The sequence below is a fragment of the Anolis sagrei genome, chromosome 8, assembly GCF_037176765.1.
Source record: "Anolis sagrei isolate rAnoSag1 chromosome 8, rAnoSag1.mat, whole genome shotgun sequence".
In the NCBI taxonomy this organism is placed as follows: Eukaryota; Metazoa; Chordata; class Lepidosauria; order Squamata; family Dactyloidae; genus Anolis; species Anolis sagrei.
Window position 1 is genome coordinate 23,082,027 of NC_090028.1, and position 71,868 is coordinate 23,153,894.

General features: G+C 44.7%; 2 protein-coding genes across 3 annotated transcripts in view; both read left to right on the plus strand.

Moving 5' to 3' along the window:
• The first annotated feature begins 12,499 nt into the window (after nt 1–12,499).
• WFDC1 (WAP four-disulfide core domain 1) lies at nt 12,500–42,744 on the plus strand. 2 transcript variants are annotated; one of them, XM_067471048.1, is made up of 7 exons: nt 12,500–12,577; nt 22,798–23,245; nt 33,981–34,176; nt 34,442–34,525; nt 38,407–38,547; nt 38,892–38,933; nt 40,436–42,744. In XM_067471048.1, exons 2-7 carry the CDS (start codon nt 23,102–23,104, stop codon nt 40,492–40,494), a joined length of 666 nt encoding a protein of 221 aa, XP_067327149.1. In that variant the 5' UTR covers nt 12,500–12,577; nt 22,798–23,101; the 3' UTR covers nt 40,495–42,744. The 2 variants fall into 2 exon arrangements, with proteins under 2 accessions (XP_067327149.1, XP_060644138.1); XM_060788155.2 differs by lacking the exon at nt 12,500–12,577 and having other exon boundaries at nt 22,716–23,245.
• Nucleotides 42,745–49,714: 6,970 nt separating this feature from the next.
• ATP2C2 (ATPase secretory pathway Ca2+ transporting 2) overlaps nt 49,715–71,868 on the plus strand; it is a 53,862-nt gene continuing 31,708 nt past the window's right edge. The window contains 11 exon segments of the mRNA XM_060788468.2: nt 49,715–49,901; nt 55,558–55,668; nt 58,470–58,586; nt 59,129–59,218; nt 61,792–61,827; nt 61,918–61,979; nt 64,617–64,725; nt 65,022–65,171; nt 67,111–67,179; nt 69,798–69,873; nt 70,557–70,623. Coding sequence (XP_060644451.2) covers nt 49,803–49,901; nt 55,558–55,668; nt 58,470–58,586; nt 59,129–59,218; nt 61,792–61,827; nt 61,918–61,979; nt 64,617–64,725; nt 65,022–65,171; nt 67,111–67,179; nt 69,798–69,873; nt 70,557–70,623 — 986 coding nt within the window. The 5' untranslated portion in view covers nt 49,715–49,802.

Here is a 71,868-nt window from a genome sequence, read left to right on the forward strand (position 1 = left end):
AGCCTCTGTTTAAAAGCTTCCAAAGAAGGAGCCTCCACCACACTCCGGGGCAGAGAGTTCCACTGCTTAACGGCTCTCACAGTCAGGAAGTTCTTCCTCATGTTCAGATGGAATCTCTTTTCTTGTAGTTTGAAGCCATTGTTTTGCATCCTAGTCTCCAAGGAAGCAGAAAACAAGTTTGCTCCCTCCTCCCTGTGGCTTCCTCTCACATATTTATACATGGCTATCATATCTCCTCTCAGCTTTCTCTTCTTCAGGCTAAACATGCCCAGCTCCTTAAGCCGCTCCTCATAGGGCTTGTTCTCCAGACCCTTGATCATTTTAGTCGTCCTCCTCTGGACTTTTTAATAGATAAGAGATACATATTGCAGGGCTTTGGGTTCCTTTATACTAACATGAGAGCATTTGCAGCCCTGGTTTAAGCAATGTAACTTGGAGCGCAGCTGCTTGGTCTGGATTCTGCTTTGAAGTTAGAACCATCCCAAATTCCTGCTGTTTACAAATGGGACCCAAGCCCAGCTGCAAATGGAAACCAGACTTTAAATGACCATTCCTTGTGAGTCTAGTGCATTTGATGGTTCAAAGAAGATGCAGGAAGAATGCACAAGGAGAGGTTGCCTTTGTCCTTTCTCTTACTCCTCCTTTCCTCCCTTCTTTTATTTTGCAAGGAGAGGAACAGAAGCCAATAAACAACCCCAAGAAACTGTATTTTAGTAGTTGGGAAAATGACTCAAACATGCTCCAGCCCTCGAACAGCTGGACTCCATTTGGCCGGCATCGGAAATCACCAACAGGCAATTATGAAGAAAGGACTTTTATGGACCAAGCTGTGGTTTGAAGGCTCCTGCTTGTAAATACTCTGAGCAGATGAGAAAGAAAGAAAGAAAGAAAGAAAGAAAGAAAGAAAGAAAGAAAGAAAGAAAGAACAATAGGAAGCGATGTCTCTTGTTGGGTTGATTTGATCCAAGGTGCCACTCACCAACAAGCATTGGTTCTGGGATGTTTTGAGTGGTACTCTATTTCTGAACTGTTGTAAAGTTTTGTATTTATATGGGTGATGTTTATGAGTTATAATTCATATGTTGGGTTGTTGTAGATTTTTTCGGGCTATATGGCCATGGTCTAGAGCAGGGGTCCTCAAACTAAGGCCCGAGGGCCAGATACGGCCCTCCAAGGTCATTTATCCGGCCCTCGCTCAAAGTCAACCTAAGACTGAAATGATTTGAAAACACACAATAACAACAACAACCCTATCTCATCAGCCAAAGGCAGACCCGCACTTCCCACTGAAATACTAATAAGCTTATATTTGTAAAACTGTTCTTCATTTTAATTGTTTTATTAGGTTCTTGTGGGTTTTTTCGGGCTATAGGGCCATGTTCTAGAGGCATTTCTCCTAACGTTTCGCCTGCATCTATGGCAAGCATCCTCAGAGGTAGTGAGGTCTGTTGGAATTAGGACAATGGGTTTATATATCTGTGGAATGGCTGGGGTGGGGCAAGGAGCTCTTCCCTGCTGGAGCTAGGTGTGAATGTTTCAACTGACCACCTTCATTAGCATTTGAAGGCCTGGCTGAGCCTGGGAAAATCTTTTGTTGAGAGGTGTTAAGATGTGCCTGTTTGTTTCCTCTCTGTTGTTTTGCTGTTGTAATTTTAGAGTTTTTTAATACTGGTAGCCAGACTTTGTTCATTTTCATGGTCTCTTCCTTTCTGTTGAGATTGTCCACATACTTGTGGATTTTAATGGCTTCTCTGTGTAGTCTGACATGGTGGTTGTTGGTGTGGTCCAGCCTTTCGGTGTTCTCAAATAATATGCTGTGTCCAGGCTGGTTCATCAGGTGCTCTGCTATGGCTGACTTCTCTGGTTGAAGTAGTCTGCAGTGCCTTTCATGTTCCTTGATGCGTGTCTGGGCAATGCTGCGTTTGGTGGTCCCTATGTAGACTTGTCCACAGCTGCATGGTATACGGTAGACTCCTGCAGAGGTGAGAGGATCCCTCTTGTCCTTTGCTGAACGTAGCATTTGTTGGATTTTCTTGGTGGGTTTGTAGATTGTTTGTATGTTGTGTTTCCTCATCAGCTTCCCTATGCGACCAGGAGCGGGAATATTTAGCCTGAAGAAGAGAAGGCTGAGAGGAGATATGATAGCCATGTATAAACATGTGAGAGGAAGCCACAGGGAGGAGGGAGCAAGCTTGTTTTCTGCTTCCCTGGAGACTAGGACGCAATGGAATAATGGCTTCAAACTACAAGAGAGGAGATTCCATCTGAACATTAGGAAGAACTTCCTGACTGTGAGAGCTGTTCAGCAGTGGAACTCTCTGCCCTGGAGTTTGGGGGAGGCTCCTTCTTTGGAAGCTTTTAAACAGAGGCTGGATGGCCATCTGTCAGTGGTACTTTAAATGCAATATTCCTGCTTTTTGGCAGGTGGTTTGACTGGATAGCCCATGAGGTCTCTTCCAACTCTATGATTCTATGATTCGATGTCACCTGGGATTGCAACATCCACGATCCATATTTGGTTTTTCCCCACAATCATGAGGTCAGGAGTCTTGTGCTCCAAAAATCTGTCAATCTGAATTCCCAGAGGAGTTTGACGTGTTCATTTTCCACAACTTTTTCAGGCTTGTGATCCCACCAGTTCTTTGTCATAGGCAGATAGTATTTGTGGCACAAGTTCCAATGGATCACCTGAGCAATGGTATTATGCCTCTGCTTGTAATCCATCTGTGTGATCTTCTTGTAGCAGCTGAGAATGTGAACCATCATTCCGCTTGCTTCCTTGCAGAGTCTACACTTGGGATCTGTCATCAACTTTTCAATTCTGGCTTGGATTACCTTGGTTCTAATGACTTGTTCTTGGGCTGCAAGAATCAGGCCCTTGGACTTCTTTTTCCATGTTCCATTTGTGAGCCTCATCTATGTAATTTCCTTGTCATTTGGCTCTCAATTTCTCCCAGGAACTGTCCATGGAGAGCCTTCTTTGGCCAGTTTTCTCTTCAACTCTCCAATGTATTTTTACAGCATTCCCTCTTTATCTTTTGCACTTGAAGCAGTTTTCTACTCTCGACTTCCATCAATGTTGGTTCTTGACTGTCTTTCCTTCATCTGCCAGTGCATCCTCTGCCATTGGTTTACCTTGCAGAAACCCTCTCTCTGCCTCCTGATTTTCTGGGCAGGTCACGTCATTGACATAACTATGTAGGTGTAATGAGCAGTGGATTGCCATCCATTTTCTTGTTTTTCTGTCCAGATCATTCAGCTTTGCTTGCATCCAGCAGCAGTGTATTATTATTATTATTATTATTATTATTATTATTATTATTATACTTACTTACTTTACTTACTTAGGTGATCCCTTGTTGGACGAGTAAGATGGTCTTCCATTATGCGTTTCCTTGTGGGTTCGTAGGTGGCTGTGGAGCCCTATTCTTGACCCGCATCTTCTCCCACAGTGAGGGCATTGGTTTCCAGGTGGAAGGCGGTCCCGGTCGGGGTTGGCTTGACGCGCCTTCCTCCTGGCACGTTTCTCTCTTTCATCCTCCACTCGTGCCTCCTCGAATTCTGTAGCACTGCTGGTCACAGCTGACCTCCAGCTGGAGCGCTCAAGGGCCAGGGCTTCCCAGTTCTCAGTGTCTATGCCAGAGATTTTAAGGTTGGCTTTGAGGCCATCTTTAAATCTCTTTTCCTGCCCACCAACATTCCGTTTTCCGTTCTTAAGTTCAGAGTAGAGCAACTGCTTTGGGAGGTGGTGGTCAGACATCCGGACAATGGAGTTGATGGCAGAGGACCATCGCTTCAATGCTGGTGGTCTTTGCTTCTTCCAGCACGCTGACGTTTGTCCGCTTGTCTTCCCAAGAGATTTGCAGGATTTTCCGGAGGCAGCGCTGATGGAATCGTTCCAGGAGTTGCATGTGACGTCTGTAGACAGTCCATGTTTCGCAGGCATATAGCAGGGTTGGGAGGACAATAGCTTTGTAGACAAGCACCTTGGTATCCCTACGGATGTCTCGGTCCTCAAACACTCTCTGCTTCATTCGGGAAAAAACTGCACTCGCAGAGCTCAGGCGGTGTTGTATTTCGGTGTCAATGTTGACTTTGGTGGAGAGGTGGCTGCCAAGGTAGCGGAAATGGTCAACATTTTCTAATGTTACACCATTAAGCTGTATCTCTGGCATTGGGGAGGGGATGGCTGGTGACTGCTGGAACAGCACTTTGGTTTTCTCGATGTTCAGTGACAGGCCAAGCTTCGTGTATGCTTCTGCAAAGGTGTTGAGAGTGGCTTGTAGATCTTCTTCTGAATGCGCACAGACGACATTGTCATCAGCATACTGGAGTTCTATAACAGATGTTGTTGTAACCTTGGTTTTGGCTTTCAGTCTGCTGAGGTTAAACAGCTTGCCATCTGTCCGATAGATGACTTCCACTCCGGTGGGAAGCTTCCCGTCAACAAGGTGAAGTATCATGGCAATTACTACTACTATTATGTCTGGCTGCGCTTGCTGGAAACATTCAAAGTCATTTTTATTTCCAAAATGCCACTCCTAAACATTATTATTATTATTAGTAGTAGTAGTAGTAGTATATTTACTTCTACCCTGCTTCATCTCTCCCGAAAGGGACTCAAAGCAGCTTAACATAAAAGTATTAGCATACCATTAAAAATATTCAAATATATAAACATTGAAACAGAATTAAATATGAAATTACAGCTTTGCTTCGACACTAGGTGGAGCTACAACCTATTTAAAAAAATGTTTTCAGGAGCTTTATAGAATATATTGGCATTGAAGTTTTTTAATAACTTTGATAACTTCTTAATGAAGAAATGTACCATCTCGGAGGCCAATTTCATTAAGTTCCCTATTAGAACAGCAATACATATAATACTACATGGAAACACACCATGCGCAATTGAGCAACGAGAGGGTAATCCCCAAGCTCACTTTCAACTGCTTTTTTACCACTAAAATTTCTAGGCTTTTATATGAATATAGTAGACTCTCAGTTAACCATCACCCATTGGGATTGCCAGATGCCAGAGAAATGCAGTTTCTGGTTGCTTGAGAGTCTAAATGTGCTTAACTCATACTATATCAAATCCTACATCATACCATAACCTTTGTATTGACTCGAGAGGAATATAGGTAAAGATAAAGGTTTCCTCTTTACTTAAGTCTAGTTATATCTGACATGGGGGCGGGGGGGGGGGGGGCGGGATGCTCATCCCAATTTCTAAACCAAAGAGCCAAAGAGCCATGGTCATGTGGCCAGCATGACTGCATGGAGCGCCATTACCTTTCTGCAGAAGCAGTACCAATTGATCTACTCACATTTGCATGTTTTCGAACTGCTAGGTTGGCAGGAGCTGGGGCTGACAGTGGAAGGCTTTTCAAAAGCAATATCCAATTTTAGTTACATGGCAGCTAAAATCGATTTTATTTTCATTTTTGTTTAAAGTATTATTTCTTTGAGGTTTCTTGCCGGTTGTTTGAGAGTTCCAATTAACCGAGGCCCCATCTGCACTGTCATATGATACAGTTTAAATGCAAAGAATGGTGTTATGTCAGTATTAACGTAAGGCAGTTTGATGCAGCTAAACCACATTATGTGAGTCTGCACTGACTGCATAACTCCATTTCAAGCTGCATTGTATGGCAGTGGAGATAGGGTCAGGAAGTCTATTGTATACTCATTCACAGGAACCGAGGCTCCATTTACATCGCCATATAATGCACTTTCTCAATGCACATTATCTGCTTTGAACAGTGTATATATGACAGTGTAGACTCATCATCTAATCCATTTCAAAGCAAATATTCTCAATTCAGAAACTGGGTTATATGGTCCCCTCTCCACTGCCATACAATGCAGTCCAAAATGTCGGCAAACATTGGTCCTCTCGGTGTTTTGGACTTCAACTCTCACAATACTGGCTGGGTTGCTGTGAGTTTTCCAGGCAGTCCGGCCATCTTCCAGCAGCATTCTCTCCTGACGTTTCATCTGCATCTGTGGCTAATGGCATCCTCAGAGGTTCTGTTGGAAGTGAGGCAAGTGGAGAGTATACATACATATCATAGAATCATAGAATCAAAGAGTTGGAAGAGACCTCATGGGTCATCCAGTCCAACCCCCTGCAAAGAAGCAGGAATATTGCATTCAAATCACCCCTGACAGATGGCCATCCAGCCTCTGTTTAAAAGCTTCCAAATAAGGAGCCTCCACCACACTCCGGGGCAGAGAATTCCACTACTGAAGGGCTCTCACAGTCAGGAAGTTCTTCCTCATGTTCAGGCGTCCTAGTCTCCAAGGAAGCAGAAAACAAGCTTGCTCCCTCCTCCCTGTGGCTTCCTCTCACATACTTATACATGGCTATAATATCTCCTCTCAGCCTTCTGTTCTTCAGGCGAAACATGCCCAGCTCCTTAAGCCGCTCCTCATAGGGCTTGTTCTCCAGACCCTTGATCATTTTAGTCACCCTCCTCTGGACACATTCCAGCTTGTCAATATCTCTCTTGAATTGTGGTGCCCAGAATTGGACTAATGTCCAGTGTGGGAGAAAGAACCCATGTCTGCTTAAAGCAAGTGCAGATGTTGCAACTGGCCAGCTTGATTAGCATTGAGTGTGTAGCCATGAAGCTGCAAGTCAATCAGTGAAGGTATCTGTCTGGAGGTTGCTTGCCCATTGTTGCCTGGAGGCACCCTCTGTTTGGGAGGTATGAACTGGCCCTTGGTTGTTTGCTGCCTGGAGTTCCCCTGTTTCGGAGTGTTGTTTTTTATTTACTGTCTTGATTCAGACTTGTTGTTTTTTTTAAATACCGGTGACCAGATTGTATTCATTTTCATGATTTCCTCCTTCCTGCTGAAATTGTCCACCTGCTTCTTGTGGTTTTCAGTGGCTTCTCTGTTTAGTCTCACGTAATGGCTGTCAAAGTGGTCTAGCATTTCTGTGTTCTCAAAGAATACTCTGTGTCCTGGGAGGTTCATCAGGTGCTTGGCACTAGCTGACTTCTCTGGTTGGATTAGTCTGCAGTGCCTTTCATGTTCTTTTTTTAATACTGGTAACCATAATACTGGTCATCAGTATTTAAAAACAGTAAATAAAGAACACCACAAACAAGGGAACTCCAAACAGCAAACAATCAAGTGAAAGTTAACACCTCCCAAACAAAGGGATCCTCCAGGCAACAACATTGAGTGATTCTGCAACTGCAGGGCTACTCCATGCTAATCAAGCTTGCTAATTGCAACATTCACACTTTCTTCAAAGATAGAATCATAGAATGAAAGAGTTGGAAGAGACCTCGTGGGCCATCCAGTCCAATCCCCTGCCAAGAAGCAGGAATATTGCATTCAAATCACCCCTGACAGATGGCCATCCACCCTCTGTTTAAAAGCTTCCAAAGAAGGAGCCTCCACCACACTCCGGGGCAGAGAGTTCCACTGCTGAACGGCTCTCACAGTCAGGAAGTTCTTCCTCATGTTCAGATGGGATCTCCTTTCTTGTAGTTTGAAGCCATTGTTCCACGTCCTAGTCTCCAAGGAAGCAGAAAACAAGCTTGTTCCCTCCTCCCTGTGGCTTCCTCTCACATATTTATACATGGCTATCATGTCTCCTCTCAGCCTTCTCTTCTTCAGGCTAAACATGCCCAGCTCCTTAAGCCGCTCCTCATAGGGCTTGTTCTCCAGACCCTTGATCATTTTAGTCGCCCTCCTTTGGATACATTCCAGCTTGTCAATGTCTCTCTTGAATTGTGGTGCCCAGAATTGGACACAATATTCCAGGTGTGGTCTAACCAAAGCGGAATAGAGGGGTAGCATTACTTCCCTAGATCTAGATACTATGCTCCTATTGATACAGGCCAAAATCCCATTGGCTTTTTTTTGCTGCCACATCACATTGTTGGCTCATGTTTAACTTGTTGTCCACGAGGACTCCAAGATCTTTTTCATACGTACTGCTCTCGAGCCATGCATTGTCCCCCATTCTGTATCTTTGCATTTCGTTTTTCCTGCCAAAGTGGAGTATCTTGCATTTGTCACTGTTGAACTTCATTTTGTTAGTTTTGGCCCATCTCTCTAATCTGTCAAGATCGTTTTGAATCCTGCTCCTGTCCTCTGGAGTATTGGCTATCCTTCCCAATTTGGTGTCGTCTGCAAACGTAATGATCATGCCTTCTAACCCTTCATCTAAGTCATTAATAAAGATCTTGAACAGGACCGGGCCCAGGACGGAACCTTGTGGCACTCCACTTGTCACTTCTTTCCAGGATGAAGAGGAAGCATTTGTGAGCACCCTCTGGGTTCGTCCACCTCACCGTAGTTTTGCCTAGCCCACATTGGACTAGTTTGTCCAATAATAAACTTAACAACAACAACAAGGAAAAAACATGGATGTGGCTTACAAATGGAACATTGAAAAAGGAGATGGAGGGCGTGATTTTGCAGCCCAAGAACAAACTTAGAAGCAATGCCATCCAAGCCAGAATTGAAAAGTCGACAACAGATCCCAAGTGTAGACTCTGCAAGGAAGCAGGCGAAACGGTGGCTCACACCCTTAGCCGCTGCAAGAAAATTGTGCAGACAGACTACAAGCAGAGGCACAAGCCAGAAAAGGTTACAGAAAATGAACCCATCACACTACTCTGGGACTTTGGAGCACAATACTCCTGATCTCATGATTGTGGAAAAAACTAAGTACGGTTTGTGGATGTTGCAATCCCAGGCAACAGCAGAATTGAAGAGAAACAACTGGGAAAACTGACATGATATGAGGATTTAAAGATAGAACTGCAAAGACTCTGGCACAAACCAGTCAAGGTGGTCCCAGTGGTGATTGGGTGCAGTGCCTAAAGACCCTGGCCTGCACATAAAAACAATTGGCACTGATAAAATCACAACCTGTCAGCTGCAAAAGGCCACCCTACTCAGATCTGCACACATTATTCGCTAATACATCCCACAGTCCTAAACACATGAGAAGTGTCTGATGTGTGATCAAATACAAAAGCCGGCAGGGTGATCTTGTTTGCTGTGTACACATCTTGTTATGCATCAAATAATAATAATAATAATAATAATAATAATAATAATAATAATGGTAATGATGATGACCCAAAATGCAGACTGTGCAAGGAAGCTGATGAAACCATGATCTCCTCAGCTATTGCAAGAAAATCGCACATACGGACTACAAACAAAGACACAACTCTGTGGCTCTGATGATTCACTGGAACTTATGTCATAAGTACCACCTGCCAGCAGCAAAGAATTGGTGGGATCATAAACCCGCAAAGGTCATGGAAAATGAACATGCAAAAATACTGTGGGACTTTCGAATCCAGACTGACAAAGTTTTGGAACACAATACACCAGACATCACGATTGGGGAAAAGACAAAAGCCTGGATTATTGATGTCGCCATACCAGGTGACAGCCGCATTGAGGAAAAACAACAGGAAAAACTCAGCTGCTATAAAGACCTCAAAATCGAACTGCAAAGGCTCTGGCATAAACCAGTACAGGTGGTCCCAGTGGTCACTGGTGCACTGGGTGCCGTGCGAAAAGATCTCAGCCAGCATTTGGAAACAATAAACATTGACAAAACCATGATCTATCAACTGCAAAAGGCCACCTGATAGAATCATAGAATCATAGAGTTAGAAGAGACCTCATGGGCCATCCAGTCCAACCTCCTGCCAAGAAGCAGGAATATTGCATTCAAATCACCCCTGACAGATGGCCATCCAGCCTCTGACTTGGATCTGCGTGCATCATTCGAAATACATCACACAGTCCTAGGCGCTTGGGAAGTGTTCAACTTGTGATTTTATGATACGAAATCCACCATACAGATCTCTATTACTGTGACATACTGTGCTTTTGTGTCAGTAAAATAATGATGATAATGATAATGAAAACCTTCAACAGCCTACCTACCACCTGTTAGGATTTATGGTAGTTGAAGTTCAAAACACCTGGAGAGCCGAAGGTTGCTCATGCCTGGTGTAGACTCATATAATGCATTGTATTAATCTATATAAATAAAAATGTAATGTTAGTTTGTGGTATTAACATAACTCAAAAACCACTGGACGAATTTCTACCAAATTTGGACACAAGACACCTAACAACCCAATGTATGTCCTTCACTAAAAAAATGATTTTATCATTTGGGAGTTGTAGTTGCTGGGATTTATAGTTCACCTACAATCAAAGAGCATTCTGAACCCCACCGACAATAGAATTGGACCAAACTTGGCACACAGTTCTCCCATGACCAACAAAAAATACTGGAAGGGTTTGCTGGGCAGTGTCCTTAGGTTTTGGAGTTGTAGTTCACCTACATCCAGAGATCATTGTGGACTCAAACAATGATGGATCTGGACCAAACTCTACACAAATACTCAATATGCCCAAATGTGAATACTGGTGGAGTTTGGGGGAAATAGACCCTGACATTTGAGAGTTGTAGTTTCTGAGATTTATAGTTCACCTACTACCAAAGAGCATGCTGAACCCTACCAACGACAGAATTGAGGCAAACTTCCCACACACAGCCCTCATACTTAAAGCCATCCAGTCCAACTCCCTTCACCAGGGCAAGAAAACGTAATCAAAGCCCTCCTGACAAAGAGCCACCCAGCCATAGATATAGATAGATAGATATGATTCACACACACACAGATATAGTATCATAGATTTGAAAGGGACCCCTAAAGAAGGACAATTATATGTTGCATATTCCAGAGTAGGCAAACCAGACAATCTCCACATCAACACTGACATAGAAACAACAATACTGTTTACCCACAAGCATAAAGGAATTACATATATTAGAAACCATTACTTTATTTTCCAGATCACCAGACTGAGCCACAGCAACATGTGGCAGGAAATGGCTAGTATTCACATAAAGCAGTGTAAATGGCAGCGGAGATGGGTCCTGGGATAGAAGATGCACGAAGTAGGGCAGCAAAAGAGTGATCGAGAGAGTTAGAGGGTCTCTGGTTTTCCATGTCTTTCCTTAAGATGGTGTTCCTCCTTGCGTGAAGTCAGGCGGATCTGATGCGCTCAGCCATGCGGACGGATGGGAGCCGCCCGGATCTCCAACCTGTGGCCTTGTTTAGTCTGCTCCATCGGCTTGGTTGCAATGCTTAGCCTTCTGCATTGGGGCCAAACCCCATGCGCCTCATTGGAACCTGTCACATGTTGCCAGAGTGAAACTGACAAGGCGGCCAAGCATCGGCGTAATGAGAGGAAGGTCCGATCTTTGTGGAACATTTTCCACCTGTGGATAGGTGGAGCCATGTGTGCATAATCTCTGGATACTGAGGTACACATATGTATCTTTCTGGTGCATCTATTTTCCCAGTGTCTCTATTTCGGCTGTTTCCACGCTCCTCTTGAATATCTCAGTATTTCCTAGGCCTGTGCGGTTTCGTTCGTTAATTCGTTATTTCGTTATTAAATCGTTATTTTTACCATATCCGAAGCGATTTCAAAACACATTTTCAAACCCAGAAGGGTTTAAAAATATCGAAACAGCAGCCCCATATATTTTACGAGCTTCAGCTCGTGTCGTTAATGGGATGGAGGCTGCTGAGTGCTGCTGGTGCCTGGGAGCCAATCCGGCGCTCCCAAGCACCCCAGCAGTGCACCGTGGCAGGAGCCGGAGCCTATTGGATGGCGCGCGCATGCGCTCACCCTTACAACCGGCCTCCGCGCGCCATCCGGCTCCGGCTCCTGCGCCCTCCTCCTCCTCCTCCTCCTCCCAGCTGTGTTGCAGGAAGTGTCAGGAGGAGGAGGAGGAGGAGGAGGAGGGCGCAGGAGCTGGAGCCGGATGGCGCGCGGAGGCCGGTTGTAAGGGTGAGCGGAGCGCGCGCGCGCGCCATCCAATCGGCTCCGGCTCCTGCGCCCTCCTCCTCCTCCTCCTCCTCCCAGCTGTGTTGCAGGAAGTGCTAGGAGGAGGAGGAGGAGGAGGAGGAGGACGCAGGAGCCGGAGCCGATTGGATGGCGCGTGGAGGCCGGTTGTGTGAGTTTTCAGGGCTGTATGTATGACCATGTTCCAGAAGCATTCTCTCCTGACATTTTGCCCACATCTATGGCAGGCATAGAGGTCTGTTGGAAACTAGGCAAATGGAGTTATCTAATATCTATGGAATGTCCAGGGTGGGAGAAATGAAAGCCATTAAATGCTAATCAAGGTGACCATTACTGCAGCATTCACACTTACAAAATGTTTTGTAAATATTAACGAAATTTCGTAAATAACAAAACATTTTTTTGGAAAGTTTTGTAAATAATTTAAATATCGAAACAAAAAAACACCCCAATTACAAATCGATTTTAGAAACAAATTTTTTCTTGATCAAACAGGCCTAGTATTTCCCATGCATGGAACAAACAGAAAATTCCTAAGCCTGTGCTATATTTAGGCCAGTTTGGATGCCTCTCCTGTCGCCCGCCTTTAAAAGGAAAAGTATTAGGAATGTGTTGGTGACCAATGTTGTTTAAGCACAGAGCTTCATCTACAGAGGGAAATATATACAAGAGGCTCGACCAGCGGCTCAGCAGAGAGGTAAGAGGCACAACTTTGTCCCAAACTTTTATATAAATGGAGATAGGATCTCTAGCTTGTTGCCCAAGTGATTAGCTCTCTAGTTTAAAGCAAAACTGAATCAGGGCCTGAAAATTGTCTAAATCCTATAAGCTCTGTCTCCATTGCTTTTAAACCTAACATGGAGCAAAATATAGTACTGAGCCTTTCTCCTCCTCTATGAGTCTTTACTCTTTGCAAAACTTCTCAGCTGCCAGCTATGTGGAAAGTTGGAAATATATATTTAAAATCATGGCTCATGCAAGAGATAAAGAGCAACATGGATTCACATGCACAGCAGGCACCAACATCTATACTCAGGACTCAGGACTCAGCCCACTTCATTGAAAAAATCAGCAATCTCAAGCTAAATACTAACGACAAACTGATCAGCCTCGATGTGGTATCTCTATTTACCATGGTTCTGGTAACAGACACCATGGCACTCATCAACCAGAGGTTCCCAGAAGACATCACAGCTCTGTTTCACCATTGCTTCACCACCAGTTACTTTCAGTGGGACAATGAGTTCTATGAACAGAAAGATGGAGTAGCTATGGGAGCCCTCTCAGCCTGGTCATAGCTAATTTCTACATTGAGCACTTTGAAAAACAAGCCCTTGAAACAGCAACCAAAAAGCCCACTATATGGTTCAGATATGTGGATGACACCTTCACTATTTGGAGCCATGGAGAAGAAGAACTCAACAGGTTCCTGGAACATCTTAACAGCATCCACCCAAACATCCAGTTCACCAAGGAAAAAGAAAATGAAGGAACTAGGTTCTTGTGGGTTTTTTCGGGCTATAGAGCCATGTTCTAGAGGCATTTCTCCTGACGTTTCGCCTGCATCTATGGCAAGCATCCTCAGAGGTTGTGAGGTCTGTTGGAAGTAGGAAAAATGGGTTTATATATCTGTGGAATGGCTGGGGTGGGGCAAGGAGCTCTTCCCTGCTGCAGTTAGGTGTGAATGTTTAGCTGATCACCTTCATTAGCATTTGAAGGCCTGCCTGAGCCTGGGAAAATCTGTTGCTGGGAGGTGTTAATCTGTGCCTGGTTTTTTCCTCTCTGTTGTTTAGCTGTTATAATTTTAGAGTTTTTTAATACTGGTAGCCAGATTTTGTTCATTTTCATGGTCTCTTCCTTTCTGTTGAAATTGTCCACGTGCTTGTGGATTTCAATGGCTTCTCTGTATAGTCTGACATGGTGGTTGTTGGTGTGGTCCAGCATTTCTGTGTTCTCAAATAATATGCTGTGTCCAGGCTGGTTCATCAGGTGCTCTGCTATGGCTGACTTCTCTGGTTGAAGTAGTCTGCAGTGCCTTTCATGTTCCTTGATGAGTGTCTGGGCGCTGCGTTTGGTGGTCCCTATGTAGACTTGTCCACAGCTGCATGGTATACGGTAGACTCCTGCAGAGGTGAGAGGATCCCTCTTGTCCTTTGCTGAACGTAGCATTTGTTGGATTTTCTTGGTGGGTTTGTAGATTGTTTGTACGTTGTGTTTCCTCATCAGCTTCCCTATGCGGTCACTGAGAAGCCATTGAAATCCACAAGCATGTGGACAATTTCAACAGAAAGGAAGAGACCATGAAAATGAACAAAATCTGGCTACCAGTATTAAAAAACTCTAAAATTATAACAGCTAAACAACAGAGAGGAAAAAACCAGGCACAGATTAACATCTCCCAGCAACAGATTTTCCCAGGCTCAGGCAGGCCTTCAAATGCTAATGAAGGTGATCAGCTAAACATTCACACCTAACTGCAGCAGGGAAGAGCTCTTTGCCCCACCCCAGTCATTCCACAGATATATAAACCCATTTTTCCTACTTCCAACAGACCTCACAACCTCTGAGGATGCTTGCCATAGATGCAGGCGAAACGTCAGGAGAAATGCCTCTAGAACATGGCTCTATAGCCCGAAAAAACCCACAAAAATGAAGGAAGACTGCCTTTTGTAGATGTCCTAGTCATCCGCAAACCAGATCAACAATTGGGTCACACCGTTTACAGAAAACCCCCACACACGGATAGATATCTACATAAAAACTCCAACCATCACCCAAGTCAAAAAAGAAGCCCCATTAAAGCCTTGGCAGACCGTGCAAAAAGAATCTGTGAACCCCACCTCCTCCAAGATGAACTGAACCACCTAAACTGGGCTCTACAGGCCAATGGATACTCCACCTCAGACATCAGAAGAGCTGCAAGACCAAGAACAAGCGATGAGAGTAAAGATGAAGATCCACCCAGAGGAAAAGTGTTCCTGCCATACATCAAGGGAACCACTGACCGCATAGGGAAACTGATGAGGAAACACAACATACAAACAATCTACAAACCCACCAAGAAAATCCAACAAATGCTACGTTCAGCAAAGGACAAGAGGGATCCTCTCACCTCTGCAGGAGTCTACCGTATACCATGCAGCTGTGGACAAGTCTACATAGGGACCACCAAACGCAGCATTGCCCAGACACGCATCAAGGAACATGAAAGGCACTGCAGACTACTTCAACCAGAGAAGTCAGCCATAGCAGAGCACCTGATGAACCAACCTGGACACAGCATATTATTTGAGAACACAGAAGTGCTGGACCACTCTCACAACCACCATGTCAGACTACACAGAGAAGCCATTGAAATCCACAAGCATGTGGGCAATTTCAACAGAAAGGAAGAAACCATGAAAACGAACAAAATCTGGCTACCAGTATTAAAAAAACTCAAAAATTACAACAGCAAAACAACAGAGGGGAAACAAACAGGCACATAAAATCACTCTCAACAAAAGATTCCCCCCAGGCACTTCCAAAGGATGCTTGCCATAGATGCAGGCGAAACGTCAGGAGAAAAATTGCCTCCAGAACATGGCCATATAGCCCGGAAAAACCTACAACAACCCAACATCTATACTGCTTTGACTGCTATGGCTCAATGCTATGAGTTTATGGAAGTTGGGATTTCACAAGGCATCGTATTCAGGGTTGAAATGGCACTTGCAAGCCCTCTCCAGACTAAACACTTCCCAAACTTCCACAGAACAATAACTTAAGAGAGCAATGAGAACGGAAAAGTTTTGTGCTGCACAGCTTGCAATGATGCCACGGCAGGGAATAAGACAAGAAAGGGAATAACAGCTCCTTTCCTTTCCACAGTCTTGCTCAATGCGGCCTCAGGAACTTTGATGCCCACCAAAGAAATCCGAGAGAAAGCCTTTTGTCTCCCATTACGGGTGAATGAGTCTAGTGACGTTGTGTGTTTCCGACAATAGCAGGCGTCCTGTGGTGCTGCCGTTGCTTGCTTACACTTTGGGTTCATGGCATGGCCCCCAAACCATGTCCAGCATGAGCAATGACCTCTCCTGCTCCTTGGGAGTGACCGCTTAAAAGCCATTTGTCTCATGCTGGATGACAGTGGCAGACCAGAGCTTGGAAAGGGGCCCTTTTTGGACTGCAAGGTCCAACATCCTCCTCCTGTTGGCTGTACATGTGGCCAGAATCAAGACTCCTCTATACCCTCCAACAGGCCACTCTGTGGACAGCTGGCTTTGCCTTCTGTGGTGTATGGCTGCTTCCAGGTGGCAACGCCAGGTCGGAAGAGGGACAGGATTCTTCTTGGATGAGTCCTTTAGATCCTGTGATTAAAGCTTTCAACTCTGTGATGTGGATTTCCCCCTCTGTATTTACTCACTATTTTCTTGGTTCACTAATTTCCTCCTCCTTTTTCCTCTTCCTCCTCTCCTCCTCCTTCCCACTAATATTCTAATTCACTATTTTTCTCCTTGTTGTCTTCCTCCTCCTCTTCTCTTCCTCTTCTCCTCTTCACCACAGAAGGCAAAGCCAGCTGTCCACAAAGCAGCCTGTTGGTTAGACCACACCTGGAATATTGTGTCCAATTCTGAGCACAATTGAAGAGAGATATTGACAAGCTGGAATGTGTCCAGAGGAGGGCGACTCAAATGATCAAGGGTCTGGAGAACAAGCCCTGTGAGGAGCGGCTTAAGGAGTTGGGCATGTTTAGCCTGAAGAAGAGAAGGCTGAGAGGGGATATAATAGCCATGTATAAATATGCGAGAGGAAGCCACAGGGAGGAGGGAGCAAGCTTGTTTTCTGCTTCCTTGGAGACTAGGACACGGAACAATGGCTTCAAACTACAAGAGAGGAGATTCCATCTGAACATGAGGAAGAACTTCCTGACTGTGAGAGCCGTTCAACAGTGGAACTCTCTGCCCCGGAGTGTGGTGGAGGCTCCTTCTATGGAAGCCTTTAAACAGGGGCTGGATGGCCATCTGTCAAGGGTGATTTGAATGCAATATTCCTGCTTCTTGGCAGAATGGGGTTGGACTGGATGGCCCATGAGGTCTCTTCCAACTCTTTGATTCTATGATTCTCTTTCTCCTTCTCTTACTCACTAATTTCCTGATTCACTATTTTCCTCCTCCTCCTCTTCCTCCTCCTCCTCTTCTCTTTCTCTTACTCTCTAATGTCCTGGTTCACTAATTTCCCCCTCCTCTTCTCTTCCTTCTCTCCGTCTCCTTCCCACTAATTTCCTGATTCACTATTTTCCTCGTTGTTTTCCTCCTCCTCTTCTTCTTTTTGTCTTCTCTTTCTCCTTCTCTTACTTACTAATTTCATGGTTCACTAATTTCCTCCTCCTCTCTTCCGCTTCTCCTTCTCATTCTTTTTCCTCCTCTTCTTTTCCTCCTCTTTTTGTCCTTCCCGCTAATTTCCTGATTCACTATTTTCCTCCTTCTCCTCTTCCTTCTCCTCCTCTTCTCTTTCTCTTACTCTCTAATGTCCTGGTTCACTAATTTCCCCCTCCTCTTCTCTTCCTTCTCTCCGTCTCCTTCCCACTAATTTCCTGATTCACTATTTTCCTCGTTGTCTTCTTCCTCTTCTTCTTTTCCTCTTCTCTTTCTCCTTCTCTTACTCACTAATTTCTTGGTTCACTAATTTCCTCCTCCTCTCTTCCTCTTCTCCTTCTCATTCTTTCTCCTCCTCTTCTTTTCCTCCTCTCCTTGTCCTTCCCGTTAATTTCCTGATTCACTATTTTCCTCCTCCTCCTCGCCATCTTCTTCTTCCTCCTCTTCTCTTTCTCATCCCTTTCTCTTTCTCCTTCCTACTAATTTCTTGGTTCAGTAATCTCCTCCTCCTCTCATCCTCTTCTCCTTCTCATTTTTTCTCCTTCTCCTTCTTTTGCTCCTCCTCCTCCTCCTCTTCCTGTTCTGCTTCCTCTTCCTCCTTCTCTTACCCACTAATTTCCTCCTCCTCTCTTCCTCTACTTTTCTTTATTCTCTTTCTTTCTTTCTCTGTCTTTTCCTCCTTCTCTTCTCCCTCTCCTCCTCCTCATAGAATCATAGAATCATAGAGCTGGAAGAAACCTCATGGGCCATCCAGTCCAACCCTCCACCAAGAAGCAGGAAAATTGCATTCCTCCTCCTATTTCTCTTTCTCTTTCTCCTACCCATTAGTTTCCTGATTCACTAATTATTCCCTCCTCCTCCTCTTTCTTCTCCTTGGGTAGAGCAATTTGTACTTCTTTGAGTGTTGGGCTATAACACTGGAGACCAGGGTTCAATTCCTCACTTGGCCATGGAAACCCACTTGGTGTCCTTGGCTGACTTACATCTTCTCAGCCCTAGAAAACCCCACCTTTTAGCCATGGAAAATCACTAGATTAAAAAATGTGGGACTGGAAAGGGATGTGATGGTTGCATCTTGCATTGGGGAATGTTATGTTGAATTAGACCATATGCTGTCTTGAGTTCCATTCCAGTTTGCAAATTCCATTGCCTAAAGTCACTGTTTGTCATGACCTTGGCTGATTTGCACAACCAGAAAGCCCTGCCTTAGGGTCACCATGAGCAGGAAACAATTTGAAGACAATCAACAATAGAGGTTCTCCATGTGCCAGAGGTTCTCCACATTTGACCCTCCTAATGCTTGAGTCTCCCACTCATAGAGTGGTCAGGGATTTTGAGTCCAAACCAACTGGAGAACCCAAAGCTGAGAATCCCTGTGTTACAGAGCTGCAAAAGGTCTCTTCCAACAGGTGTAGATTTTCCCTTGATGGACAAATGCTTGGTTTCTGTGTACCCATTCGAACAATTTAACATGCGCATTGCAAGAAATCCCAAAGTACCCAAACTTCCCAACATATCAGTCATAATTGTTATCCTGGAATTAAAATGAAGCCAAGAGGCCAATCACAGACCATGATTTCATTTGAAGACTTCCTTCCAAACTCTACAGGTCAGCTTGTTCAAACACATTGACAAGCTGGAATGTGTCCAGAGGAGGGCGACTAAAATGATCAAAGGTCTGGAGAACAAGCCCTGTGAGGAGCGGCTTAAGGAGCTGGGCATGTTTAGCCTGAAGAAGAGAAGGCTGAGAGGGGATATAATAGGCATGTGTAAATATGTGAAAGGAAGCCACAGGGAGGAGGGAGCAAGCTTGTTTTCTGCTTTCTTGGAGACTAGGACGCAATGGAACAATGGCTTCAAACTACAAGAGAGGAGATTCCATCTGAACATGAGGAAGAACTTCCTGACTGTGAAAGCCGTTCAGCAGTGGAACTCTCTGCCCCGGAGTGTGGTGGAGGCTCCTTCTATGGAAGCCTTTAAACAGGGGCTGGATGGCCATCTGTCAGGGGTGATTTGAATGCAATATTCCTGCTTCTTGGCAGAATGGGGTTGGACTGGATGGCCCATGAGGTCTCTTCCAACTCTTTGATTCTATGATTCTCTTTCTCCTTCTCTTACTCACTAATTTCCTGATTCACTATTTTCCTCCTCCTCCTCCTCCTCCTCCTCCTCCTCCTCTTCTCTTTCTCTTACTCTCTAATGTCCTGGTTCACTAATTTCCCTCTCCTCTTCTCTTCCTTCTCTCCGTCTCCTTCCCACTAATTTCCTGATTCACTATTTTCCTCGTTGTTTTCCTCCTCCTCTTCTTCTTTTTGTCTTCTCTTTCTCCTTCTCTTACTTACTAATTTCATGGTTCACTAATTTCCTCCTCCTCTCTTCCACTTCTCCTTCTCATTCTTTTTCCTCCTCTTCTTTTCCTCCTCTTTTTGTCCTTCCCGCTAATTTCCTGATTCACTATTTTCCTCCTCCTCCTCTTCCTTCTCCTCCTCTTCTCTTTCTCTTACTCTCTAATGTCCTGGTTCACTAATTTCCCCCTCCTCTTCTCTTCCTTCTCTCCGTCTCCTTCCCACTAATTTCCTGATTCACTATTTTCCTCGTTGTCTTCTTCCTCTTCTTCTTTTCCTCTTCTCTTTCTCCTTCTCTTACTCACTAATTTCCTGGTTCACTAATTTCCTCCTCCTCTCTTCCTCTTCTCCTTCTCCTTCTTTTTCCTCCTCTTCTTTTCCTCCTCTTTTTGTCCTTCCCGCTAATTTCCTGATTCACTATTTTCCTCCTCTTCGCCATCTTCTTCCCCCTCCTCTTCTCTTCCTCTTCCCTTTCTCCTTCTCCTTCCCACTACTTTCTTGGTTCAGTAATCTCCTCCTCCTCTCATCCTCTTCTCCTTCTCATTTTTTCTCCTTCTCCTTCTTTTGCTCCTCCTCCTCCTCCTCTTCCTGTTCTGCTTCCTCTTCCTCCTTCTCTTACCCACTAATTTCCTCCTCTTCTCTTCCTCTACTTTTCTTTATTCTCTTTCTTTCTTTCTCTGTCTTTTCCTCCTTCTCTTCTCCCTCTCCTCCTCCTCATAGAATCATAGAATCATAGAGCTGGAAGAAACCTCATGGGCCATCCAGTCCAACCCTCCACCAAGAAGCAGGAAAATTGCATTCCTCCTCCTATTTCTCTTTCTCTTTCTCCTACCCATTAGTTTCCTGATTCACTAATTATTCCCTCCTCCTCCTCTTTCTTCTCCTTGGGTAGAGCAATTTGTACTTCTTTAAGTGTTGGACTATAACACTGGAGACCAGGGTTCAATGCCCCCCTTGGCCATACAAACCCACTTGGTGTCCTTGGCTGACTTACATCTTCTCAGCCCTAGAAAACCCCACCTTTTAGCCATGGAAAATCACTAGATTAAAAAATGTGGCAACTGGAAAGGGATGTGATGGTGGCATCTTGCATTGGGGAATGTTATGTTGACTTAGACCATATGCTGTCAGAGTTCCATTCCAGTTTGCAAATTCCATTGCCTAAAGTCATTGTTTGTCATGACCTTGGCTGATTCGCACAACCAGAAAGCCCTGCCTTAGGGTCACCATAAGCAGGAAACAATTTGACGACAATCAACAATAGAGGTTCTCCATGTGCCAGAGGTTCTCCACATTTGACCCTCCTAATGCTTGAGTCTCCCACTCATAGAGTGGTCAGGGATTTTGAGTCCAAACCAACTGGAGAGCCCAAAGCTGAGAATCCCTGTGTTACAGAGCTGCAGAAAGTCTCTTCCAACAGGTGTAGATTTTCCTTTGATGGACAAATGCTTGGTTTCTGTGTACCCATTCGAACAATTTAACATGCTCATTGCAAGAAATCCCAAAGTACCCAAACTTCCTGACATATCAGTCATAATTGTTATCCTGGAATTAAAACGAAGCCAAGAGGCCAATCACAGACAATGATTTCATTTGAAGACTTCCTTCCAAACTCTACAGGTCAGCTTGTTCAAACACATTGACAAGCTGGAATGTCTCCAGAGGAGGGCGACTAAAATGATCAAGGGTCTGGAGAACAAGCCCTATGAGGAGCGGCTTAAGGAGCTGGGCATGTTTAGCCTGAAGAAGAGAAGGTTGAGAGGAGATATGATAGCCATGTATAAATATGTGAGAGGAAGCCACAGGGAGGAGGGAGCAAGCTTGTTTTCTGCTTCCTTGGAGACTAGGGCGCGGAACAATGGCTTCAAACTACAGGAAAGGAGATTCCATCTGAACACGAGAAAGAACTTCCTGACTGTGAGAACCATTCAGCAGTGGAACTCTCTGCCCCGGAGTGTGGTGGAGGCTCCTTCTTTGGAAGCTTTTAAACAGAGGCTGGATGGCCATCTGTCAGGGGTGATTTGAATGCAATATTCCTGCTTCTTGACAGGGGGTTGGACTGGATGGCCCATGAGGTCTCTTCCAACTCTATGATTCTATGATTCTATGAATCCAGCTTGCTGTATTACAAGTCCCATCATTCTGATACTACCAGGGCATGATGTACTTTGTTGCCCAACACCACTGGATCAAAACTTGTTGTGGAAACAGTTAAGCAAACAATTAGACAGCTGGTCTTTCCTACAGACTTTGGGCTTTGCGCGTGCAAATGTTTCCGTGCTCATTTAGCCATCCAGGCACTTTTGGGCTTTATGAGAATGCCTCCTTAATAAGAGACACATGGCTTAACTCATGCAATGTGCCGCTCCGTGAATACAAACAAGAGAGGATGGCACGCTTCAGCAGGACTCTTTTCATCAGAAATAAAACTTAGAGTGTTTTGCTAGAAGAGGAGGAAATGGAAGGCAAACTGGGTGTTGTTGTTCATTCGTTCAGTCGTCTCCCACTCTTCGTGACCTCATGGACCAGCCCATGCCAGAGCTCCCTGTCGGCCGTCACCACCCCCAGCTCCTTCAAGGTCAGTCCAGTCACTTCAAGGATGCCATCCATCCATCTTGCCCTTGGTCGGCCTCTCTTCCTTTTACCTTCCACTTTCCTCAGCATAATTGTCTTCTCTAGGCTTTGCAAACTGGGTAGCTGTGGATAAACTGTGCTCGGTGGGTCATTCTTGTGTGCTTTCAAGTCGTTTCCAAACTGTGGTGGCAATAAGATGGTGCCATCACAGGCTTCTCTTGGCAAGGTCTGCCTTTGCCTTCCTCTGAGGCTGAGAGAGTATGGCTTGCCCAAGGCTTTCTGAGGAAAGACTCAAACCCAGGTACTTAAGAGTCGTAGCCTAAGACTCAATCTAGGTCTCAGATTATAAAAAAGTAGGTAGCAAAGAGGACAGCTGTTTTGCAGAGGAATTTTGCCTTGGGAAGGAAGCGTGGAAAGGCTTCTTGTCCAAGCTTGCCCTTCCTATTCCTTGGAGACTGCTTTGAAAAAAATATATGGATGTTTCAGCGTCTCCCCTTCCCCCTTTTCAGCAGCTGTCATCTGATCCTGTCTTTCTCTTTGGCTTTGAACCCCCCCCCCCCTCTCTGTCTTTCAATCTCTCTCTCGGAGTGCCAGATGTTGAAACAAAGGTCTAAAAATAATCTTTCCATCTCTCTTTCCAGGGTGGCAAAGCTGCCCAAGCGACAAGAGCTGAGGGTTCGAGTCCTTTGAGAACAAGAAACTTCTGGGACGACACCAAAGAAGAAACCCTTTTTGGTCCCCAAGTCCGTCATACTTTGGCAATGTTTTGAAGAGCGGGTTGGTGTTTCTCCTTGGAGCTGGACCAAAGGGACCAACCTCTTTTTTCCCTCCTAAGAAATCCATTGCCTGGCTCATCCTCCACCCTTTGGATTCTTTACTTTTCTTTTCTGCCTCTCACTTTCTCATGGTGTGAGAAGAGGCAGCATTTGGCTGCAAGGAGCTGGAATGGAGGGCAAACAGCACATCCGCCCCAAGTCTTTAGGGATGATTTTGGGTCTCATGCTACTTTTACTTCTCTGCCCACCTTCCAAGTGTGCCAGGCGACGCTGGAGAAGGACTCCGCACCTGAAACTGGGAGAGAAATATGATGTGAGTAGATCCGCTGTTGAGGACAGAAAGGAAAGCTCAGAGAGGAGGGCAGAGGCATCCCATCACAGGATGCTAAGGCGGGAAGTGGGTTTGTTTGGAAGGAGGATGCGAAGAATGATTATCATTGGATTATTTTTGATTATGATGATGACTGGTTTTGGAGCATTCATTACTTGGATCCTGTCTATGAACCAAGGAAGTATCGCAAGATTGTTGACAAGGAGGAAGAACTTCCTAACTGTGAGAGCCATTCAGCAGTGGAACTCTCTGCCCCGGAGTGTGGTGGAGGCTCCTTCTTTGAAAGCTTTTAAACAGAGGCTGGATGGCCATCTGTCAGGGGTGCTTTGAATGCAATATTCCTGCTTCTTGGCAGGGGGTTGGACTGGATGGCCCACAGGGGCAGCTCAACCCATTACGCAAAGTAAGCATTTGCAGTATAGTTGATTTTGCCCAGGGGCGCTCTTGAGGTGCTCTTGGGGAAAAATAGACCTTGACATATGTGAGTTGTAGTTACTGGGATGTATAGTTCACCTAAAATCAAAGAGCATTCTGAGCTCCACCAATGATGGAATTGAACCAAATATGGCACACAGAACTCCCATGACGAACAGAAAATATATATCAGTGATTGGTCGAGGGGGGGGGGGGGGGGCGCTAAAATAGTGTTTGCTTACCATTGAAAATTACCTAGGGCCGCCTCTGATGGCCCATGTGGTCTCTTCCAACTCTTTGATTCTATGATTCTATGAGAGCATGTTTCAAGTGGTTTTGATTTTTGTAATGGTGCTCTAAAAGTGCTGTCTATGGCTATTACATTCAGAAGCTTTGTCTGTTTGTTTGGAATTGATCTTTAGTTGCATTTATTAATTTTCCTCCTCCTCTTCTCTTTCCCTTTCTTCTTCTCTTCCTCCTCTTCTTCATACTTGTTCTTCTTCTTCTTGATCTTCCACCTCTTTTTCTGCCTCCTCCTCCTCTTCCCTCATCTTTCTTCTTCCCTTCCTCCTTTTTTTCTTCCTCTTGGCCATGGAAAATCACTAGGTTAGCGTTTCTCAACCTGGAGGTTGGGACCCCTGGGGGGTTGTGAGGGGGTGTCAGAGGGGTTGCCAAAAACATCAGAAAACATAGTATTTTCTGTTTGTCGTAGGGGTTCTGTGTGCAGGGGCGGCTCAACCCATTACGCAAAGTAAGCATTTACAGTATAGTTGATTTTGCCCAGGGGCGCTCTTGAGACGTTCTTGGGGGAAAACAGACCTTGACATATGTGAGTTGTAGTTACTGGGATGTATATTTAACCTTACAATCAAAGAGCATTCTGAACTCCTCCAATGATGGAATTGAACCAAATATGGCACACAGAACTCCCATGACAAACAGAAAATATATATCAGTGATTGGTTGGGGGGGGGGCGGGGGCGTCAAAATACTGTTTGCTTACCGTTGAAAATTACCTAGAGCCGTCTCTGTCTGTGTGGGAAGTTTGGCTCAATTCTATTGTTGGTGGGGTTCAGAATGCTCTTTGATTGAAGTCTGTGAACTATAAATCCCAAAACTCTACAACTCCTAAATGTCAGTGTCTATTATCCCTTAATTCTACTAGTGTTCATATTTGGGCATATTGAGTATTTGGGCCAAGTTTGGTCCAGATTGATCATTGTTTGAGTCCACAGTGTTCTCTGGATGTAGGCGATCTATAACTCCAAAAATCAAGGTCAATGCCCACCAAACCCTTCCAGTATTTTCTCTTGGTCATGGGAATTCCGTGTGCCAAGTTTGGTCCAATTCCATCGTTGGTGGAGTTCAGAATGCTCTTTTATTGTAGGTGAACTATAAATTCCAGCAACTACAACGCCCAAGTGACGATATCAATCTCCCCCCCCCCCCCCAACCTCACTAGTATTCAAATTTGGTCATATCGGGTATTTGTGCTAAATTTGGTCCAGTGAATTAAAAGACATCCTGCAAATCAGATATTTACATGACGATTCCTAACAGCAGCAAAATGACAGTTATGAAGTAGCAACGAAAATAAGATTATGGTCAGGGGTCACCACAACATGAGGACCTGTATTATGGGGTTGCGGCACTAGGAAAGTTGAGAAACACCGAGATTATCAAAGGCAGCTTCGGCAGTGGCTCCTCCTCCTCCTTCTTTTCTGTCTCTCTCTCTTTCTCCTCCTCCCACTTTTAATCTTCTTTCATTCTTATTCTTCCCCTTCCTTTTATCCTTCCTCTTCCTCTTCTGTTTATTTGGATCCCACCTTTCCCTCAACCTCAGGTCACTTATTTTGTTGTGGTTGTTGTTGTTGTGTGCCTTGAAATCATTCCTAATTTATGGAGACCCTAAAGCAAACCTTTCATAGGCAACATTTCTCTAGAGCAGTGGTTCTCAACCTGAAGGGGTCGCGAGGGGGTGCCAGAGGGGTCGTCAAAGACCATCACAGACAGTATTTTCTGTTGGTCATGGGAGTTCTGTGTGGGAAGTTTGGCCTGATTCTATTGTTGGTGGGCTTCAGAATGCTCTTTGGTAGTAGGTGAACTATAAATCCCAGCAACTACAACTCCCCAATGTCAAGGTCTATTTCCCCCGAACTTCACCAGTGTTCACATTTGGGCATATTGAGTATTCGTGCAAAGTTTGATCCAGATCCATCATTGTTTGAGTCCACAATGTTCTCTGGAGGTAGGTGAACTGCAACTTCAAAACTCAAGGTCAATGCCCACCAAACCCTTCCAGTTATTTTTGTTGGTCATGGAAGTTCTATGTGCTAAGTTTGATTCAATTCCATCATTGGTGGAGTTCAGAATGCTCTTTGATTGTAGGTGAACTATAAATCCCAGCAACTACAACTCCCAATTGAACCAAACTTGCCAGTGTTCACATTTGGGCATACTGTATATTTGTGCCAAGTTTGGTCCAGATCTATTGTTGTTAGATTCCACAGTGCTCTCTGGATGTAGGCGAACTACAACTCTAAAACCCAAGGTCAATGCCCACCAAACCCTTCCAGCATTTTCTGTCAGTCATGAAAGTTCTGTGTGCCAAGTTTGGTTCAAGTCCATTGTTAGTGTAGTTCAGAATGCTCTTTGAATGTAAGTAAACTTCAACTCCCCCATGTCAAGGTCTATTTCCCCCAAACTTCACCAGTGCACATATTTGGGCATATTGAGTATTTGTGCCAAGTTTGGTACAGACCCATCATTGTTTGAGCCCACAGTGCTCTCTGGATGTAGCTGAACTACAACTCCCAAACTCAAGGTCAATGCCCACCAAACCCCATCCTCCCACCAATCCTCCCATCCCAACCCCACCAGTATTCAAATTTGGGCATATTGGGTATTTGTGCCAAATTTGGTCCAGTGAATGAGAATACATTCTGCATATCAGATATTTATATAACGATTCATACCAGTAGCAAAATTACAATTATGAAGTAGCAACGAAAATAATTTAATGGCTGGGGGTCACCACAACATGAGGAACTGTATTAAGGGGTCGCGGCATTAGGAACGTTGAGAACCACTGCTCTAGAGAGGGCTTGCTGTTCCCTTCTTTGAGGCCAAGAGAGTACCACTTGCCTTTGGCCATCCAGTGGGTTTCCCTGGCCAAGGAGGGGTTGAACTCGAGTCTCCAAGGCCCCATCTACACTGACATATAATACAGTTTGAATGTCATTGGTCATCTCTTACCCATCTTCTAACTCAAACCTGGGCCAACTTCAGCCCTCCAGGTGTTTTGAACTTCAGCTCCCACAATTCCTAACAGTCAGTAGGCTGTTAGGAATTGTGGGAGTTGAAGTCCAAAACACTTGGAGGGCTGAAGTTTGCCCATGCATGTCCCTTCTTAGCTTCTGGTACCTTTAGGGTATTTAGACTACACTGGAAGGATTGATTGCTATCTATTTCTCAATGGATGTCTGTACCTGGAAATCCGCACCTGCATAGTTGAGGAGCGTCTATCCTTTTTGGATTGGCCCTGCTTAAAGGGACACTCCCCAAACTTGGAACTGAAGGAACACTGTTTGACTAACCATGTCCTAGTTCAGAAAACCTCAGGCCCTTTCATAAAACACGATTAGAGCCCTAGGATTCCATTGTTGCAGCCAGGGTTTTGCAGTTTGGGGTGGGTAATAAAGTGCGGGGACAATGCCCGGCTCGAGAGCAGTACGTGTGAAAAGGATATTGGAGTCCTCGTGGACAACAAGTTAAACATGAGCCAACAATGTGATGTGGCGGCAAAAAAAGCCAATGGGATTTTGGCCTGCATCAATAAGAGCATAGTGTCTAGATCTAGGGAAGTCATGCTACTCCTCTATTCCGCTTTGGTTAGACGACACCTGGAATATTGTGTCCAATTCTGGGCACCACAATTCAAGAGAGATATTGACAAGCTGGAATGTGTCCAGAGGAGGGCGACTAAAATGATCAAGGGTCTGGAGAACAAGCCCTATGAGGAACGGCTTAAGGAGCTGGGCATGTTTAGCCTGAAGAAGAGAAGGCTGAGATGAGATATGATAGCCATGTATAAATATGTGAGAGGAATCCACAGGGAGGAGGGAGCAAGCTTGTTTTCTGCCTCCCTGGAGACTAGGATGTAGAACAATGGCTTCAAACTACAAGAAAGGAGATTCCATCTGAACATGAGGAACAACTTCCTGACTGTGAGAGTCGTTCAGCAGTGGAACTCTCTGCCCTGGAGTGTGGTGGAAGCTCCTTCCTTGAAAGCTTTTAAAAAGGGGCTGGATGGCCATCTGCTGGGGGTGATTTGAATGCAATATTCCTGCTTCTTGGCAGGGGGTTGGACTGGATGGCCCATGAGGTCTCTTCCAACTCTTTGATTCTATGATTCTATGATTACTTAGTATTCTCCACGGAGGAGTAAGAGTCCCCCCCCCCAAAAAAAAAACCCCTATAATTCTCAGGATGTTGTGGGACATTGTCTCGGGGTTATAGGATAAACATCAGATGCATGTATACCCTTATTTTCCAAGCATGCCTCCCACATTCAAGGAAACACCAACTGGGCTTTGCAATGCCTTCAAAGGCCTGGCTACGCTTTGCATCCAAGGGTGGGGCTGAATTCCAAGAGAGGAAGGGTCCCGCAGAGCAGAGCGGATGCAGACCAAAGCAACGTTCTTTTCCAAGAAGTGTTTCCTTGAAAGCCCATTTCCCCTCATTGTGAGCAGGGACTGCGTAGGTTCACCAAGGACGAAGGACGGAAGGAAGCCACTCAAAAGTAGGCCAGAAGGCTCGCCTAAGGAAGGAGAAGGGTTCAAAGGGGTGAGTTAGGAAGGGAGAGAGCAAGGAATCTGAACACTAGCAAAAGAAGAGATTTGGAGGAGACTGCAAGTCCCTAAGAATCTACCAATCAGCATTTTCACACAGTTTAGTTTTCATAATAAGGGTCTGGAGAACAAGCCCTATGAGGAGCGGCTTAAGGAACTGAGCATGTTTAGCCTGAAGAAGAGAAGGCTGAAAGGAGATATGATAACCATGTATAAAAATGTGAGAGGAAACCACAGGGAGGAGGGAGCAAGCTTGTTTTCTGCTTCCTTGGACACTAGGACATGGAACAATGGCTTCAAACTACAAGAGAGGAGATTCCATCTGAACACGAGGAAGAACTTCCTGACTCTGAGAGCCATTCAGCAGTGGAACTCTCTGCCCCAGAGTGTGGAGAGGCTCCTTCTTTGGAAGCTTTTAAACAGAGGCTGGATGGCCATCTGTCAGGGGTGATTTGAATGTAACATTTCTGCTTCTTGGCAGGGGGTTGGACTGGATGGCCCATGAGGTCTCTTCCAACTCTTTGATTCTATGATTCTATAATAGGCCTTCACAACAATATAGATAGATAGATATAGATATAAATATAGATAGGACTACAACACCCAACATCCACAAATAGGGGAGTCAATGACTGAAACTAAATGCAACTTGACCCCACTTTAACTGTCATGGTTCAATGATATGGAATCATGGAAGTAGTCGCTTTAAGCCAACATTTCTCAACCGGGGGGTCAGGACCCCTGAAGGGGTCATGAAGGGTTGTCAGAGGGGTCACCAAAGACCATCAGAAAACACAGTATTTTCTGTTGGTCATGGGGGTTCTGTGTAGGAACTTTGGCCCCATTCTATCGATGGTGGGGTTCAGAATGCTCTTTGATTGTAAGTGAACTATAAATCCCAGCAACCACAACTCCTAAAGGTCTATTTTCCCCAAACTCCACCAGTGTTTACATTTGGGCATATTGAGCATTCGTGCCAAGTTTGGCCCAGATCCATCATTGGGTACGTCCACAGTGCTCTCTAGATGTAGGTGGACTACAACTCCAAAACCCAAGGTCAATGCCCACCAAACCCTTCCAGAATTTTCTATTGGGCATGGGAGTTCTGTGTGCCAAGTTTGGTTCGATTCCATTGTTGGTGGAGTTCAGAATGTTCTTTGATTGTAGGTGAACTATAAATCCCAGCAACCACAACTCCTAAATGTCAAGGTCTATTTCCCCCAAACTCCACCAGTGTTTACATTTGGGCATATTGAGCATTCGTGCCAAGTTTGGCCCAGATCCATCATTGAGTGCGTCCACAGTGCTCTCTAGATGTAGGTGGACTACAACTCCAAAACTCAACATCAATGCCCACCAAACCTTTCCAGTTTTTTTCTTGGTCATGGGAATCCTGTTGCCATGTTTGGTTCAATTCCATTGTTGGTAGAGTTCACAATGTTCTTTGATGGTAGGTGAACTAGAAATCCCAACAACTACAACTCCCAAATGGCAAAATCAATCCCCTCAACCCCACCATTACTCAAATTTGGGTGTATTGGGTATGTGTGCCAAATTGAGTCCAATGAATGAAAATATATCCTGAATATCAAATATTTACATTACGATTCATAACAGTAGTAAAATTACAGTTATGAAGTAGCAACAAAAATAATTTTATGTTTGGGGGTAACCATGACATGAGGGATTGCATTAGGAAGGTTGAGAAACACTGCTTTAGGCAGCCTGCTCTGCCAAACAGTGCCAGAGACTTACCAAACTACAACTCCCATGATCATGTCGTACTGCATAATATTAGAGTTTGTCATCCCAGTCTAACAAGGAAGGTATGGCCTCATAGTTTGAGGGTTGGTCTACTCCTCTGGAGAAAACAGTTCAAATCCTTGCTTGGCTATGAAAATCCAGTGGCAAGTCACACACTCTTATCCTCAGAAAGAAAACTTTCAGACCGACGCAAATTAAACCTGGCTTGATGGCACTCAACAACAGCATATACGTTATGCTGTGTCTCTAAGCTGTTCTTAGCCAAGGATGGCAAGCCTTGTCGTCGTCAGACTAAAAGTCCCAGCCAGCCTATGGTAAAGAGTGCTGGGAGTTGTGATCCAACACTTATCTCAAGCGTAGCATCTCTGCCATTGCTAAGCAGTTCCATCTAGTGGTCTCTCTAAGTAACGCAGATCATACTGTAGTAATTGAATACTCTGTTTACTCGAATGTAATGCTCACTTTTTTTTGTCTAACTTACCTTGCCGAAATTTGGATGCACATATTTGCATAATACAATAATCTTAGTGCTGAGCCAAAGCAAAAGGGGAAGATGTTTCAGGGGATGCAAAATGGGGGACAATGCCTGGCTTGAGAGCAGTACGTGTGAAAAAGATCTTGGAGTCGTTGTGGACAACAAGTTAAACATGAGCCAACAATGTGATGTGGCGGCAAAAAAAGCCAATGGGATTTTGGCCTGCATCAAGAGGAGCATAGCTTTCTAGATCTAGGGAAGTCATGCTATCCCTCTATTCCGCTTTGGTTAGACCACACCTGGAATATTGTGTCCAATTCTGGGCACCACAATTCAAGAGAGATATTGACAAGCTGGAATGCGTCCAGAGGAGGGCGACTAAAATTAGAAAGGGTCTGGAAAACAAGCCCTATGAGGAACGGCTTAAGGAGGTGGGCATGTTTAGCCTGAAGAAGAGAAGGCTGAGAGGAGATATGATAGCCATGTATAAATATGTGAGAGGAAGCCACAGGGAGGAGGGAGCAAGCTTGTTTTCTGCTTCCCTGGAGACGAGGACACGAAACAATGGCTTCAAACTACAAGAAAGGAGATTCCATCTGAACATGAGGAAGAACTTCCTGACTGTGAGAGCCGTTCAGCAGTGGAACTCTCTGCCCCGGAGTGTGGTGGAGGCTCCTTCTTTGGAAGCTTTTAAACAGAGGCTGGATGGCCATCTGTCAGGGGTGATTTGAATGCAATATTCCTGCTTCTTAGCAGGGGGTTGGACTGGATGGCCCATGAGGTCTCTTCCATCTCTTTGATTCTATGATTCTGTGATGCATCTGGAGTCCCTATTTGAGAGACGTCACCTCAAATTTAATTGCCATGGCTCAATGCTATACAAACCTGGGATTTGAAGTTTGATGAGACATCCACATTCTTCCGAAGTGAAGGCTCAAGATCTTGTAAAACTACAGTCCCGTGACTGCATAGCATTGAACCAAGGCAGTTAAAGAGCCCTTCCACACAACCACATAACCCAGAATATCAAGGCAGAAAATCCCACATCTGCTTTGAGCTGGGTTATCAGAGTCCACACTGACATATATTCCAGTTCGAAGCAGATAATGTTGAAGTCGAGTATGTCCCCCCCCCCCCAAAAAAAGGGGGATGATAACTTATAGTTCTGCAAAGGGCAAGGGTACCAGACTGAACAAAGGGGTTAAGTTTTGGTCAATTTGTCAAGACACTAGCAACAACAAGGACCCCATGAGGCTTTCAGGGAAGAGCCTGGCCTTGGGGTCCCAGTCCTTGGAGGAAGTTATAGTTTCCCAAGGACTAAGGACCAGCTTGATCTTGGCGCTGCAAGAATCCATTCCTTGGCTCAGTGGAGATCACTTTTGTGACTGTTGGACTTTCTTCAATTTCTTTTTGGCTCTAATGAACTCTAATGAACTCATTTTCACATCTGAACTTCCCCAGTAAGAACTATGGACACATGTTTTATTAAAATTATTATTTTAATCAATTTCTCTGGCAGGCAGGGTGTGGGAAGGGATGCTTCATATGAATTTCTTTGGATTCCTATATTTCCCCATATATTTTTCCTTATTTTTGCCCTGGCACCCAACCCATCGCCCCTTCCCCTCCCTCTGGGGAAACTCAATCAAGGAAGCTGCCAGCTGTGTTGAAAAGGTCATTCAGCGGTCCCAAAACACCCATATCTTGGAACTCTTGCATGGACAATAGAACTTGAAATTCCTATTTGATTTCGGAGTTGGGCCCGTCAAACTCGAATTTCCTTTGGCGAACTTTTTGATCATTTCACAATGGGAGCGAGACGACTCTCGGGAGGTCACCTTCCCCAACTTTGTTTACTTCTTTCAAAACTCGTCATAGCAAACATCCACCCCAAGCCTCACCTTTGTGCCTTATCTGATCATAGCAGGAAAACTTGGCTCAAGTAATCAACACCAATCATCCACCCATCACATAATAATAGAAGTTGGTTTCTCTAGCTGGCCGATTTCCTGGACGCAGGAAACTCAGGACATTGGAATTCCATAATCCTATCATAGACGCTTTGTTTCTTTTCTGTCCTGCCTCCCTCTTCCTGATTCGCTGAAGCGCCAGAGTGGTGGGAGGTTCCTGATAGGCTCCCGTGCGGAGGAGGAGCTCTGTGATTGGTCCTGGCGAGGGGGGGATGGCTGAGTCTCCTCCCAGCTGTTATCCGACCAGCCAATCACTAGCGAGCTGGACGGGAAGCGGGAATTTTGAAATTTTCAAACCTTTAAATTGCTATAAAATGCCTCTGATCTCTGTAACCACATGCTCTGTAGGCGAATGATTGCTACACTGCATCCTTTTCAGCTGAATCGCTAATAAAAACACCTCGGTGCCGCTTCTTCTATTTTGGTGAGGTTTATTTCAAATTTTTAATTTAATAAAATTGCTGAAATCAGGCTTCTCTAGCTCGCCAAAGTAGTGATCCCTCTTTGGTGGGGTCCCAGGGTCCCTCCTCCTGGGGAAGACCCTCCTAAAGTTCCTATCGGCTTCAATGTGGGATTTTATTCAGCTGTGTGGGAGGGACCCTAGTGAATTCATTGTATACAGCATACATGCATCCAAGGTTTTCCTTTAACGTTGCTGGAATCTTTGGTGCTTGAACACTTTTGTTTTTAAAGAAGGAATCCTAATCAAGCAGTAACTGTAATGCGCATGTTTTTTGGCCAAATTACAAAGAGTGCACATTTTGCCATTGCACATCACATTCGGCAGCAAATACTTTTTTGGTTTCAGTGTTTTGAAAATGGAGGTGGACATTAGGTAAAAGTAAAGGTAGTCCCCTGACATTAAGTCCAGTCATGTCTGACTCTGGGGTGTGGTGCTCATCTCCATTTCTAAGCCGAAGAGCCAGCGTTGTCTGTAGACACCTCCAAGGTCATGTGGCTGGCATGACTGCATGGAGCGCTGTTACCTTCCCGCCGGAGCGGTACCTATTGATCTACTCACATTTGCATGTTTTCGAACTGCTAGGTTGGCAGAAGCTAGGGCTGACAGCAGAAGCTCACGCCGCTCCCTGGAATCGAACCTGCGACCTTTCGATCAACAAGCTCAGCAGCTCAGTGCTTTAACCCACTGCGCCACCGGGGGCTCCGATGTCAGTAAGTATGGTAGTGTTGAGGAGTGATCACAAGCACCATCACCAGGCTTTCTCTTTACTCCTGTCTTCCAGGACTACGAGTACCCCCTTCACTCTCATGGGGCGCCTTACCAGAAGAACGACCGTTGCCCTCCTCCGCCGCAGACGCTGCCCGACCGCGCGTGCGAAGTGCCCAGCTGCCGCTCCGACTCTGAGTGTGAGAGGCACAAGCGCTGCTGCTACAACGGCTGCATCTATGCCTGCTTGGAGTCGGTGCCGCCACCACCAGGTACAGCCACCTGTCCATTTTCCATGTGGGAGGTTGCCTTTGGGGCCTGATTCAAGGGTCCTCCAAAGCAGGGGTCCTCAAACTAAGGTCCAGAATGGGGTTGGACTGGGTAGCCCTTGGGTTCTCTTCCGACTTTATGATTCTAAGTCAATCCTTATTATTATTTACTGTTTTCACTAACAGCAGCAAATCTGGGAATATATCCCCAGTGGAAACAAAGGTTCTATTTGCACTTTTGCATTGCAATTTGGTCTCTTTTGCAAAGTCCTAGATTGGCTGGTGCAGCCGAAGCCGCGCTGGCTGGGAGGGAATGGCTGGCTGCTGGATGGACCTGAGGAAGTTTTACAAGGTAAGGAAAAAATAGGCATTTTTAAATAAATATAAAAAGGTAAGACTTTGGTGGATGCAATGCCAATAGAATGGTGAATCCGCTCTGGATTGTCACCCAAATATTCAAGGCCTTGATGTAGCAAAAAATGTCAATCCAAACAAACTGTTTAGCTAGGAAATCTGTGTACAATTTTGCAAATGTCCAAAAACACACTTGACAATCTTGACACTTGATTTTTTTTAATTTTTGCATGCAAGATACAGAGTACAGAAAACTCTGTATTGTATTCCACTACAGAGTTTCAATATGTTAGATTACATCCAGGACTAAAATCATTTGTCTTTTTGGATGGCGTTGTTAATATCCATCAAGTCAAATTGGACTTGTGGTTTATTTATTTATCATGTCAGAAGTGAATTGAGAATATAATTATAATGTATATAAAAAAACTCACAAAGTTAAAAACTTAGCATTATGCTAAATTTCCTTTGACCAGTAGTTGGCCACTTGGAGTGCCTCTGGGGTGGCTGTGAGAAGGTCCTCCATTGTGCTCAGACTGCATTGTAGTAAGTGGTCTGTGGTTTGCTCTTCCCACACTCACATGTCGTGGACTCCACTTTGTGGCTCCATTTCTTAAACTTGGCTCTGCATCTCATGACGCCAGAGCGAAGCCTGTTCAGCGCCTTCCAAATCGTCCACTCTTCTGTGTGCCTAGGGGGGAGTCTCTCACCCAGTCTCAGTCACTGGTCTAGGTTCTGGGTTTTGGCCTGCCACTTTTGGACTCTCACTTGCTGAGGCTTTCCTGCAAGTGTATCTGTAGATCTTAGGAAACTGTTTCTTGATTAAAGTTGTTAGCATGCTGTGATATCCGAACAGAGGATGGGCTGGCCTTAGTCCTTTCATTACAAGCTGCTCCTTCCTGGTGAATGTCAGATGGTGCAATGCCAGCTAAACAGTGTAATTTCTCCAGTGGTGTAGGTTGCAGACAGCCTGTGATAATGCGGCATGTCTCATTAAGAGCCGCATCCACAGTTTTAATGTGGTGAGATGTATTCCATACTGGGCATGCGTACTCAGCAGCAGAGTAGCAGAGCGCAAGGGCAGATGTCTTCACTGTGTCTGTTTGTGATTCTCCAGGTTGCGCCAGTATTATGTTATTTCTAGCATCCACTTTTTGTTGATAGTCAAGCAGTGCTTCTTGTAAGTCAAAGCATGGTCCAGAGTGACACCCAAATATTTAAGTGTGCTGTAATGCTCCAGTGGGATTCCTTCCCAGGTCATCCTTAGAGCTCAAGATGCTTGTCTGTTCTTAAGGTGAAAAGCACACGTCTGTGTTTTAGATGAATTGGGAATCAGCTGGCTTTCGCAGTAATAGGCAGTAAGAGTACCTAAAGCTTTGGAGAGCTTCTATTCAACCATTTCAAAGTTCCCTGCTCAAGCAGTGATTGCACAATCATCAGTTTAGATGAAACTCTTTGTCCCTTCTGGCAGTGGCTGATCATCTGTGTAGATGTTAAACACTGATGGAGCAAGCACGCTCCTCTGAGGTAGGCTATTCTTTTTCCTCCATCTGCTTCTCTGGCCCTGGAACTCAACAAAGAAGCTCCTGTTTTGTAGCAGATTTCCTATGAAGTGGGTGAGATGGCAGTTCTTTGTGATATTGTGATTTTTTTCTCAGGAGAAGGCGATGATTTACTGTATCATAAGCTGCTGACAGCACCTGTAATCTGCTGACTTTCAAAGCCATCTTCTCTGTGCTGAGTCAGGTTCAGCACTTGTGATATGTAGTTTTTCCCTTTCCTGAAACCAGCTTGCTGTGGGATCATAAATGACTTGTGGTGACCATATGAATAAGGAACCTCCACATCACCTTGTTGTTATTAGCTCTGTTTAGGTTTTGTCGATTCCAGGCCATAGGTTCCTTGGTGAGATCTATCCACCTATGATTTTCTCTTTTCCTTTTGCCTTCTACCTTATTAAGTACATTATCTTTTCAAGCAAGCTATGCCTTCTTATATGTCCAAAGTACAAACAGCAGTCTCAGTTTAGTCATCTTGGATTCTATGGAAAGCTCAGGTTTGCTCTAAAACCTATTTATTTGTCTTTTTTGTCCAGCCACGGTATTCATAGAACTGGGTTGTTGTAGGTTTTTCTGGGCTATATGGCCATGTTCTGGAGGCATTTTCTCCTGACGTTTCGCCTGCATCTATGGCAAGCATCCTCAGAGGTAGTGAGGTCTGTTGGAAGTAGGAAAATGGGTTTATATATCTGTGGAACGACCAGGGTGGGGCAAAGAACTCTTGTCTGCTGGAGCTAGATGTGAATGTTTCAACTGACCACCTTATTTAATGGCTTGGAATTTCCTGAGTGGGATCTTTTGTTGAGAGTGATTTGATGTGCCTGATTGTTTACTCTCTGTTGTTTTGCTGTTGTAATTTTTGAGTTTTTTAATACTGGTAGCCAGATTTTGTTCATTTTCATGGTTTCTTCCTTTCTGTTGAAATTGTCCAAATGCTTGTGGATTTCAATGGCTTCTCTGTGTAGCCTGACATGGTGGTTGTCCAAGTGGTCCAGCATTTCTGTGTTCTCAAATAATATGCTGTGTCCAGGCTGGTTCATCAGGTGCTCTGCTATGGCTGACTTCTCTGGTTGAAGTAGTCTGCAGTGCCTTTCATGTTCCTTGATTCGTGTTTGGGCATCGCTGCGTTTGGTGGTCCCTATGTAGACTTGTCCACAGCTGCATGGAATACGGTAGACTCCTGCAAAGGTGAGAGGATCCTTCTTGTCCTTTGCTGAATATAGTATTTGTTGGATTTTCTTCGTGGGTCTGTAGGTGGTTTGTATGTTGTGTTTCCTCATCAACTTCCCTATGCGGTCAGTGGTTCCCTTAATGCAGTGGTTCTCAACCTGGGGGTCGGGACCCCTAGGGGGGTCATGAGGGGGTGTCAGAGGGGTCGCCAAAGACCATCACAAAACACAGTATTTTCTGTTGGTCTTCGGGGTTCTGTGTGGGAAGTTTGCCCCAATTCTGCCATTTGTGGGGTTCCGAATGTTCTTTGATTGTAAGTGAACTATAAAACCCAGCAACTACAACTCCCAAATGTCAAGGTCTATTTTCCCCAAATGCTACCAGTGTTCACAATTGGGCATATTGAGTGTTCTTGCCCAGTTTGGTCCAGATCCATCATTGTTTGAGTCTCCAGTGCTCTTTGGATGTAGGTGAACTACCACTCCAAAACTCAAGGTCAATGCCCATCAAATCCTTCACGTATTTTCTGGTTCAAGTTTGGTTCAATAGTATCACTGGTAAAGTTCAGAATGCTCTTTGATTTTAGGTGAACTATAAATGAAAGCAACTACAACTCCCAAATGACATAATCAATCCCTCACCCAATTTGGGTATTTGTACCAAATTTGTGAATGAAAATACATCCTGCATATTGGATATATACATTACAGTTCATAACAGTAGCAAAATTACAGTTATGATGCAGCAATGAAAATAATGTCATGGTTGGGAGTCACCACAACATGAGAAAGTGTATTAAGGGGTCACGGCATTAGGAAGTTTGAGAAGCACTGCCTTAATGTATGGCAAGAACACTTTTCCTCTGGGTGGATTCACAGAACTCTTCTCCATCAATATATTTCAAATGAGTTGATCTTCTTTCCTTTTACAACCATGCAAAGAAATATTTCTGAAACAACTCCCAGCTGTCCTGGGCAATGGTGAGAAAGGTTGGGAGCTGAGATCCATCCACATCTACAAAGTTGAGTGATTCCTGGTGGATCTGATGGAGTTTTGGTCCCTCTACTTTGCGTCTCCTTCGGGGGAGATAAAGCGGAGTAATCGTCATCATCATCCTGCTCACCATTCGCTCTGATGTTTCTTCTCATAGCGGAAGCCTGCAGCACCACTGAAGATGGAGATGAGCCGCTCCACTGTCCAACGGGATATGAATGCCACATCATTAACCCTGGTAACGCGGCAGAAGGCATCCCCAATCGGGGCCAGTGCATCAAGTTGCGTGGAAACTCTGGTATTTATTTATATAGATTCTATTTATATAGATTCTGCTTTCACTTTCCTGCATGTCATGCTTGGGAACACTAGGTGTCTCACTGTGCAAAGAGCCTTGGGAAAGGGAAGTGAGTTTTCCCGTGCACTTCTGTTCGGAGCTCCAAATTATCGTTGCATCTTTTTAGTGTGCAGGTGCCTTCGAGTCTCCTGTGGACCCATTGCAATTACATACATTTCAAAAGGTTTTCTCAGGCTCTGTTTCTTAACAAGACAGGAAAATACCGAACTCATGTTTTGCTGTCAATGCATTAATTGCTATTTGGGGAGTTGCTTAAACTTACTTTGCTTTTTTTCCTTCTCCAGATGGATGGAATCTAAGGCCTAAACATTACAAGGAATATTTTGGTAAGACTCCAGGATCCAAACCATGCTTGCCTGATTTGCTAAGAATGGGATTCATATATAGAGATAACCCGTCAATATGCCTGTTAAGGAAACTGTATCTGTATTCAATGTGATTAACATACAACTGCTTTAAATTCAGTTGGTGTTCTCATATTGTCTGTATCCAACAGAAGGTGAAGAAAGAGCAGGTATGGGCAAACTTTGGCCCTCCCTCCAGGTGTTTTGGACTTCAACTCCCTCCATTCCTGGCCTCAGACTCCTTCGTTTTCCCCCTCAGCCGCTTAAGCTTCCTCTTCATCTTGGAAAGAAGTGACAAGTGGAGTGCCGCAGGGTTCCGTCCTGGGCTTAGTCCTGTTCAACATCTTTATTAATGACTTAGAAGAAGGGCTAGAAGGCAGGATCATCAAGTTTGCAGACGACACCAAATTGGGAGAGATAGCCAATACTCCAGAGGACAGGAGCAGGATTCAAAATGATCTTGACAGATTAGAGAGATGATTGGCCAAAACTAACAAAATGAAGTTCAACGGGGACAAATGCAAGATACTCCACTTTGGCAGGAAAAACAAAATGCAAAGATACAGAATGGGGGACTCCTCGCTCGAGAGCAGTACGTGTGAAAAAGATCTTAGAGTCCTCATGGACAACAAGTTAAACATGAGCCAACAATGTCATGTGGTGGCAAAAAAAGCCAATGGGATTTTGGCCTGCATCAATAGGAGCATAATGTCTAGATGTAAGGAAGTCATGCTACCCCTCTATTCTGCTTTGGTTAGACCACACCTGGAATATTGTGTCCAATTCTGGGCACCACAATTCAAGAGAGATGTTGACAAGCTGGAATGTGTCCAGAGGAGGGTGACTAAAATGATCAAGGGTCTGGAGAACAAGCCCTATGAGGAGCAGCTTAAGGAGCTGGGCATGTTTAGCCTGAAAAAGAGAAGGCTGAGAGGAGATATGATAGCCATGTATAAATATGTGAGAAGAAGCCACAGGGAGGAGGGAGCAAGCTTGTTTTCTGCTTCCTTGGAGAGTAGGACGCAAAACAATGGCTTCAAACTACAAGAGAGGAGATTCCATCTGAACATGAGGAAGAACTTCCTGACTGTGAGAGCCATTCAGCAGTGGAACTCTCTGCCCCAGAGTGTGGTGGAGGCTCCTTCTTTGGAAGCTTTTAAACAGAGGCTGGATGGCCATCTGTCAGGGATGATTTGAATGCAATATTCCTGCTTCTTGCCAGGGGGTTGGACTGGATGGCCCATGAGGTCTCTTCCAACTCTTTGATTCTATGATTCTATGATTCTAGGGGGAAAAGGAAGGGGCCTGAGGCCAGGAATGGTGGGAGTTGAAGTCCAAAACACCTGGAGGGAGGACCAAAGTTTGCCCATACCTGCTGTAGAGATACTCTGAAAGTCCTAGAGATTTTTAGAGAGAACATATTAAATCTGCTAAATGCACTTGGAATGTTGTTCTTTTCTGATCTGCACATTATTTCTTTGCAGGAGGCAGTTCCAACAACGTGGTGGGTTATGTGAAGCAGCAACAGAAGCACCTTGGCTAATTCTATCCAGGCGACAAGGCGAATTCTCCCAGTGAATGAATTGTGGAGTGGGAAGGAATGGGTACAACACAGTTTGGAGTTAAGGCATCTCCCTTATGGTCTCGGACTTTGGTTTCCTCCTTCTAGCATCCTTCTCATTTAGCCTTGCTCTCCTTGTTTCTCATGACTACAAAACTAGCCCAAGGACCTCATCATTCCCATCCCATTGTTAACAACCTTGGTAAGCAATTGTGTCTTGGTGAAGTTACTTCTTTGGACTCCCTGCCACCTAAGAGGTTCTGGAGTTCAACAAAGTAACATTCCCAAACTCCATTCTAGCAATGGGACGTTTGGGGTTGCTGTGAGTTTTCCAGGCTGTATGGCCATGTTGCAGTAGCATTCTCTCCTGAAGTTTCACCTGCATCTGTGAGGAGCCTCTGGTGGCGCAGTGGGTTAAACCCCTGTGCCGGCAGGACTGAAGACCGACAGGTCGCAGGTTCGAATCCGGGGAGAGGCGGATGAGCTCCCTCTTTCAGCTCTAGCTCCTCATGCGGGGACATGAGAGAAGCCTCCCACAAGGATGATAAAAACATCAAATCATCCAGGCGTCCCCTGGGCAACGTCCTTGCAGATGGCCAATTCTCTCACATCAGGAGTCACTCCTGACACAACAAAAAAAACCTGCATCTGTGGCTAATGTCATCCTCAGAAGACTGTTGGCAGTGAGGCAAGTGTAGTATACCTGTGGAATAATGTTACCTGTGCAATTATGTTAGCCCCAGTGTCTGCCAACCTAGCATGTCAAAAACATGCAAATGTGAGTAGATCAATAAGTACTGCTTTGGCATGAAGGTTACGGTGCTCCATGCAGTCATGCTGGCCAAACAGATAAGGAAGAAAGAACCCTGGTCTGTTTGAAGCAAGTGTGAATGTTGCAGTTAGCAAGCTTGATTAGCATTGAGTAGCCCTGCAGCTGCACAGCCTGGCTGTTGCTATCTGGGGAGATCCTTTGTTTGGGAGGTGTCATCTGGCACCTTATTGTTTCATAGAATCATAGAGTTGGAAGAGACCTCATGAGCCATCTAGTCCAACCCCCTGCCAAGAAGCAGGAAAATCGCATTCAAAGCACCCCTGACAGATGGCCATCCAGTCTCTGTTTAAAAGCCTCCAAAGAAGGAGCCCCCGCCACACTCCGGGGCAGAGAGTTCCACTGCTGAACAGCTCTCACGGTCAGGAAGTTCTTCCTTATGTTCAGATGGAATCTCCTTTCATAGAATCATAGAATCATAGAGTTGGAAGAGACCTCATGAGCCATCTAGTCCAACCCCCTGCCAAGAAGCAGGAATATTGCATTCAAATCACCCCTGACAGATGGCCATCCAGCCTCTGTTTAAAAGCTTCCAAAGAAGGAGCCTCCACCACACTCCGGGGCAGAGAGTTCCACTGCTGAACGGCTCTCACAGTCAGGAAGTTCTTCCACATGTTCAGATGGAATCTCCTCTCTTGTAGTTTGAAGCCATTGTTCCGCGTCCTAGTCTCCAGGGAAGCAGAAAACACGTTGCACCCTCCTCCCTGTGGCTTCCTCTCACATATCTATACATGGCTATCATATCTCCTCTCAGCCTTCTCTTCTTCAGGCTAAACATGCTCGGCTCTTTAAGCCACTCCTCATAGGGCTTGTTCTCCAGACCCTTGATCATTTTAGTCGCCCTCCTCTGGACACATTCCAGCTTGTCAACATCCAGCTTGTGGAAGTTGAAGTGCAAAACACCTGGACCCAAGTTTAGCCATGGCTGCTCCAAATGGTGAAGGTGCCATCCACAAATCTGTCAGGAGAGAATGCTGCTGAAACATGGCCATATAGTACAAAAAACTCACAGCAACCCAGTGATTCTGTCCATGAAAGCCTTCGACAACACAATGGTACTTTCTCTGCCTTCTTTAAGGATGTCCTTGTGTCATTTTGGTGTGGGAAGATGACCTCTTGTGGCATGCCGGGTTTCAGTAACTGGGTGCCTATCAACCGCATGGCTGCCAGTCCGGTTTCGGTGCCTCAACATTTCATGTCAGTGTCACCCTCATTGTACTGTACTTCCTTATCATTCTTGCTGGAACGCATATGGGAAACTGAGTCACAGAGTCACAAAAGGGACACTGGATAAGCACAGGCATGTTGGTTTATCACTACACAGGAGTCTTCAATGCTCTTCGGATTTATGGTTCGCAAAGTCATCATTTTGAGTGGTATTAAAGTTGCTATTTGGAACAATATTCCTGTCTCATTCTACATGCTTCACCTTTAACCATCCCGGTAATCAGAAAATACCACAATGTATTTGAAGGTAATAGATCATACAACATACCCTGACATATTGAAAGAGGACGATCGTATCGTCTCTTTGCCAATCTGAACTTGCCCAACTCCCTCCCTCGACCTTTCCTTAAATGCTTTGTTCCCAGTACCTTTTATTGTTCACAACGTCCTCCTCTGAATAGGCTCCAACTTGTCTATATCCTTCTTAAAATGAAGTGAACATGGTTTGAGTGTGGGAAGAGGATTCTGGAGAACAGGGTTTATTTATTTATTTGGGGTGCTTCTATCCCGCCCTTCTCAACCCCCTGGAGGGACTCAAGGCAGCTTACAAAAGGCATAATTCAATGCCTAACAATTCACAAAATACAATACAATACACAATACACAAATTTACCATGTAATGTCAACAGTTATAACTAATTAAAACAATCAAACAGTATACTAGCAGCAATAAAATCATCTTGTGGTCAATGTTCACCAATTCATATTCCGTAAACCATCTAGCATCGCCATTGTCCTTTCCTACTCTGGTCGTCATTGGTTGTCTTTGTCCATCTGCCAGCTTCCCCGAAGGCCTGGTCCCACATCCAGGTTTTTAGCTTCCTTCTGAAAGAGAGGAGAGATGTTGATGACCTAATCTCCCCTGGGAGTGCATTCCACAGGCGAAGGGCCACCACTGAGAAGGCCCTGTCCCTCGTCCCCACCAGTCTCGCTTGTGATAAAGGTGTGGCCGAGAGCAGGGCCCCCTCAGCAGATCTTAAACTCCGAGGTGGGACGTAGAAGGAGATACGTTCGGACAGGTACGCTGGGCTGGAGCCGTAAAGGGTTTTGTAGGTCAAAACCAGCACTTTGAATTGTACTCGGAACTGGATCGGCAGCCAGTGGAGCTGACATAACAGAGGGGTGGTATGCTCCCTGTATGATGCTCCGGTGAGTAATCTAGCCGCCGCCCGTTGGAGTAATTGAAGTTTCCAAACAGTCTTCAAAGGCAACCCCACGTAGAGCGCATTGCAGTAATCTATTCGAGATGTAACAAGAGCGTGGACCACAGTGGCCAGATCCGACTTCCCAAGGTATGGGCGCAGCTAGTTTTAATTGTGCAAAAGCTCTCCCAGCCACCACTGCATGTTTTTGAACTACTAGGTTGGCAGAAGCTGGGGCTAACAGCGGGAGCTCACCCCACTCTCCAGATTCGAACTGGTGACCTTTCGGTCAGCAAGTTCAGCAGCTTTAGTCGTTTAACCCAATGGGCTTCCAGAGGCTCCCAGGACAAACAACAACATCCAAAAGCCAAGAAATGCCTTGCCCTGCCCCAAAGCCCCTTGCATTGAAGGAGACTGGCACCAGGTTAAAAACAATTCTTTCTATGGGATCCTATGGTTCTGCACCAAACCCCATAGGGAGTGATCCAGGTTACAACCATTGCTTTCCATGGGATGGTGTTGATCTGCATCAAAGCCCATAGGAGACAAGAGACTGGGCAATGAAACAGGGCAGGAACCTTTTGATAGTTGTAATCTGCTCTGAGTCTCCCATTGGGGTGAGATTGGACGATAAATAAATACATAAATAAATAGTTCCCCTCCCACCTGTTTCTCAGTTGTAAAGATAGGAGCAAAGGGCAGTAAGAGCTCTGAACAGGATGGCTGGCCTGTGTTCAGCGTTCCCTCCTTTCAGGATACTTCTGTCTCTTTTCAACCCCGGAACATGTGATGAGCTCCATGCTTCTCTCTACTCCTTGGAAAGCGGCTGAAGGGTCCTACGACTGGGAAATGTCTCCAAGTGATAAGGCGGCAAAACTGAATCAAGTGACAACATGATGGGAAACATTGGTAACTGACTCTGGCATATTTTAACCTGTCAAAGGAGACAATGCCATGACTCTGTCCTTCTGTGTGAGGTGTCTTACTTCCTAAACTTAACCTAAAGAATTCACTGGTTTTACATTGCATGAGAATGGCACATTTTTCCATTTAGAAAAATGGTTGATTCCAGAACCTGTGTCCATTTCTATTTCCTCTTTGAGAAACAGATCAACCCAGGCTGTTTTGCTGAAGAGGCCTGAATTGTTTCCTGCTGCATGTGTTCCCCACAGAAACTCTCTGGAGTCCTACTTAGGACTCCTACCTGTTTTGCCACATGCCAGGTGCACCTTCGTACAGTGATTTGCACCTATTTCCTCTCTAGATAGGCATCTCTTTCATAGACAAAAGGGCAGTGTTTTGGTTCAGGACGAAAGGAAGATGCGGGCACTCTTGAGATTACTGCAGCTTAAGAACTGGGCCATTTCTTGTCAATAGCTTTCCTTATGGAGAAAAGTAACCCGGGGCAAGGAAGCACAGACCCTGAGGTGGAATCCAGCCCTCTGGGCTTCCCTTTCATGACCATTTAATGTTTTCTCTGGCTTTGGAAGGTTGCAGTGCAGCTCCTGATACTTAAGTAATGGTTGGGAGTAAGAGTTTGAAACTAGAATGATATTTTTGGCCCAAGGAGGTCCCTCAACGTTACCGCAACCAATCATCAGATGGGTTGAACAAAGATGGCTCCATCAACATGCAGAATTCAAAACGATCTTAACAGATTAGAGAGATGGGCCAAAACTAACAAAATGAAGTTCAGTGGAGACAAATGCAAGATACTCCACTTAGGCAGAAAAAATGAAATGCAAAAATATAGAATGGGGGACAATGTCTGGCTTGACTGCAGGACGTGAGAAAAAGATCTGACGTTCTGATCTCACACCGGTTCCATCCTGGGTGCGGTCCTGTTAAACATCTTTATTAATGATTTAGATGAAGGCTCAGAAGGCATGATGATCTAGTTTGCAGACGACACCAAATTGGGAGGGATAGCCAAGACTCCAGAGGACAGGAGCAGGATTCAAAACAATCTTGACAGATTAGAGAGATGGGCCAAAACTAACAAAATAAATCATAGAATCATAAAGTTGGAAGAGACCTCATGGGCCATCCAGTCCAACCCCCTGCCAAGAAGCAGGAATATTGCATTCAAATCACCCCTGACAGATGGCCATCCAGCCTCTGTTTAAAAGCTTCCAAAGAAGGAGCCTCTACCACACTCCGGGGCAGAGAGTTCCACTGCTGAACAGCTCTCACAGTCAGGAAGTTCTTCCTAATTTTCAGATGGAATCTCCTTTCTTGTAGTTTGAAGCCATTGTTCCGTGTCCTAGTCTCCAGGGAACCAGTACACAAGCTTGCTCCCTCCTCCCTGTGACTCCCTCTCACATATTTAACCCTCTCACACAACCCTAACGCAATCCCTAACCCCTAAGCCTAATCACCTCTCAGCCTTCTCTTCTTCAGGCTAAACATGCCCAGCTCCTTAAGCTGCTCCTATGAAGTTCAACAGGGACAAATGCAAGATACTCCATTTAGGCAGAAAAAATGAAATGCAAAGGTACAGAATGGGGGACAATGCCTGGCTCGAGAGCAGTACGCGTGAAAAAGATCTTGGAGTCCTCGTGGACAGCAAGTTAAACATGAGCCAACAATGTGATGCGGCAGCAAAAAAAGCCAATGGGATTTTGGCCTGCATCAACAGGAGTATAGTGTCTTGATCAGGGGTCCACAAACTAAGGCCCGAGGGCCAGATACGGCCCTCCAATGTCATTTATCCAGCCCTCGCTCAGGGTCAACCTAAGTCTGAAATGACGTGAAAGCACACAACAAAAACAACAACAACAACAACAACAACAACAACAACAACACCAACAACAACATCAACAACGATCCTATCTCATCAGCCAAAAACAGGTCCACATTTCCCATTGAAATACTATTAAGTTTATATTAGTTAAAATTGTTTCATTTTAATTATTGTATTGTTTTAAAGTGGGGTTTTTTTTTGCACTACAGATAATATTTGTGCAGTGTGCATATTAATTCATTCATGCTTTTTTCAAATTATAATCTGGCCCTCCAACAATTTGAGGGACTGTGACCTTGCCTCTGTTTAAAAAGTTTGAGGACACCTGGTCTACATCTAGGGAAGTAATGCTACCCCTCTATTCTGCCTTGGTTAGACCACACCTGGGATATTGTGTCCAATTCTGGGCACCACAATTGATTTTCCTGCTTCTTGGCAGGGGGGTTGGACTGGATGGCCCATGAAGTCTCTTCCAACTCTATGATTCTATGATTCTAGGGAAGGGAAAGATATCATAAGAAAAACCCAAAGCCAAGGTGCCCCCACAATTATGGAGGGACAATTGATCTTGGACAAGTTAAACATGAGCCAACAATGTGATGTGGCAGCCAAAAAAAGCCAATGGGATTTTGGCCTGCATCAATAGGAGCATAGTGTCTAGATCTAGGAAAGTAATGCTACCCCTCTATTCTGCTTTGGTTAGACCACACCTGGAATATTGTGTCCAATTCTGGGCACCACAATTCAAGAGAGATATTACCAAGCTGGAATGTATCCAGAGGAGGGCGACTAGGATGATCAAGGGTCGGGAGAACAAGCCCTATGAGGAGCGGCTTAAGGAGCTGAGCATGTTTAGCCTGAAGAAGAGAAGGCTGAGAGGAGATATGATAGCCATGTATAAATATGTGAGAGGAAGCCACAGGGAGAAGGGAGCAAGCTTGTTTTCTGCTTCCCTGGAGACTAGGACGCGGAACAATGGCTTCAAACTACAAGAGAGGAGATTCCATCTGAACATGAGGAAGAACTTCCTGACTGTGAGAGACATTCAGCAGTGGAACTCTCTGCCCCAGAGTGTGGTGGAGGCTCCTTCTTTGGAGGCTTTTAAACAGAGGCTGGGTGGCCATCTGTCAGGGGTGATTTGAATGCAATATTCCTGCTTCTTGGCAGGGGGTTGGACTGGATGGCCCATGAGGTCTCTTCCAACTCTTTGATTCTATGATTCTAAGTGTATGTGGCATTTTCCAGAGTCGCATGACGAAGAAGCAACTCTCCCACCCCAAGACACTTTCTTTTCTGATTTTTTGAAAAACAACCACTGAGGCAAGGAGCATTGCAAGGAAATTTTTACCCCCCCCCCCCAAGGAACCAGAGAGACATCCTCCTCAAGGCCTTCTTAGCAAGACCCATCATCCTATCAGTCAACCATTGTGAGGATTGACCCACCAGAAGCAAAATCCTCAGCACCACATGAAGATCGCAACATGCACTGGGATGGTTGGTGATACCTCTACCCTGCCCCATACAACTCTGCAGAGAGACAAACATAGACTTGGCTAAGCCAAGGCCAGTTCTGCAAATAGCTGCTCAGTTGAGTGAGATGTCAGTGGGTTCCAATGCCTGTTTGAACCCAGAGTTTCAAGGAGTACTGGATCCTTTTCGTGCAACTGGTTCAGGACCTTGGAGAGCTTCCAACTGGGGAATGGTTTAACAGCCTGAAAGCAACAACTGCCAGTAAGTGGAGACAGTCTTTCTCTAATGCAGTGGTTCTCAACCTGGGGTCCCCAGATATTTTTGGCCTTCAACTCCCAGAAATCCTAAGAGCTGGTAAACTGGCTGGGATTTCTGGGAGTTGAAGGTCAAAAACATCTGGGGACCCCAGGTTGAGAACCACTGCTCTAATGGCTCCTGGAGACATATCTTGACATGCACATTCTCACTAGTATCTTCTATTTTGCTTCACAGTCACTTTGCCAAACCAATCTAAACCAGGCATCGGCCAGTAGACCACTAGGAATTGTAGGAGTTGCAGTCCAAAACACCTAGAGCAGTGGTTCTCAACCTTCCTAATGCCGTGACCCCTTAATACATTCCCTCATGTTGTGGTGACCCCAACCATAATATTGTTTTCGTTGCTACTTCATAACAATCATTTTACTACTGTTATAAATCATAATGTAAATATCTGATATGCAGAATGCATTTTCATTCACTGGGCACAAATACCCAATACACCCAAATGTGAATGCTAGTGGGGTTGGGGGAGGATTGATTTTGTAATTTGGGAGTTATAGTTGCTGGGATTTATAGTTGACTTATAATCAAAGAACATTCTGAACTCCACCAGCAATGGATTTGAACCAAACTTGGCTCCTATGACCAATGGAAAACACTGGAAGGGTTTGATGGGCATTGACCTTGAGTTTGGCAGTTATAGTTCACCTATATCCAGAGAGCACTGTGGACTCATGCCATGGTGGATCTGGACCAAACTTGGCATGAATACTCAATATGCCCAAATGTGAATACTGGTGGAGTCTGGGGGAAATAGATCTTGACATTTGGGAGTTGTAGTTGCTGGGATTTATAGTTCATTACAATCAAAGACTATTCTGAACTCAACCAACGATAGAATTGGCTCAAACTTCCCACATAGAATCCCCATGACCATCAGAAAATACTATGTTTTCTTATTGTCTTTGGCGACCCCTCTGACACCCCCTTGCGACCCCCTCAGGGGTCCCGACCCCCAGGTTGAGAAACACTGACCTAGAGGGTCAAAGTTTCCCTATACCTGCTCAAAACAGACTTCAAAAGGGCAAAAATGGGTGGAAATATCTCACTTTCCCCAGTAGGCCCAAGCCAAAACAAACCGCTGCACTCCTCCTTGACTTGTGCATGCTCTCATTCATAACCTTTGCCTTCTTGACCAAACTCGGATGTTGCTTGTCTAAGTCTTAATTATGAACTTTTTCAGGGCATGCATTCCAAACCGTTCCCAAAATCTGTGCAAATAGCCCAGCTCAACTTGAACTGCAATTGAGAGACACCATGCAAATACAAACAGTCATTTCCCTTGGAAATTGAGTGCAGCGCAGCTCCTGAAAACCGATCCGTCCAGGTATTTCAGCCACTCCGAGTAGATCTGAGCCAGGAACTTGGACACTCCTATGCACCTGTTGCAGGTTGCAGGCGTGGCGTCGCCTTGTGGGCGTCAGGTAACAGCCACCTGGTCAGCTTCCAAGCTCACTTCATCCTCGACAGGTAAGGGAATGTGAGCCTCGGCCAGGAAGACGTGGGCCAAAGGAGCCGCAGAGCTGGACAGAGAAGGATTTTGCAGGAGATCCTCCCCATGCCAGCCAAGATGGGAGCCAAACACATCTTCTCCAGGTTGTTCCAAAATAGTTTCTGGAAATACCAGCCGGTGGGGAGCAAAGAGGCCGAAGAAGTGGTAAGGAACTCCATCTTCCCAAATAGAACATATTGTAGCTTCCCTGGTCTCTTACATCTGTTATGATACGCCTACACTGTAGAATGAATGTGGATTGATGCTGCTTGTACTGCCATGGTTCACTGCTATGGAATCTGAGGATCTGTAGTATGGTGAAGCACCAGCTCTTTTTGGCAGAGAATTCTAAAGGGCACCTGGAAATAATAATAATAACAATCATCATCATCATCATCCTAAGCCCTTGGGAAGAGCCTCATATTCAGAGACAAATCCCAGACATTTGGACCTAACATGCATGTGTGCTGTGATATTATGTACATGTAATAAATAATAATAATAATAATTATTATTATTATTATTATTATTATTATTATATACAATATATATAATCACAATAAATAATAATACATATAATAATATATAATAACAATCTTATACTATCTCCAATTATATTCAGAGACAACCCAAAGAGACTTGGATATAATATGCATGTGTGCTGTGCTGTTATGTACATGTAAATATAATAATAATAATAATAATAATATATAATAAAACCGTATACTATCTCCAATTATATTCAGAGACAACCCAAAGAGACTTGGATGTAATATGCATGTGTGCTGTGCTGTTATGTACATGTAAATATAATAATAATAATAATAATAATAATAATTGTATTTCTTACTCGCCTCTCCTTGTGACTTGAGGCAGCTTACAGTATAATTAAAACACATAAATATTGTAAAAATGCAAATGCACATACTAAAATGTATTTCTACAAAAACTGCATATTAAAATACATGTTAAAATACACAATATAGAAATTGAACAAAGGACACGCGTCTGAAACTCATGCTTAAAGACTGTTTTAAAGACTATTTTAAAATCCCAACAGGCCATTTATCTAAACTAAATTTAGCTAAACTAAAACTTTCACAATTCCCTAACATGGAGCCATGGCAGTGAACGTGGTGTCAAGCTGCATTTATTCAACAATCTGCGTACACTTTAACACTCTTTTTGGCCTCTGTTGGACTAAACTGGGTTCTTCATGGATGTGAAATGAGAGATGTATGAATGTGGCCATTGGGAGCTTGGGAAGGCTTTTTAAACTACAATTCCCTGAACTGACCACCCAGCAGGGCCTTTGTGTTAGGACTGTAGTTCTCCAAACAGCAATGTTTCCAAGCTTGGTTGATAACACAATACATAGTATGCACCCTGGTGTACCTTCCACTACAATGGGTTCTTAGTATCTGCTGGGTTTTGTTGCTTTGAGTCTCCTTGTGAAGAGAAAAATTGGGGAATAACAACAACAACAACAACAACAACAACAACAACAACAACAGTTGCTGTTATTTGGGTTCCAGGACCCCTGTGGATACCAAAATCCATGGATACTTGCGTCCCATTGTTGACAATGGCATAGTAAAATAGTATCCCTTATATAAAATGGCAAAACCAGAGATTGCTTTGGGGAATTTTAAAAATGTTTTCAAGCTATGGATGGTTGACTCCCTTCTTTGGTTAGACCACACCTGGAATATTGTGTCCAATGCTGGGCACCACAATTCAAGAGAGATATTGACAAGCTGGAATGTGTCCAGAGGAGGGCGACTAAAATGATCAACGGTCTGGAGAACAAGCCCTATGAGGAGCGGCTTAAGGAGCTGGGCATGTTTAGCCTGAAGAAGAGAAGGCTGAGAGGAGATATGATAGCCATGTATAAATATGTGAGAGGAAGCCACAGGGAGGAGGGAGCAAGCTTGTTTTCTGCCTCCCTGGAGACTAGGACACGAAACAATGGCATACAGATGGCATCGAACTCCAAAACTCCAGATGATCTCTCCCAGCGGCTTCATGTAACAATAAGAGGGACAATATTGAGCCCTGCGGGACACCACAGAGCAATAGCACATGCATCCTGAGTTGGCCATTTTAAATATGAAAAGGGGCGTTTTCTGAGCAGACGGATCCTATTTCTTATTTCTGCCACAGCTTATAAGATCTCCATTGCTGCAAATCTCCTCTTTCTTCCCTTTCCCTTTCTTTTCTTATATAAACTGGATTATAGAGTAATTCCCATGGCGGTGGTGCCAGATGTGGATTATTTGACCCTGAGTTCCTGGTAGGACTGCCAGTTCTTGAAACCAGTTCTTGAAATGGAGATTTTGAGAAGAGTATAATAAAAAGAAATACGAGGACCCTGCTCCATATCTGTAAATACAACACACACACAAAGTGGATTGCTGCCATATGAGTCGGGCAATGAATCTGCTCTGGGTTTTAGTGTGAACTTGAAGACAGCTATCCAAGAAATTGAATCTCTTTTGGGATGAAGATTTAGCAGTATCTCAAATGAAACCTTTAAAGTTCAGGGTAAAACCTAGCATGGATTCACCACTGACTTGGAGCCTACCAGTCTTGGGGTGCATCTACATCAGGTTTGGTGGATCTGTAATTGGTTAAGGGAATGAACCCAGAGGGTGATTCTCCCCAATGCTTCCTCTTCTGCATCCTGGAAAGAAGTGACAAGTGGAGTGCCATCAGTAAGGTTCTGTCCCGGGCCTGGTCCTGTTCAGGATCTTGATTAATGACTTAGATAAAGGGTTAGAAGGCAGGACCATCAAGTTTGCAGGCATGACCAAATTGGGAGGGAGAGCCAATACTCCAGAAGACAGAAACAGAATTCAAAATGATCTGAACAGATGAGAGAGATGATGGGCCAAAACAAACACAATGAAGTTCAACAGGGACACATGCAAGACACTCCACTTAGGCAGGAAAAAAAAGAAATGCAAAGATACAATGGGGGACGAGGCTTGGCTCAAGAGCAGCACATGTGGAAAAAATCTTGGAGTTCTTGTGGGGAGGAAGAGGAACAGGTGCTGAGAATATCCTGTGGCAGCCAATGGGATTTTGACCTGCATCAAGGGGAGTCTAGTGCCTACATCCAGGGAAGTCCTGCTCTCCATGCTCTATTCTGTTGTGGCCAGACCATATTACTGGGAATCACGCTGTGTCCAATTCTGGGCACCGTAATTGAAGGGAGATGCTGAATCTAAGCTGGAGTAATGTGTCCAGAGAAAGAGGGGACTCAAAGGATCCTCAGTCTGGAGAACAAGCCCTATGAGGAATGGCTTAAAGAGCTGGGCATGTTTAGCCTGAAGAAGAGAAGGCTGAGAGGAGACATGATAGCCATGTATAAATATGTGAGAGGAATTCAAAGGGAGGAGGGAGCAAGCTTGTTTTCTGCTGCCCTGGAGACTAGAACACAGAACAATGGCTTCAAACTACAAGAAAAGAGATTCCATCTGAACATTAGGAAGAACTTCCTGACTGTGAGAGCCAGGCCCATAGCCAGAATTTTGATTCGGGTGGGGGCTCAGGATCTACCCTAGCATTCTGCCATGGTCAGATGGCATATGTGAGGGAAACTCAAAGGATCAAGGGTCTGGAGGAATGGCTGAAAGAGCTGGGCATGTTGAGCTTGTAGAGGAGAAGGCAGGCCAAAAACCAATGGGATTTTGGCCTGCATCAATAGGAGCATAGTGTCTAGATCTAGGGAAGTCATGCTACCCCTCTATTCCGCCTTGGTTAGACCACACCTGGAATATTGTGTCCAATTCTGGGCACCACAATTCAAGAGAGATATTGACACACTGGAATGTGTCCAGAGGAGGGCAACTAAAATGATCAAGGGTCTGGTGAACAAGCCCTATGAAGAGCGTCTTAAGGAGCTGGGCATGTTTAGCCTGAAGAAGAGAAGGATGAGAGGAGATATGATAGCCATGTATAAATATGTGAGAGGAATCCACAGGGAGGAGGGAGCAAGCTTGTTTTCTGCTGCCCTGGAGACTAGGACGTGGAGCAATGGCTTCAAACTACAAGAGAGGAGATTCCATCTGAACATGAGGAAGAACTTCCTGACTGTGAGAGCCGTTCAGCAGTGGAACTCTCTGCCCCAGAGTGTGGTGGAGGCTCCTTCTTTGGAAGCTTTTAAACAGAGGCTGGATGACCATCTGTCAGGGGTGATTTGAATGCAATATTCCTTCTTCATGGCAGGGGGTTCAACTGGATGGCCCATGAAGTCTCTTCCAACTCTTTGATTCTATGATTCTAAGGCAGGGAGGAGGGATGATGAGGGCCAGGAATCAAAAGGTGAGGGGAAGACATCGGGAGGAGGGAGCAAACTTCCTTTCTGCTGCCCTGAAGACTAGGACACAATGGAGCAATAGCGTCAAATGACAGGAAAGAAAGGAGATTCCACCTGAACATGTGGAAGAACTTCCTAACTGTGAGAGCTGTTCAGCACTGCAGCTCTCTCTCTGCCCCGGAGTGTGGTGGAGGCTCCTTCTGTGGAGGCTTTGAAGCAGAGGCTGGATGGCCATCTGCCAGGAGGGCTTTGAATGCAATTTTCCTACTTCTTGGCAGAATGTGGTTGGACTGGATGGCCCACCAGGTCTCTTCCAACTCAAGGAGTCTATGATTCATTGCACCATTTGGGGCCTCGCCAAATTGCAACTCCTGGGATTCTATAGCATTGAGCCAGTCAAAATAGAGCCAAACTGCATTGATTCTACTGTGTAGATGAAGCCCTAAGGCAGTGTTTCTCAACCTGGGGGTCGGGACCCCTGGGGGGGTCACGAGGGGTTGTCAGAGGGGTCCCCGAAGACCGTCAGAATATACTATATTTTTTGTTGGTCATGGGGTCAAGTTTGACCCAATTCTGTCATTGGTGGGGTTCAGAATGCCCTTTGATTTTAGGTGAACTATAAATCCCAGCAACTACAACTCCCAAATGTCAAGGTCTATTTTCCCCAAACTCCACCAGAGTTTACATTTGCACATATTGAGTGTTTGTGCCAAGTTTGGTACAGATCCATCATTGTTTGAGTCCACAGTGCTCTCTGGATTTAGGTGAACTACAACTCCCAAACTCAAGGTCAATGCCCACCAAGCCATTCTGGCATTTTCTGTTGGTCATGGGAGTTCTGTGTGCTCAGGTCTGATTCAATTCCTTCGTTGGTGCAGTTCAGAATGCTCTTTGATTGTAGGCAAACTATAAATCCCAGCAACTACAACTCCCAAATGACAACATCAATCTCCCCCAACCCCACCAGTATTCAAATTTGGGAGTATTGAGTATTTGCGCCAAATTTGGTCCAGTGAATGAAAATACATCCTGCAAATCAGATATTTACAGTACAATTCATAACGGTAGCAAAATTACAGTTATGAAGTAGCAACAAAAATAATGTTATGGTTGGGGGTCACCACAACATAAGGAACCGTATTAAGGGGTCGCGGCATTAGGCAGGTTGAGAACCACTGCCCTAAGGCTTCTATATGCTGCCAACTCAGCTTCCTTAAATGAATAGCTTTATTTCCCCAGCTGCATGCCTTTGTCTTATGCTTAGCTTACATTACACAAGGACAAAGGTTGACCAAGGTGGCTGCCACTCGCTTCAAATGCAAACACAACACTCTCACCTTTTGGGTTTCCTTCTCTTTGTTTGCCAACCGCATTGGTTCAACCATCAGTCAATGCCTTTTCTGGAAAAAACATAGCCCACAGAAATAATAATAATTAAAAGAACCGCTCGTTATCATTGTTGCATCGCAATTCATCTAACAATTGCATTACATTCTGTAGACCGATGAGGAATCGGAGCCGAAATTGGCTGAAGAGGAGAAAGAAGTGACCGCTTTGCCTCCCAAAGAAGCTTGCAAGTGCCACGCAGAAGAGCTAGCCAAGATCTTGCAGGTAATAATAATAATTATTATTTTATTTTATTTGTCGTGTCAGAGCAACCAGTCCATTATATTACATTTCTAAGAACAAAGCAAACAAACAGAAAAATACAAAACTTGTGAGTTTGGTATTTGGTTAAATGTCCTTTGACCAGTATCTGGCCACTTGGAGTGCCTCTGGTGTTGCTGCAAGAAGGTCCTCCATTGTGCATGTGGCAGGGCTCAGGTTGCATTGCAGCAGGTGGTCAGTGGTTTTCTCTTCTCCACACTCACATGTCGAGGATTCCACTTTGTAGCCCCATTTCTGAAGGTTGGCTCTGCATCTCGTGGTGCCAGAGCGCAGTCTGTTCAGCGCCTTCCAAGTCGCCCAGTCTTCTGTGTGCCCAGGAGGGAGTCTCTCATTTGGTATCAGCCATTGGTTGAGGTTCTGGGTTTGAGCCTGCCACTTTTGGACTCTTGCTTGCTGAGGTGTTCCAGCAAGTGTCTCTGTAGATCTTAGAAAACTATGTCTAGATTTAAGTCGTTGACGTGCTGGCTGATACCCAAACAGGGGATGAGCTGGAGATGTCTCTGCCTTGGTCCTTTCACTATTGGCTGCCACTTCCTGGCGGATGTCAGGTGGTGCAATACCGGCTAAGCAGTGTAATTTCTCCAGTGGTGTAGGGCGCAGACACCCCGTTATAATGCGGCATGTCTCATTAAGAGCCACATTCACTGTTTTAGTGTGGTGAGATGTGTTCCACACTGGGCATGCATACTCAGCAGCAGAGTAGCACAGCGCAAGGGCAGATATCTTCACTGTATCTGGTTGTGATCCCCAGGTTGTGCCAGTCAGCTTTCGTATGATATTGTTTCTGGCACCCACTTTTTGCTTGATGTTCAGGCAGTGCTTCTTGTAGGTAAGAGCACGGTCCAGGGTGACTCCCAGGTATTTGGGTGCGCTGCAATGCTCCAGTGGGATTCCTTCCCAGGTGATCTTCAGAGCTCAGGATGCTTCTCTGTTCTTGAGATGAAAGGCACATGTCTGTGTTTTAGATGGGTTGGGGATCAGCTGGTTTTCCCTGTGAAAGGCGGTAAGAGCACCTAGAGCTTCGGAAAGCTTCTGTTCTACCATCTCAAAGCTCCCTGCTTGAGCAGTAATGGCACGATCATCAGCATAGGATGAAACTCTCTGTCCCTTCTGGCAGTGGCTGGTCATTTGTGTAGATGTTGAACATGGATGGAGCAAGCACGCTCCCCTGAGGCAGGCCATTCTTCTGTAATAATAATAATAATAATAATCATCATCATCATCATCATCATCTTTATTTGTACCCCGCCACCATCTCCCCAAAGGGGACTCGGAGCAGCTTACATGGGGCCAAACCCGAAGAAAAATTACAATATAACAATACAAATTGCAATAAAATAAACAACATAACATTAAGATATAAAACATCAAAGTATATAAAACAATATATACAGAACGTAGGAACTAAGCATAATGACAAAAAGACAAAGAGCGGGCCGCATGTACATAAAATGATTTAAAAACTCCAGGCGAGACAAGGGGGCAAAACTAATTGTAAGGGAAAACTCATAGAGAGATAGGAAAATAAGCAAACCTTCGTACATGAAGGGGGGGAAACTCCTGGGACAAGAACGTTGGGGGAGCACTAGCATAAAATTATGTGGCTACTCTTAAAAGCGCGACGGCAGAGCCAGGTTTTAAGACTCTTTTTAAAGGTTTCCAAGGTAGGGGCTTTCCTAATCTCTCCAAGCAGTGAATTCCAGAGTCGGGGGGCCACAGAGGAGAAGGTACAAAGCTGCCTGGGGGTGCATCTGCACTGTCAAATTAATCTAGTTTAAGTATGAAATGCTGGAAGTTGCAATTCGGCACTGTTTGTCTGAAAACATGCAAATGTTTCTTGGCAGGGCGACTACCCCTCTATTCTACCGCTGTGGTACCGCTAGGTACCGCTGTGGCGGGAAGGTAATGGTGCTCCATGCAGTCATGTTGGCCACATGACCTTGGAGACGTCTATGGACAACACCGGCTCTTCGGCTTAGAAATGGAGATGAGAACCAAATGGAGATGGGTACCAGAGTCGGACATGACTAGACTTAATGTCAGGGGAAAACCTTTACTTCCAAGGACAGAAACTTTGTCAGATTACCACTTCTACGTAACACTGATCCATTGTGGTTACAGTGGTGCCAAAGTGCATTCACTCTACAATGTAGATGAACCTGGAGTTTCCAAGAGGAAAACAACTTAGGCTGGGTCTACACTGCCTTATAATGCAGTTCAAACTGTATTACATCGTCAACGTATAGACCCATGTACTGCACAACGTATAGACCCATGTACTGGTGGCACAGTGGGTTAAACCACTGAGCTGCTAAACTTGTTGACCGAAAGGTCATAGGTTTGAATCCGGGGAGCAGTGTGAGCTTCCGCTGTCAGGCCCAGCTCCTGCCAACCTAGCAGTTCAAAAACATGCAAATGTGAGTAGATCAATAGGTACCGCTGTGGCGGGAAGGTAACGGCGCTCCATGCAGTCATGCTGGCCACATGACCTTGGAGGTGTCTACGGACAACGCTGGCTCTTCGGCTTAGAAATGGAGATGAGCACCAACCCCCAGAGTCAGACACGACTAGACTTAATGTCAGGGGAAAACCTTTTACTTTTACCTTTACCTTTACCTACTGCAGTCCAATGCAGTTTGAACTGGAGAGCAGAAGAGCTACCTTCTTGCACAGAATTCTAGGGATGGTGTTCTCCAAAAAGCAGCCTTTCCTGGCTGTGATCAATGCTTGTTTCCTCTCCTTAGGTTGATTTGCAAAAGGGACTTTCCGACTTCTCGGTGCTTCAGCGCCGGATCAAACACGGCTGGAACGAATTCGTGGTGGATAAGAAGGAACCAATATGGAAAAAATACCTCGATCAGGTAAAAGAGAGTTTTATTCCATTGGATGAGACACAACCTATTCTTTGGTTTCTCAGGAGCTGGTTTCATTCTCAGTGATTGAAATCAGACACATATTCCAGTTCATGTTTAAAAGCACAAGCCAGACTAAGGTATGTATATATAACTCACCAGGAAGTCTTCCTGCTTGATGTGCATAGAAGTTAATGGGAGATGATGATCTAATCTCTTCTAACATTGGCTCAACCTGTTTTCAAGAACTTCAATATCAATCTATGCCATAGTTGCTGGAGACGCACCTATACTGCAGAATGAATGCAGTTTGACACCAGTTTAAACAGCCATGACTCAGTGCTATGGAACCCTGGGGGTTGTAGTTTGGTGCAGGTATCAGAACTCATTAGCAGGGAAGTCCTTGTCAAACTACAACTCCCAGGATTCGATAGCACATTCATTCTACAGTGGAAATGCACTCTTTGCGCCAGCTTAAAAGTGCCAAAACAAAACAACAAAACCCATCATACTGAATTAATTTTTTTAATCCTTTTGTTCATTCCTATCAGTTTAAGAACCCATTGATCCTTTTGCTGCTGGCCTCTGCTTTAGTAAGTGTGGTTACTAAAGAGTATGAAGATGCCGTGAGTATTGCAATGGTAAGTTATCTCTTTCTAATGTTATTATGATTAAGTAGGGACTCTTGATCCTAAAGTCACTGGTAGAGAATTGGTCGTTTCCACACCAGCAGGATAATAAATCTGCACCCGGTTTTAGTCTGAACTGTAAAAGAGTTATCCAAGTTCTGAAATACTATCTGCTGAATTTGGCAGAGGTTGGAGAGATCCTACACAGTCTATGTGCAGGTACAACTGTACCAGGAGCTCCAATTTTGTTTGCTTTGCATTGAATGTTTGTTGCAGTCCTAAGTTTCAGGGACTCTGCAGATAGGTGGCTTCTTTTGGCTGCAATCATAGGACAAGCCACCTGTCAATTATAGTTAGGTTCCCTGGTCCCGCCCCCTTTTTGGGTTTTGGAGGGAATAGGAGCCAATTTGGGTTCAGTCCACACAGAGAAGCTTTTCATGCAGGACATAATACCAAGAGCCTCTGTAGAAAGCTTCGTCTTCTACAGCTTGGTCGGGGTTATACAGCATTACAGCTCCTTTGCTGACGGAATCCGGTCCCACAGCACTTCAGCCAGCCATCATGGAAACCTGAATTCTTTTCCCCCTGGAAGTCTACAAAGCTCTGCTTGGTAAGGGTCGCTCGCGGAAGCCAGACGCAGTTGGTACCGGGTGCAGGGGCTCCACGCCAACAGAGGCAAGTACAGACTGCCCAGATTAGAAGTTAAGGATTTCCCCATTAGTTAGTATACAGTTATGAAGATAGTTCTTGTTCCCTGTGGACAAGATTGAGAGAGAGCCAATAGACTGTTAAGAAAGCCTTAAAGTACCTGTTTGTTTTCATCAATAAAGAACTTTGTTGAACCTTTAAGCAATCTAAAGACTCTGTTTTAAGGAAATCCAAGGGCCTTTAATCTGAGGCAGCCCCGGCATCCCGTTGGGCACACAGATTTTATGTCCTGTCTACAGTCTGATGCACAGGCCCAGCATGCGACAGCACAGTCCAGACCAGGCATGGGCAAACGATCAAGGCACTTTGCTGGTCAGCTTTCTCCTTGTCACCCAATTAACTGACTTCAGACAGTTGTTTCTGCTTCAACAAGCAGCTCTTATCTTTTATTTACATTACTGCCTTAGTTACAACAGATTGTCACCACTTTTAACTGCAATGGCTCAATGACATGGAATCACGGAAGATGGGAGTTGTCATTTGGTGAGATGCCAGCAGAGAAGGCTAAAGACCTTGTAAAACTACCACTTCAATGATTCCATCGCACTGAGCCATTGCAGTTGGAAGTGGTGCCAAACTGCATTAATTCTACAGTGCAGATGCATTCATCCCATTTGTTACTACTGCATCCAGTGGTAACAATTTTCATGGAAATCTGCTCATCCTAACTGGTTTCAACTGCTTCTAAACCAGTGGTTCTCAACCTGGGGGGGGGGTCACCTGGCCATTTTGGAGGGGTCGCAAGGCTGCCTCCGTTGGCCCTGCTCCAAGGGTGTGGGCCAGGTGAGAGCTCCTTCATGCGAGGCCTGGCCCTGCGCAAAGCCCCTCGCCCGCCTCATGCTTTTGCCATTTGGCATGGGCACGAGGTGGGTGAGGGTCCTTGGCACGAGGCCTGACTTTGTGCAAAGCCCCCTTGCCCGCCTCGCGCTTTCGCCATCATCAGGCCCCCTGAGCAGGTCGCAAGGGGGGTGTCAGACGGGTCACCAAAGACCATCTGTTGACCACGGGGCTTCTGTTTGGTAAGTTTGGCTCAATTGTATCATTGGTGGGGTTCAGAATGCTCTTTAATCGCAGGTGAACTGTAAATCCCAGCAACTATAGCTCCCAAATGTCAAGGTCTATTTTCACCAAACTCCACCACTGTTCTCGTTTGGCCATTTGAGCATTCATGCCAAGTTTGGTCCAGATTGATCATTGTTTGAGTCCACAGTGCTCTCTGGATGTAGGTGAACTACTACTCCAAAACTCAATGTCCATCAAATCCTTCCAGTATTTTCTATTAGTAATGGGAGTTCTGTATGCCAAGTTTAGTTCAATTTCATCATTAGTGGAGTTCGGAATGCTCTTTGATTGTAGGTGAACTATAAATCCCATCAACTACAACTCCCAAATGACAAAATCTCCCCCCCCCCCCCCCAACCCCACCAGTATTCAAATTTGGGTCTATTGGGCATTTGAGCCAAATTTGGTTCAATGAATGAAAATACAACCTGCATATCAGATATTGACATTACGATTCATAACAGGAGCAAAATTCCAGTTATGAAGTAGCAATGAAAATATTTGTTTGGATGGGGGTCACCACAACATGAGGAACTGAATTTAGGGGTCGCCACATTAGGAAGGTTGAGAACGACTGTTCTAAACCGTCCTGCTTTTTGACTGAAGCGCTTTGATATGCTTTTAGCATTTGCATTATTTTTATTGTTCCAATGGATTAATTACGCACCGCTCTTTCTTATAAGCTGTTTTAATAAATGCATTCATGTTGTTTCTTTGCAATGCAAACCTAATACAGTGATCACACCTTCTGGAATATATTGTGATATATTATGTGATTATGTCCCCATCCTTTTTATCTCTTTTTCCTCCACCAGGCTGTCATTATTGTGGTCACTGTGGCCTTCATACAGGTAAATCCTTTTTTCTCACTGCTTTACATTATTGATATTAATAAGACAAAAAGTGAATGGACAATGGTGTGTTCTTTGCCTTCCTCGCAGGAACACCGCTCTGAGAAATCCCTGGAAGAACTCAATAAGTTAGTGCCTCCCGAATGTAACTGGTAAGTAACTGGAGAATCATTTTGTTTTATATTCGCTGTACCCACTCCCTCTTTCTCTCCTTCTTTCTTTCTCTCCTTCCTTCCCTTTTTTCTTTCCTTCGCTCCTTCCTTCCTTCTCTCCGTCTTCCCTTCCTTCTCCCTTTTTCTTTCCCTTCCTCTTTTTTCCCCGTTCTTCCTTCTCTACCTATTCTTGGGACTGCAACTATCATCTGTACGCAGAAAATGTCCAACTCTGTCACTCCTTCCCACCTGCTACTAAGGAGGCTGTCGAAATCCTGAACCGGTGCCCGGTCAGGATGAGGGCGAACAAATTGAAATTGAATCCAGACAAGACAGAGGTACTCCTGGTCAGTCGTAAGGCCGAACAGGGCATAGGATTACAGCCTGTGCTGGATGGGGTCGCACTCCCCATGAAGACGCAGGTTCGCAGCTTGGGTGTGATCCTGGACTCATCGCTGAGCCTGGAACCCCAGGTTTCAGCGGTGACCAGGGGAGCATTTGCACAGCTAAAGCTTGTGCGACAGCTGTGCCCGTACCTTGGGAAGTCTGACTTGGCCACGGTAGTCCACGCTCTGGTTACATCCAGTCTAGATTACTGCAACGCTCTCTACGTGGGGTTGCCCTTGAAGATGGCCTGGAAGCTTCAATTAGTCCAACATGCGGCAGCCATGATTCTATCAGGAGCGGAACGCAGGGAGCATACAACCCCCCTGTTGCGCCAGCTCCATTGGCTACCGGGCACAATTCAAGGTGCTGGCGTTGGCCTATAAAGCCTTAAATGGTTCCGGCCCAAGATACCTATCCGACCGCATCTCTGCCTACGAACCCACCAGGACTTTGAGATCTTCCGGGGAGGCCCTGCTCTTGATCCCGCCTGCTTCTCAAGCACGGCTGGTGGGGACGAGAGATAGGGCCTTCTCGGTGGTGGCTCCTCGGCACCATCTCTAATGGTATTCCGCAAAAAAGTGAAGACCTGGCTGTCTGAGCAGGCGTTCGAATAATTAGTTCAATGATTGGTAATGAACATAGGAATGGAACAATGGATGACGAATCTGGATTATGTTTTTGATGATCTGACGATAGTGAATGATTATTGTAATAATTGTTTATTAATTGTGTAATGTGTTAAGTTGTTAACTGTTTTTTACACTGTAGCATTGAATTTTTGCTGTATTTATTTGTTGTGAACCACCGTGAGTCGCCTTCGGGCTGAGAACAGCGGTATATAAGTAAATAAATAAATAAATAAATAATAAACTACCAGCAGTCCTCCTGATCGATCTATCTACCTACCTATCTATCTCTATCTAATCTATATATCTGGAGTTGCAGTCCAGGAATAGGAAATTGGAAATATGCAGGAATTTGGATGCCCTCAAAGAGACCCAAGGAGAAGAAAGCTTGCATCTTGGAAGCAGTACATTGGGATCATCCTCCTCTCTTAAAGGGCCTGGGAGCTGTAGTCTGAAAGAGAGTGTTGATATGCTATTGTGTGTTTTGTTTGCCGGGGGAGTTTTTCGTCCAAACTCACAGTGGAGCCTATTAATCTTGACACGTTGTTCTATGTACAAATGTATACATACACATCCCCTGATCTCCTATCAGTCAGTGGCACATATAGAGATATACTCACGATGTAGGTAACAGATATCAGCAACAGATATACAGCAAGAAGCAAGAGAATCATGGTAAGAGAAAGAACACATGCTTCCTATCTTCATTTGTACCCATTGCTTGTTTGCCATCAGAAAGGGACAAAAGCGAATGATGCACCCGTCGTCATAAATATCATATAGTCATGACTCCACTTCTTCAGTATGAAACCCCTTCAGGGGAGATAAAGTGGGACATTAATGACAAAAACAATAACAACAACAATAACAACAATTCAGTATGTCTTTTCAGTTCCACATGACCCACACTAAACCCTTCAGCAGATGTGTGCCCACATGTAGAATCATAGAATCAAAGAGTTGGAAGAGTCCTCATGGGCCATCCAGTCCAATCCCATTCTACCAAGAAGCAGGAATATTGCATTCAAATCACCCCTGACAGATGGCCATCCAGCCTCTGTTTCAAAGCTTCCAAAGAAGGAGCCTCCACCACACTCCGAGGCAGAGAGTTCCACTGCTGAACGGCTCTCACAGTCAGGAAGTTCTTCCTCGTGTTCAGATGGAATCTCCTCTCTTGTAGTTTGAAGCCATTGTTCCGCGTCCTAGTCTCCATGGAATCAGAAAACAAGCTTGCTCCCTCCTCCCTGTGGCTTCCTCTCACATATTTATACATGGCTATCATATCCCCTCTCAGCCTTCTCTTCTTCAGGCTAAACACGCCCAGCTCCTTAAGCCGCTCCTCATAGGGCTTGTTCTCCAGACCTTTTATCATTTTAGTCGCCCTCCTCTGGACACATTCCAGCTTGTCAATATCTCTCTTGAATTGTGGTGCCCAGAATTGGACACAATATTCCAGGTGTGGTCTAACCAAAGCAGAATAGAGGGGTAGCATTACTTCCCTATGTCCATTAGAGCAGTATTTTCCACCAGTTTTACACAATAGGCTTACAGCCAATGTCTAAAAATGCATTATCTATCTTTTAAAAATCTTTTGTTTTTGTTTAACCTCTCTCTAAAAATGCAGCTTGCGGGAAGGGAAACTGCAGCACTTTCTTGCTCGGGAATTGGTGCCAGGAGATGTTGTGTGCCTTTCCATGGGAGACAGGGTTCCTGCAGACTTAAGGCTCATTGAGGTACTGGACAACATGATACAAATGCAGTATATGACTTCATGCTTCTTACCTTTTGGGATTTGGAAATCTGGAGATGGACAATTGGAGTGCAGACCTTCCATTATCCACATGCATTCACCTGTTGACTTAGATCTCTTTTCTTGGTGTCCACCTCCTATTCTTGGAGGTACCTTGAGTTCCAGTTGGAGAAACAACAATATCAGTGTTTATTTCTCAGTTTCATTTTTTTTAAGAAAGAAAGGACTACCAAAACGATGAAGGGATGGTGGGAATGAATTCTTCTTTGCCTTCACTAGGTGACAGATCTCTTGGTGGACGAGTCCAGTTTTACGGGAGAAGTAGAGCCCTGTATTAAGAATGGCAATATCTTAGCAGAGCCTGGAGATATGATGACCCTCAGCAACGTGGCCTTCATGGGAACTCTCGTGCGGTATGGCAAAGGGAAAGTGAGTAGCAAATGTCATCCTTCTATGGGTCACTTGTTTATAGAAGTACTGGACATTAACAACTTGGCTGTTTCGGTTTTGCACGATGCAGAATTCTTATCAGCAACAAGACTCCAAAATCCAGGCCCTACCTAGAAACATATTAGGTGGGTTCCAATGAAGTTTAGGACATTTATCAGGATCTATGGACAGATCCATAAGTGGTCAACCTTGTTAATGAAAGTTCTTTTTTGTGGATTAGATAGATATCTCAGAACATCCTATGCAACAAGATCAGTAATCTAAATAGGACGTTCTTCAGGTTCTGGATGGATCATTGGATTATCCATGAGAACACTCCAATCTGCAGTGCAATGTTCTACCTAAAACTTATAGATATTCCTTTTGGGATTATTGACACACTGTATATGAATGCTTGCTCCATCCATGTTCAACATCTACACAAATGAGCAGCCACTGCCGGAAGGGACAGAGAGTTTCGTCTATGCTGATGATCGTGCCATTACTGCTCAAGCAGGGAACTTTGAGATGGTAGAACAGAAGTTTTCCGAAGCTCTAGGTGCTCTTACTGCCTATTACAGGGAAAACCAGCTGATCCCCAACCCATCCAAAACACAGACATGTGCCTTTCATCTCAAGAAAAGAGAAGCATCCCGAGCTCTGAAGATCACCTGGGAAGGAATCCCACTGGAGCATTGCAGCGCACCCAAATACCTGGGAGTCACTCTGGACCATGCTCTTACCTACAAGAAGCACTGCCTGAACTTCAAGCAAAAAGTGGGTGCCAGAAACAATATCATACGAAAGCTGACTGGCGCAACCTGGGGATCACAACTAGATACAGTGAAGACATCTGCCCTTGCGCTGTGCTACTCTGCTGCTGAGTATGCATGCCCAGTGTGGAACACATCTCACCACACTAAAACAGTGGATGTGGCTCTTGATGAGACATGCTGCATTATCACGGGGTGTCTGCGCCCAACACCACTGGAGAAATTACACTGCTTAGCCGGTATTGCACCACCTGACATCTGCCGGAAAGTAGCAACCAATAGTGAAAGGACCAAGGCAGAGACATCTCCAGCTCATCCCCTGTTTGGGTATCAGCCAGCATGTCAACGACTTAAATCTAGAAATAGTTTTCTAAGATCTACAGAGGTACTCACTGGAACACCTCAGCAAGCGAGAGTCCAAAAGTGGCAGGCTCAAACCCAGCACCTCAACCAATGGCTGATACCAAATGAGAGACTCCCCCCTGGGCACACAGAGGACCGGGCGACTTGGAAGGCACTGAACAGACTGCGCTCTGGCACCATGAGATGCAGAGCCAACCTTCAGAAATGGGGCCACAAAGTGGAATCCTCGACATGCGAGTGTGGAGAGGAGCAAACTGACCACCTGCTGCAATGCAACCTGAGCCCAGCCACATGCACAATGGAGGACCTTCTTGCAGCAACACCAGAAGCACTCCAAGTGGCCAGATACTGGTCAAAGGACATTTACTACATCAACTGCCAAACTCACAAATTTTGTATTTTGTCTGTTTGTTTGCTTTGTTCTGTTAGAAATGTAATATAATTGACTGGTTGCCCTGACACGACAAATAAATAAATATGAATGTTTGAGATTTAAGTGAAGTATCAGTGACGTATCCTTATAGGATGTGGACTCTGTCCATCCAAAACCTTCACCTTGATCCAAAAGGGACTGATTTTAGCCAAATAAACAAGACATCAAGAATGCCAATCACAGATTTTCTGCATCTTATATCATTTGGTGCATAAACCAAGATGTCTAAAACTACAACTTTGAGTCCAGGAAACAACTTGGTAGAGGAGTGCCATTGCTTTTTTAATATTTTCATGCAGGGTAAAAGTTTGCAGATCTGGAGTAAGAATTTAAGGAAGACGTGAACTTTGTCTGTATTTTTCTCATTCAGGGCGTTGTTATTGGAACAGGTGAAAATTCACAGTTTGGAGAAGTGTTCAAAATGATGCAAGAAGAAGAGGTAAGGGGTGTGGCAAAAGAGCTTGGGTCATGCAACTCAACCTGGTAATATCTCCATGAGAAGTAACACAATATCCATATAGAAGACTGTTAGAGTGGCCATTGAAGTGTTTGCTTCCATCAGAATATATGACATGTTGACATGGATGGAGAGGGCTCCTTCCATTGCAATTTTTGTCATTCTGAAAGAAATCCCATGATTAATGCCATTCATAGAGTCATCCCAGAGTACCTAGGTATTTCGCAGAGAGACCATATTAATTTAATCCTTGAATAATAATCAAATCCACAAAAGTTAAACCCATCAATGTGGAGGGTCATCTGTGATGTAGTATCTTGTAAAGTGATGTTTCCAAACTGGAATGGTCTCGCTTTCACTTTATGTGCTGTGGTTTTGAACTCTGAATATGTTTGGATGGTTTTTAACTGAGAATGTTATAGAACTGGTTTGATCCTGTTTTAATGTTTGCATTATTTGCATATTTAAAATTGTATGCTGATGCTTTTATGTTAAGCCATTTTGAGCCTCCTGCAGGAGAGATAAGGCGGGGGTAATAATAATAATAATATTTATTTATCGTGCCATCAGCAACCATTGTGTTACACTTCTAACAGAGCAAAACAAACACACAGATTAAAAAGAAAAAGGAAAAAAACACAGATTTTGCAAATTTGGTATTTGGTTAAATGTCCTTTGACCAGTATCTGGCCACTTGGAGTGCCTCTGGTGTTGCCGCAAGGAGGTCCTCCATTGTGCATGTGGCAGGGCTCAGGGTGCATTGCAGCAGGTGGTCAGTGGTTTGCTCTTCTCCGCACTCGCATGTCGAGGATTCCACCCTGTAGCCCCATTTTTTAAGATTGGCTCTGCATCTCGTGGTGCCAGAGCACAGTCTGTTCAGCGCCTTCCAAGTCGCCCAGTCTTCTGTGTGCCCAGGAGGGAGTCTCTCATCTAGTATCACCCATGAAATGAGGTGCTGGGTTTGGGCCTGCCACTTTTGGACTCTCGCTTGCTGGGGTGTTCCAGCGAGTGTCTCTGTAGATCTAAGAAAACTATGTCTTGATTTAAGTCGTTGACGTGCTGGCTGATACCCAAACAGGGGATGAGCTGGAGATGTCTCTGCTAATAATAATAATAATCTATATAAATAAAAATGTGATGTTCGTTTGTGATACCATCAGAACTCAAAAGCCACTAGGGGAATTGACACCAAATTTGGACACAAGACATCTAACAACCCAATGTATGTCCTCCACTCAAAAAAATTTGATTTTGTCATTTGGGAATTGTTGTTGCTGGGATTTATAGTTTACCAACAATCAAAGGGCATTCTGAACTCCACCAATGATGGAATTGGGCCAAACTTAGCACACAGGGCTCCCATGACCAACAGAAAAAACTGGAAGGGTTTGGTGGACATTGACCTTGAGTTTGGGAATTGTAGTTCACCCACATCCAGAGAGCACTGTGGACTCAAACAATGATAGATCTGGACCAAACTTGCCACGAATATTCCATATGCTCAAATATGAACACAGATGGAGTTTAAGGGAAATAGACCTTGACATTTGGGAGTTGTAGTTACTGGGATTTATAGTTCACTACAATTAAAGAGCATTCTGAAACCCACAAATGACAGAAATGGGGCAAACTTCCCACACACAACCGCCATGACCAACAGAAAATACTTAAGGCCATCCAGTCCAACTCTCTTCACCAGGGCAAGAAAATGTAATCAGAGCCCTCCTGACAAAGAGCCACCAAGTCATAAATATAGATAGATAGATATAATTCTCTCACACACACAAAGATATAGTATCGTAGATTTGAAAGAGACCCTTAAAGAAGGACTGTGATATGTTGCATATTCCAGAGTAGGCAAACCAGACACTCTCCACATCAACACTGACAAAGAAACAACAAGAAATACTGTTTACTCACAAGCAGAAAGGAATTACATATATTAGTAACCAACACTTTCTCATTACTTTAATTTCCAGATCACCAGACTGGGACACAGCAATGCGTGGCAGGGGACAGCTAGTAATAATAATAATAATAATAATAATAATAATAATAATAATAAATCACACAGTCCTAGGCGCTTGGAAAGTGTTCGACTTGTGATTTTGTGATATGAAATCCAGCATATAGATCTTGTTTGTTGTGACATAATGTGCTTTTGTAATGATAATAAGGTCCCCGTGCTGATTGGCACACTGGGTGCAGTGCCTAAAGACCTTGTCCTGCACTTAAAAACAATTGGCGCTGACAAAATTACCATCTGTCAGCTGCAAAAGGCCACCCTACTGGGATCTGCACGCATTATTTGCCGATACATCACACAGTCCTAGACACTTGGGAAGTGTCTGACGAATGATCCAATACAATAGCCAGTAGAGGGATCTTGTATGCTGTGCACTCATCTTTTTGTAATAATAATAATAATAATAATAATAATAATAATAATAATAATAAACCCATGAACCAATGGATGAGGGATATCTGAGATATGATATAATAATTTCCATCATGTCACGCTATATTAAAAAGATATTCCTTCCTTCTTTTGCCTCTCTTCCCCCTCCCTTTCTTTTATTTCCTTGGATTAATGAATCAAGACTCCCAAGACGCCACTCCAGAAAAACATGGATAAACTGGGGAAGCAGCTAACACTTGCTTCCTTTGGCATCATTGGTGAGTTTAATCAGTGGGGAAAGATTGATATACATAATGATGGTTTTTATTTTATTTGTCGTGTCAGGGCAACCAGTCAATTATATTACATTTCTAACAGAACAAAGCAAACAAACAGACAAAATACAAAATTTGTGAGTTTGGTAGTTGATTAAATGTCCTTTGACCAGTATCTGACCACTTGGAGTGCTTCTGGTATTGCTGTAAGAAGGTCCTCCATTGTGCATGTAGCAGGGCTCAGGTTGCATTGTAGCAGGTGGTCAGTGGTTTGCTCCTCTCCACACTCGCATGTCGTGGATTCCACTTTGTAGCCCCATTTCTTGAGGTTGGCTCTGCATCTTGTGGTGCCAGAGCGCAGTGTGTTCAGTGCCTTCCAAGTTGCCCGGTTTTCTGTGTGCCCAGGAGGGAGTATCTCATTTGGTATCAGCCATTGGTTGAGGTTCTGGGTTTGAGCCTGCCACTTTTGGACTCTCGCTTGCTGAGGTGTTCCAGCGAGTGTCTCTGTAGATCTTAAAAAAACTATTTCTAGATTTAAGTCGTTGATGGTGATGGTGATATTAATGGTCGTGGTCACACAAATGGGTCTAAGATCAAAGCTACCTTAATCATATTAGATGAGCTGGTTACTTCACTGATTCAGGACCATGTTGGTGAACTCAAGGCAGCTTTCTCTGTCTTTCAAGGTCTTCTCATGCTGATTGGTTGGTTGCAAGGGAAACATCTTCTGAGCATGTTCACCATTGGAGTGAGGTAAGGCTGTGGAAGTCATGTTGAATATAAAGGTAAAGGTTTTCCCCTGACACAGGCCCGTAGCCAGGATTTTGTTTCGGGGGGAGCTGAGTTTGATTCGGGGGGGGGGGGGGGGGGTGGCTGAGTCTGAGAGAAAGAGGGTCTACCCTAGCAAACCTTTTGTATCGTTACCCCAATACCCCCATGCATATGGGATATATTGAGTAGGGTGATCAGATCATGATATGAATAAACATAACAGTTTAAATAATGTACCAGTAAGGCCTTCTTGCGGACCACCATCAGAATTTCGGGGGAGGGGGCTGAAGCCCCACGAGCCCCCCCCCCCCCCCCCGGCTACATGCCCACCCTGACATTAAGTCTAGTTGTGTGCTCTGGTCCTCATCTCAATTTCTAAGCCAAAGAGCTGGAATTGTCTGTAGATGCCTCCAAGGTCATATGGCCACAGGCAGGACAGCATGGAGCACCCTTACCTTCCCACCAGAGCAGTACATATTGATCTACATTGGCACATTTTTTAACTATTAGGTTGGCAGAAGCTGGGCCTAACAGCAGGAGCTCACCCTGCTCCCCAGATTTGAACTGCTGACCTTTCAGTAGCTCAGCGGTTTAACTCACCGCGCCGCCGTGGGCTCCTATGTTTAATATAGAACATGGAGATTTATAAGCAACACTAATGCTTCACATGTAGAGTTTCATCATTTATTGAGTGAGCCAAAATATGATAGCAATGGAGAAGATATTGGCCATGGGTTGGGTGGCCTTAAATGACATGTATATCCCTTCCAGACCCTTTCCATTTCCACAATCTCTCTCAAATGCTTGGTTCACTCAATATTTGGTTGGGAGTAAAGGAAGTACTCCTACATTTTCAAACATATTTTACAAAATGTAGAGATTTCCCTTTCTATGTGCTTTGGCAACCAGCACCCATTCCTTATAACAGGTTAAAAAAAACCAGGAAGTTCATTCCAGAAGTAAACTTTCAGGCAGTAAACCACTTATCAGGATTTTTCATGTTTTTCAGCCACTTTCCCAATATTTTTGAATATTCTTCCAAACTCCTACATGCCATCTGTGCTATAGATAGGCATCCTCAATCTATGTGATGCAACTGAACTTTGGGTCATAGGTTCTCCATCGTTAGTATAGGCAAGGCTGAGCAGATAAGTACCTGGATGACTCAGTATAAGGAAATGTCCCAGGTATCTTGTAAAACATGTAGTCATTGGGATATATAACTTA

Bases quoted from the DNA above. Each gene is read 5' to 3' on its own strand.
- WFDC1 (XM_067471048.1), top strand. From the start codon at position 23,102: ATGGAGGGCAAACAGCACATCCGCCCCAAGTCTTTAGGGATGATTTTG. The intron at 23,246-33,980 runs GTGAGTAGATCC...CCTGTCTTCCAG, and splicing joins AACTGGGAGAGAAATATGAT to GACTACGAGTACCCCCTTCA. The intron at 34,177-34,441 runs GTACAGCCACCT...TCTTTTGCAAAG, and splicing joins GTCGGTGCCGCCACCACCAG to TCCTAGATTGGCTGGTGCAG.